Consider the following 70909-nt stretch of genomic DNA (forward strand, 5'->3'; position numbering starts at 1 on the left):
CAGTTCATGTAGGGGAAGAACCTGTAAGTGGGAGAGTGTAAAACCTGCACGTGCTCTGGAGCAGAGAACTGGGCAGGCCTAGTGGGAGAGCACAGGTATTCTAGAATTCTCAGGAAGTTCTGGAATATTCCAGTATATTCTGGAGTGCACTTCCCGTGGGTGAAGCTGGAGGGCAGGGTGAAGTTCACACAATTATGTTTGTGAGGAGTGGGTTTGTTGACTTGTCTGCTTGTGGGGTGACCCGAGGAAGATCACAGCAGCCTTGTAGTAACATCTGGAGAGTTCTGCCCCTTTAAAGAGACCAGGGCTCTAGGTAGTGATGAAAACTTCCTCTGAGAGTGTGGCCAGGTCTCAACTGTACCATGATTTCTTTCCCGGAAAGCCCGAATAATATTAAATGTGGAAAATTGGTACCTCCCCCCTACCCCCTCCATACTTGGATGTCTCCTCTTCAAGTTCATCTTCTGGGCTGAAGCCGTTGAGAAGATACTATTCTTTCTTGTTCAGGAATTGTAGCTCCATGACACCCGAGAATGTCGTTGACAATAACACGTAGCAAGATTAGGGATGAGCACGTCTCCAGCCTCTCAAGAATCCAACCTTCCAAGAATGCTTCATTTCTTAGGACCAATGGTTCCAGTAATGGTGATGGGGAAGATGGTGTTGGAAGGAACAGCTGGATCTGGTGCCTTTGCCTCAGATGCCATCCAAAATGGTGGACAATTAAGCATCAGCCACATACCCTCCCCAGAGCTGTGTGAGGCGGCAGCTTATTAACAAGGGCAAGTCTGGGTCTGCCGTCCTGTGGGGACCCGAGCACATGTTCTGCCCTGACTTCTCTGTTAAACCATCTCTGTACCCTTCAGCTCTGTGAGGGACCAAACATCATTACCAGGACCCCATGCACACCTTTACCTGTTGAGCCTCTACTTGGGGGACCGCTGATAGGTGACAGTGACCCGTGGGCATTTAAAATGTAAGCTCCTGGGGCGCCTGGGTGGCTCGGTCGGTTGAACGTCCGACTTCGGCTCAGGTCATGATCTCACGGTCTGTGAGTTCGAGCCCCGCATCGGGCTCTGGGCTGACAGCTTGGAGCCTGGAGCCTGCTTCCCATTCTGTGTCTCCCAATCTCTCTGCCCCTCCCCTACTCATGCTCTGTCTTTCTCTCTCTGTCAAAAATAAACATTAAAAAAAAAATTTTTTTTTAATGTAAGCTCCTTAAGGTATAAATGTCTGTGACAGCAGCATCTCACCAGGGCTTTATCTCACCAAAGTGGCCCTGGCAGCAAGTGGAGGGACTTCTGTATGCTTGGCATTTTTCTATGCATGATTTGGATTACTAAATAGAGTAAATTCCCAAGTAGGGCCCCCGGAGCTCAGTCCCATAAAAGGTGGGCGTGTGCTGTAATGAGTTAGGCGGAATGGCCAGGGGAGGTGGGTGTAGAGGGCAGGAGCCCATCACCTTCTCTGTCTATCCATCCGATCTTCTGTTGTCGTGAGTGCCTTATCATGGGGCCTCCTTACGTATCATATAGAAACATCCTTTCCACCAAGTGCAAAGAGAGCAAGCTTTCCCTGCCTTTCCAGGTGTAGTTTTGTGGTTGTGAGAGATTTGCAGGCAGATAGGTCATGGTTTGAGCTGCGGGGGGGAAGAGCTCTGTCCAGATGGGCTGACTCCAGCACCACAGCCCCTTCCTGTCGCCCTGCAAGGTGTCCCTGTGCGGGATGGGGCTGACTCTGGTGCACACCTGCTGAGCCCCCGCGCTGGCAAGCAGCCCTTCAGAACAGCGCCTGGGTGCCCCCTCCCCCGAGGGCCTGCTAGCGAGCAGGGTAGGGCTTCTGGATCCCATTAGGACGCAGCTGTCCCGGTCTGGACACCGCGAGCAGAGCGTGGGCCTGGTTTCCATCACTTGGGTGTTGATTTGGCCTGTAATCATCATCAGAGGGCACATTCCAGGTTCGTGGTTTAAGAAAAAGCACACTTTTGCCTGCAGCTGAGGAGCCATTCCGTTCCGAGCCTTTAATGCTTCTGGCTGAGCACTGTGGCTCCTCCCATCTGAATCTGACCATGCAGCTTTGATTTCCGAGGCAGGCGGCCGTGGTGCTTGGAAAGGCACACCGGCCCCTTTTCTGGATATCCCCAAGTGCTTAAAAGTGCAAATGTGGCCAGATAAATGTGTGCCGGGTTACTGTGCCAGGGATTCCACTGGGAGGCCTCGGGCTCTGCATCTTTACTGGAAACACCCAATAAACCACCGGCCTCAAGGCTCTGTTGTTTTCAGTGCAGGGCTTACTTACATGCAGTTTCCTTCAGGCCACCAGGGGACCTTTGGCCAGATTGCTGCTTGAAGCCCCACGCCAGTGCAGCTTCCCGGACCCCCAGCCTGCTCCACCAGAGCCAACTGGTTTGCTCTTACATGCAGGGGTGGGTTCTCAATGCATGAACTCACTCTCCTCTGCACATCAGGATGACACTCGGGGGCAGGGGAAGTGGATGAGCTCTGCTCTCCGCCGGGCGGAGGCCCAGGATGCACCCCGGGGGCCAAGGGACAGAGTTTGTCTCCGGGTGCAATGAACCCACCTTCTCCGTTTCTCTAAGTGATAACTAGCCCGGGTAATAGCAGTCAGCTATCTGACAATCAAGGACGGATGGAACTTCTATTGGGCAGCTAACCAGAAAATTAAGGCTTCTGTTTTAAATAGCCTCCCTTAAGAAAAACATAGCACACTTTAGCCACAGGCAGGTTCTGTCATTGCTGAGTCCCCCAAGGAGGCTGTGGGCTTGGCTGACCCACAGTTAGAGGGTGGCCTTCGAGGCTGAGCTCAGGGTATCACAGCAGATGACACAGCCCAGAAAAGCCAGTGCTGGCCGTGGGGGCCAGTGACAAACAAGTGGGGGCTAGATTCTGATGCTCTAGAATCTGGCTGGGGTCAACTCAGGATCAGTGGTGCAGGAGGATTTGAAACAAAAATGCAACCAGTCGGGCGGCCTCTGGTCTTAACAACAGCTGAAGGCAGGATGTGCAGATACAATTGCACTATCGCTAAATTAAGTCAACATTTCACCCATCGAAAGGCCTTTTTCTCAACAAGTAAGCTCGCCCACGGCTAAGGTTTCACCACTGTCAGGGCAATGACCAATGACCCGATCGGTCACCGCGGATGTAAAATTCGTAGTCATTAGGGCCGGTGTCTGTCAACTTCTGATGAACAGTTGAGGGCGACCTAATCTGATTTCACCCACACACACCTTACATTTTTAAGCTGTAGGATGTCGTGAGTCTTTGACAAGAACGTTAGGCCGTGATATGTCTCTCTCAATGCTGTGCCTACCTGACATAATGTTAACATGATGGTAAAGCTGAATTTTTAAAAAATGTTTATTTATTTATTTTTGACAGAGAGAGAGAGAGAGAGTGCATGCACACAAGTGGGGGAGGGGCAGAGAGAGGGGGAGACACAGAATCCGAAGCAGGCTCCAGGCTCTGAGCTGTCAGCACAGAGCCTGACACAGGGCTCGAACTCATGAACCGTGAGGTCATGACCTGAGCCAAAGCCAGCCGCTTAACCGGCTGAGCCACCCAAGCGCCCCCAAAGTTGAATTTTGAACTGCAGGCACCGGGAACTTCAGAGGACCCCATGCAGAGGGAAGTTGGGGAGAGAGCCGAGACTGACTCCAGTGAAGGGATAAGTGAGTTCTCCTGGATTCGCCAGGAATCAGAGGCCAGACGGGATGACCTGGGAACACAGGCTGTGATGCCCGAAAGAGAACAGAACCCTTCCAGGCCTAGCTTTGCCACAAGCTGTTGTGCGAATCCTGAAGCTGGCTTGCCGGCCCGGAATAGTGCCTTAGTGTTCTCGCTACCCAAGCCCTTCTTTGATGAAACTACCTGTTGTGTCCCCCGACGCCAGCCGCTTGGACCAAAATGGGGCTGTCATCCCTTTCTGTGACTCTGCCTCCCTGGCCTCAGTCCCCTTGAGGGGAGGACGTTGGAGACGGTCCCTCCCTGACATTCATCGGAACTGCAGCTGGTGGAGGAGAGGGGTCCTCACTGGGAGGGAGAGAAGAGCCTGGACGCCGCTGGTGGTCGTGTCCCCCACGTCCGGGAGGAAAAGATCCACTACCTTTTGGTGACAGTGAAGCTAACATGCAGAGAGAAGCATGTGGCAGAAGTGGCTGGAAGGTTCTGTCTGAATTTGGGTCCCTGCTCCAGCCGTTCCCGAGGCTAGGGTGCGTCGCCGTCATTCGGTTGTCTGAATCGAAGTGCGCCTCGTTTCACCCAAGTTCAAGTTGTGGTCCCTGCTATCCATTCTACTTGCCAGCAGTTTGTTAGCATTCTACATGTCCTATTGTTACCATTACTTCTGGTGCACAGTTTTGGGCACTCTTGGCAGCCCAGCACCCATTTTGCTCGGCAACTCCCCACGTGCGGGGTCGGCGTGGCCAGGAATCATACTGTGCTAAGGCTCAGAAGACAGAGAAGGCTTTGCGTCTTACCATCGGAATCCGGTGCCGAAATCCCGTTTTCAGCTCCTGTTTCAACAACTGAGTCAATAGTCAGTTATACTCAGTTATAAGTAGCATTTAGATCAGAAACCAGATTTCCCCCCTGCCTTCCTATCCATCCTACAAATCTCCGTTCAGGTCAACAAATAACGGAGGAACACGTACCATGCTGGGGACAGAAAGGTAAGTCCCGTCTTGGAGGCAGACCCGTTAGTGTGTCTGATACACCGATCGCTTCCTACTACTCAAAGGACCCTTCAGCAGACTCCCCAAATACGCTCCGAATAAAGTGTTGTCTGGGACGAGCTTTCAAGGCCCCACATGACTTTCTACAGCTAGCCCGTCATCCTTGCCTTCTGGGTTCCTGTGGCTAGTCCCCACGCTCGCCCAGTGGCCTGCCTCGGGAGAACTGGCCTCCGTGATGCTGAGAAGGTACTTCCCTCACCCGCCGCCCCCGACCGTCCATATCCTACCCACCCTTTGGGTCCAACTCATGTTCTTCCCTCTTTACTTCTTCCCAAATCTGGTTCTTTTACACCTTCCTGGCGGAATTTCGCCCCCATTTATTCTTAAGCTTTCTCAAATATGGTTGTTTTACCTTGTGTCCTTATCCTGTATCCAGTCGTCTCTGGGTAAACCATGCTGTCCTTGAGGCCTGCCAGCAGCTAGGTCACGTGCATGCAGAGTATCCCCAGGGCAGCAGACAGGGCTAGGGCAGAAGGTCTGGGTTTGAGTCTCGGTGTGGGATCTTGGGCAGCTGTCCAACCCTTCTTCTCTAGAGGGCTGCCTCCGTGCACGGCTCCCTCTGGTCCCTCCGCCTGCAATATACCTAAACCCCTCCTCTTGCCTGCCTGACAGCCTCTGCTGTCTACAGTTCTTGGCTCAAGGCTTCCTTCATTAGAGGGACCTCCCCAGTCACCCTGCTTCCCACCAGAGATCCTCCCTCTGGACTCCCAATCCTGGGCATGCCCCTAACTGAGTCCTGTCACCCCGTGCTGGCCTTCATGTTAAGCTGCCTGCCTTCCCTGCCTGCCAGGAGCCCCTGAGGTCAGAAAGGCCATTCAATTTCTCTCTGGTCCCCAGGGTTACTGAGGACCTGGGGTCTGGCGAGGACTTAATACTGGTTCGTTTTATGAATACGAAGGGGGTCTGCCTACCCCACGGCGGAAGATCTCCCAAATAAAGAACAAAAAATAAGAATTCTATCATAACGACAGCTGACTAAATGGCCACGTGCCTGGCGCTGTTCTGGACCTCTGTCACGTATCATCTAACGGCAGAGCCCACGAGGTAAGGACTATCCTTATCTCTGTTGTAAAGACGCGTGTAATAAATGACACAAACCTAAAAGTCTAAAATGGACGTATCAGCAAGACTATACTCCTTCCGGATGTTCTGGGAGACAATCCTTTCCTCGCCCTTTTCAGTTTCTGGAGGCTGCCCATTTCCCTCGGTTCCTGGCCACATGGCTCCAACCTCCCAACCATGGGCTTCTCTTGTCTCATCCCCTATGACTGACCCTGACCCTCCTCTCTCCCCCTTATAAGGACCCTGGTGATGACACTGAGTCCACCCAGATAAGTCAGGGTGTTCTCCCCACCTCAGGACCCTCCGTGTAATCACATCTGCAAGGTCCCTTTGACCATGTGAGGTCACACATTCGCTGCAGGTGTTAGGACAGGGGCACCTTCTGCAGCCGCCGTTCAGCCCACCTCGTGATGACGCCGAGAAACACAGAAGTGTTCCGCGACATGTGCTGAGGGCCATAAAGCACTTTCTATGTAGAAGATCTTAATTTCCCCCGTAGCTTCAAGCACTCGGGAGGTGCTCAGTGAATGCTTTTGAGTTACTGAAGTGACTCTTACAAAGTGAAGTGAATTGTCCCAGGAGCTACTGAAACACTTGCTCGGAAATCTAAAAAATAGTTTTCCAGCGCTGTTTATTGTCTTTGAATTCTAGAGGCCCTCTTCGTCTCATTTTTTCAATGATCCTGTGAGCATTCGACCACTGCTTAGTTACTGGTTATTCCCTAGGAGCTCTCCACGAGGCGGCGTAACCTTGTTTACCATCTCAGGGAACAAGGTCGTCCTGACTATCTCTGAATAAGAAAGTATCGCATTCCGGCTGCAACGAAAACAGTGACCGGACAGATCCTTCTGTCTGGGAATGTGGATCGGAGGCACGAAGTTTCTATTCCCAGGCCGCCATCCCTTCGTTCAGCCTGCCATTTAGCGTTTGTTGCGTGCCTTCCGTGGGCCAACCCTTGGACGACAACCCTTGGAGCGCCTCGGCGGAGCTCACCGTTCGCGGAAGGGACGAGTGTCCACACGTGCAATTATGAGGTCGTCCAGAAGGAGTAGGACCGGGTGAGAAGAAGCAGGCTGTGCCAGTCTGGCTGCATCTGAAGAGCCGAGGCGCCGACCCAGGTAAGGAGGAACTTCCAGAAGTAAATGTGGCTGCCGGCGATCCAGGGAACAGAGGGCGGAAGGGCCTGCGGTGGCCGGTGGATCCAGAGGTCTGTGTGCGAAGCAGAGGGACAGTGCCTGCAAATGGGCGGGGCTTGAAGATGAAGGTAGGGTGGGCTTCCTCTCTCTCTGCCTGGAGGTAGCACAGTACCTCAATCCCGCATCTATTTTCTTTTGTCTCTGATGTCTTTCCATTCCCTTGAGTCTTAATATATACATCTTTTGAGACAGCACAGAACATATTTTCCCAGTGGGCATCCACGAGGCATCAGGAAGGGGTTTAGCATCGACCTCGTTGGGAAGCTCGGAGGCATTCCCTGGAGACAGGAGCCTTCTCCCTGGTCTCAAGGATAGCCAGTCTCCGAGAGCATGTCACCGGCAAGGCTTCAGGGTTAAAAAGAGCAGGACTGGTTCCCTTTCTCCATTGGTACAGGGCCCAACCCTGGCTTCGTCCCCTGGTTCCGGCGCTGAGTAGCTGTAAAACTCTGAGGACACTATTTAACCTCTCTGACCTCTGTTTCTTGGTGACAACCTCAGTCCCTTCTCTGGCTGTTGTAAGGATTAAAACATTCAATGCATGCGAGGTTCTTAGCCTAGCGCCTGGAGCTTAATGGGCACACAAGAAATGTGCCAATTCCCTTCACTGGGAAGCTCTGCCCAAGGAAAGCTTTAATTACCGTTGCTTTCTCTTCCTCCCAATTCAAGAATTTGTTTCCAAGACAATGAACAGACCGCAGGATTCTGCTACCTGACAGCCATCGGTAGCCAGCAGACTCCCCATCTTTGGCCTCAACGCTGTCTCTCGAAGCTGGGACCCTTAGGTGCCAGCGTGTTTCTCCATGGCTCCTGGTGCACCCAGATCCATGATAGTTACGCAAGACATGTGCATAAATATTTACCGCGCTCAGAGCCACCCCCAGCATGGGGGGGGCTCAGAAGAAAATCTGAGAAGCAAGGCAGCTCTGGCAACCTCCACCCCTAGCTTGGGGGATCATATGTCTCGATGGGGGGTCTCATTGACAGACCGGGCAACTTGTTGCTTTGAGAATCGAGCGATAATTATCTCCGCTCAACATCAGGAGCAACTAACTATCAGGGCACGACAGATCACTGGTGGAACTTAGGCAGTTCAAATGGTTCCCTGACCCCATTTCTCTGAATGTGCAGGTACACGCCCAAGTTCCTGGTGTGGACACCCAGCAAGGATGCTGCCGGCAGGCAGGGGAGGAATAGATCCGCTGAAGCACCAGCCAAGCACTTGATATGAGATTTCATCTCATTGATGCCGCAGGAACATCATGACTATTATTATTTTTTCTGTTTTGCAGGTAAGGCCATCTGTGGCTCAGAGGAGGAGACTAATGTACCCAAGATCGCATATCTATAAAAGGCAGGGCCAGGATCTGGCTCCTGGCTCCTTGCCTCTAAAGGCTTGGCACAGAGGAAAGACGAACACAAGAAGAAAATCCCAGCATCTTTGAAAGCCTCCGGAGGAGGTGGGTCCCACGTGGGTGCTACAGTGGCCAACATGCCCCGGGTGCATCCGATAGTCAGAGGTTGGGAATTCTTTTTGCTACAGGCATCCCTGATCCCCGTGCCTGTCTGTAAATTTCTTCCACCCAATATGGCTCCCGCAGTGTCTCTCTAGGAATGTGAATAGGATAGGGCCAGGCCCACATGCCAAACAGGCAGCCCCGGGGGGACAAAAGCCATCTCCAGGGTAACTGAAATCCACACTCGTAAGCACTTTATGGAGAGACTCTAATACTCTCTTGGATTCTACCCGGGAGCACTGAGGTGAAGACACCAATGTGCGCAAGAAGATTCAGAGTCCAGAAGGCTGGCAGGCACAACCTGCTGACTGCTCCATGGGGACAGCGTGCCTTGGGGGTCCCCTGTGGCCTTCGGGCATGCCCTCTCCCATGGGAGCCCAGTATTTCTATACCTGGAGAGAAAGCCTTCGGGGACCATCACAGGAGGCCAAGAGGCCTGCATGCCTCAGGGGCTCAGAGGCAGGTGCAGGAACCCTTCCTGGTCTTTCCTGCCATTCCCCCCTACCCTCCGGAGAAATTCTGAGTTTGTAGCGGGCAGTGCTGGTGGTGGTCGCGGTGGGGGAGAGTCTGTATTTTTAACAAGCTTTGCCGGTGATTTTGATGTGGGAGGTCTGTGGGCCCTATTTTGAAAACTCCCGCTTTCCCCGCCGACACAGCTTCCAGTGGATTCTCTGGCCACGGTGACACTTCTGAGAGCCATTTGGAGTCTCAGGACATTCTCTAGAAAACAAATCTATGCCGAAGTCCGTAGGAATCTTTACCGGACTCATCATCGGGGAGTTGTGGAGGGCCCTGTTAAGGCCCTGGGGTCTGGGCTGTGCAGGGAGCAGTGCCCTGACCAAGAATAGCATCCCCTCTCCTTCCCCCAGAGCCCACCCAGAGATGGCCAAGCAGGGGCTCGGAACAGGAGGGCGTCCCTGCAGGGTTAAGGCCCTGAAAGGGTTAACGGTCTCCCCAGAAGCCTGGATTCCAAGGAGAGTTGGAGCACTGGGCCTTTCTGCTGGCCCTCTGGGCACACCAGCCAGCACCTCTGTTCTGGTGCCTGCCCCTCGGGGCTGAGACCCTGAGCCTCCCCCCTTCTCCCTTCCCCCATGCGGGGTGCTCCGTTCCGGACACAGTTAGCCAGAACCCTCGGGACAAAGAAGCTTCCTTTGAGAAACACATGCTTGGAGGGGGACTAGGTCTGTGTCTACACAACAACACTTCCCAATGTTCTGAAAAGGAAAACAAAATAAACACATGTGTGAGGTAGCGATGAAGACATTCAAAATATTTCCCTCTAGAGCCGGAGAAATCTGACGGTGAAAAAAGAGAACTGATTTTGCTGCCCCCCCCCCCCCCCCGCCACCTTACACCCGCTTCAATTTAGGCTCCTTATTGCTTTCTGGATCTTTCAGGGTTACAACCGCTATCTCAATGACTAATAGAAAACTCCATTAGGCCCTTTCTTTATGAAGGGAATTAATGACTTCGAAAATTTAGTGCTTTGTAAACATAGTAGGGAAAGCATTTCGCCAGGCTCGCGGATTCCTTGGCAGGGAGGGAAGCTGGTTAGGAAAGTAAATGTTTCCAGCTTGCTGAGAGGCCCCCCTTCACCAAGCACTGTCTGCTTCTTGTAAAGCCCGGCCCCACAACACTGGGATGTTTCAGAGTCCTAAAAAAAGGAGTCAGAGTAAAACCAAAAGAAGCAGGAGCCAGAGAGAATGAGACGCATCTGCGGAGTCGAAAAAAGACCAACTGGTGGGATTTTCTAACATAAATGAATTTCTTTCGGTAAAAATGTGCGTCCTCGGTACATGCACCTTTTGACCCGAATTAGAGAAATCGGTTGTTTACCCAGCCCAAACCCGCAGACTAATTACCCTCTCTGTTCTCTTGAATTTTTAGGCCTGGCCAATGACATAACACCTTCAGAAATGAAAAACCTCTCAGGAAAAAAATAAAATAAAATAAGAAAAAAAGAAAAAGCCTCTCAGGACAGACATTCAGAAGCGAGCCTGGGAAAGAAGGGACTGTGGGATCAGGACGGTGGGGTTTCATTGCTGGCATTCACATGGCAAGTTGCTAACACTTGAGGGAGGGGAGGTGATGGGGGAGAGAAGGGAAAAAGCTTTCCTTGTCCACCAAGGCTTTCTCCTTCAAAGCTGCCTTTTCCAGAGACCAGCCTTTTCTGGCCCAGTCCCTTCCTCCTCAAGAAAACCGCAGCAACACCAGTGCAGCAAATGCTCACATCACTGAAAGTCAGTCAGTCCCACTCGAGGACCCGGGTAATGGAACTACCCAGGCCCGACCCAGGGGACTCATTCATTCCTGCCCTGCATCTTGGTTAGGCTGTGCTAACTCATGCGTTCATTTACCAAACAGTGTTGAGCACCTATTGTGTCCAGTTTGGGGTCAAACCTTTGAGATTCAGGAAAGGAGGCCTTCAAAAAGGCTACCAATCCTTGTAACAGCAACACCAGCAGCCAAAACGTGTATTGCTTTGGGAGTATCTGAGTTTTTGAGACAAACCGCTGTGACTTTCTCTTCGCTTCTTAATCCGTTTCAAAGGGACCAGCCGGCTTGGCGAAATGATATTGCTGGTTTGCATTACTTAGGTCTTCTGAGAGAGAGAAGAAAAAAAAAAAGTTTAAATGCGTAAACCAAAGTGAATTTTTTTTATTTTTTTATTTTTTTATTTTTTTTAACATTTATTTATTTTTTGGGACAGAGAGAGACAAAGCATGAACGGGGGAGGGGCAGAGAGAGAGGGAGACACAGAAGCGGAAACAGGCTCCAGGCTCCGAGCCATCAGCCCAGAGCCCGACGCGGGGCTCGAACTCACAGACCGCAAGATCGTGACCTGGCTGAAGTCGGACGCTTAACCAACTGCGCCACCCAGGCGCTCCAAAGTGAATTTTTTTTAAACAACGAATCTGTTGCTTCAGCCGTCCGAGACGTTAGAATATACTTTCTGAAATTAGAAAATCAGAAAAGTGAGGTTGGGTATGACATACAAAAGAGAAAAGTCTAGAAGACGCGACTTGGAGGTGTCCAAGTAACAGGGTAAGCAAATTAAGGGTGATAGGAAGTGGAAAGTTATTGGAACATGTCACCAGTCAGGCAGTCTGGCAGAGAACGTTAAAAGTCTCCCTTCCTGCCTAGGATCACAGGTAACAAACATTCATGCACACTTCGGCCTGGTGCCATGCCACAGAAAGAACGTATCTGATGTCTGTTTTATTTTATTTGCCATTTGCTCTGTTCCACAAAGGATTTAAGGCAGTTTACAAAAGAGACACAAGCTATAAGCTTCATACACACTAAAAACAAGAGCAGGAGAAAAAAAACAAAGAATGGAGACGTAACAAGGAGCCAGGAGTGAGGTGAGGAAAAATACAAAGTTTACCGAGCCGGTTGACAGACTTCCTTCCAAAGGGCCACAAAGCCGGGCACCAGGAGTAAACAGAAAAGGGAAACGGATGAATGTTGAGATAAAAGCAGGTCAGCTGCTTAGGAAACCGCTATTTTTGGAACCAAGGAAAGAGGGGCATTTCTCCTAAGCACCTTTCCTCACCCTCTGGTTAGTTACTAAGCCACAACCTTAATGGCATCCTGTGTCTGACCCATCCCTCCGGCAGTTCAGAATTTAGAACTGGGGCTCTTGCTTGAGATTTCCGTTCACTTGGCGCATCGTGTGCTCCTTGAACACCCCACACCTGGGAACATATTTATTCAATGTGGACCTACTTTGGTCCGGACGATGGAACCTTCCAGAATCTGTCCTACACATTAGGTCAACAGTGTAGAAAATATCACCAGTGGCGCCCACATTGTAACGAAGGTGCTGACAATGTGCGTACTAATAAGAAAAATCGGTACGAAGCAAGGCTACTCGACAGGTCTGGAGGATCTGGACACCATACCCAGGCAAGCCCCCCAAGCTTCAGCCTGTCTGAGGAGGGGACAGGACTCGGCGGCATATAGGCAAACTTGAGACCCATCCCGGAGCTGGTCTACACGCCCTGGAGACCGAAATGGGTGGTTTGATGTTTCAAAATGGTAACAACCCTTCATTCTATCCGTTAGCTGTTTTCCCGCTCTGGTCACATTAAGCGTGTTTAATTGATGCTGTATGGAAGCTTCCTCATGTTAGAGGATAAATAAGCTGTTCCCTTGATTTATTTATTTATTTATTCAATATATGCAATTTATTGTCAAATTGGTTTCCATACAACACCCAGTGCTCATCCCAAAAGGTGCCCTCCTCAATACCCATCACCCACCCCCCAAGCTGTTCCGTTTAATAGAAGCCTGGAGCTTTCCTTGGGAGGAGGGCACTTTGGGAACAGCCTTCTCATTAAAGGGCCATGACAACCAAGGGTTTCCCCACCCGCGCCCTCTCGGACGCTCCCGGAGTAGGGAAGGGCGGACGCGCCCTCTAGTGGCCGCTTTCGGAACGTCCCCCTCGGGCGCGCTCTGCCGCTGCGGGCGCTCTGGGAGGAGAAGCCCGGCATCGCAGAGGTTAACCAAGAGCTTGCTGGAGGCCGCTTTGGCTCCTTCCAGCCAGGCTGAGCCTTTCCGGGAGGGTGATCGCAAAGAGGCCTGGGCTGATGGCAGGCAAGAAACCCTGTTAGTAAAGAGGCGGCGTAACCTCACTGCACAGAGCAGCGTGCCTTTGCTGCAGGATCCCCCCCCCCCCCCAACCTGCCGCATATCCCGGGGGTCTCCGCATCCCTGGGTTCTGTCTCTCTACAGCTAAGCCCCTCTCCCTTTACTGCGGAAGTCCTGGGACGCCCTTGCCAGCCTGGATTCCTTCAGACTGCCTCTGCCCCCTGATGCTGGCAGATTTTTCCTTTTCCTCCGCTGCTGCAGGATTCCCCGGACAACCCAGAGGTGGGATGGGGGTGGGGGTGGGGGTCTTTCCGGCCTCCGACCTCAGGATGACCCTTCCTATTATTGAAACCTAGCTAAGAATTTAATAGGTTTTTGCAAATGAGCCCGGGGAACCATTTCTAATAGGATTTCCGCGAGAAAATGTTCCCAAATTTTAAACAACCATCATGCATATAATCCATTCATGAGATAAAGACTTCCCTTGCTTCTCCTGTCCAACATCCCTCTGGCTCTCTTCCGCAGGTCAAGTTCAGGGACTCCTATTTCCTAGGTCAAGGGCGAGGGGCCCCTGGTGTGGCTTAGGCTGGGCCACTTGGATCTGGATCTACCTGGGCAAGTGTGATGGACGGTGAGGAGGACGGGCCAGAAGCTGGGTGCAGTGGCTACCCAGGGCATGTAAAGGGCACCGGGAGGTACCGCCCAGACCCCCTTCCAGGAAGGGCTCAGGCCCCGGCCACAATGAGCATGGCAGGGTGACGGGTCCTTCAGGATAGACCTCAGCTTTCAAACCTGGCCCTACTCTGCTTAGGACTGCGGAGGCCAACATGTGGTCCAGGGGCCCAGCGCTTCTGTCCAGCACGGGACCCTTCTGCTAGTCGTCTGTGCTCCAGAACCCCAGCGAGCAGCTCCTGGGTAGGTTTCCCTCCTGCCTGACTGCCCCCCAATTCTGTTTCTCCAACATTCCCCACCCCCAGCCCCCCCGCCCCCGTCTCTCCGCAGGAGTTTCTCAGCTACCCCCTGCATGCCTAACTCCAGCTTGGGGCCTTTTCTGGAGAGCCCAGCCCAATAGATTGACGTATCCGATGGAATCAATGCCAGGGTCCCTGACGTTTGGGGGATCGCAAACCCCTTTTGAGAACAGGACACTAACTGTGGAAGTCTTCCCAAGAAATGCGTGCTCGCGTGGGCGCACACACGCTCAGTTTCGCAGACTGCAGACCCCGCAGCCTCCCAGGGGCCTTTTCGGTCACGTTGAGAACCCCGGACTTCAGGGAGGTGGGGAGGGCGTGAGGGCTGGAGGGCTGGAAGGGAGGGGGAGGGGAGAAGGAGGTGGGGGGAGCTAATGGCAGAGCTTCAAGCATTTGGAGAGGAGGCTTAATTCTAATTTCTGCCTCAGATCTGACCCTCAGCGCAGCCTCCCATGAGCTCCTGGATGCGGTGAGAAAAAATCGGAAGCCAATTCCCTTAAGTGCTCCGCAAGGCCCTGGAGGCAGGCTGCCCGGCTTGGCCCCATATGGCTCTGGCACAATGAGGGCTCAGAGAGCAGACTGGCTCGGCCTTGGAGTGCAGGGGCCCAGTCGCCCATCTGGCAGGGGTGGGGGAAGGGACCCCCATTCTCTGGGGAGACCGCGGTGGACACACAGCACTTGCTATATCCCAGGCACAGAGAAGCACTCACGTGTAGTGAGTGGCTGATTTAATGCACACGCAACCCCATGTGGAGGCTTCTATCATTATTCCCAGCTTATACCTAAAGTGACTGATGCACAGAGAAGCTTGGCAACCTGCTAAAATCGCACAGCTAAAGAGCAGCAGAGGTAGGATCTGAACCCACGTTGTGTGGGTCTGTGTTTTTTTTTATCCCTGTCTGTGCTGGCTCTGTGCTTGTCAAGAACTTAGACACTGGTGTCAGAGGGCTTTGGATACATTCCCAGCTCCTCCTCTGCCTAAGTCATGTGAGCTCACTAGGTTTCCTACCTCTTTGTGACTCAGTTCCCTCAACGCAGTAGAAAGTGATATTAATCCTACCTCATAGAGACGTGTGCGGTGTGAGTGAGCCAATCACGTCAAGGGTTTTTGCTGCCACACAGAAAAATGTTCCAAATGATGTGGCATACAGGTGGTCTTTGGACTTATGCCATCCACAGAGCTCGACCGACGTGCCTTCTTTCTTCCTTTCTTTCTTTCTTTCTTTCTTTCTTTTTCTTTTTTTTTAAGTTTATTTATTTATTTTGTGTGTGTGTGTGTGAGAGAGAGAGAGAAAAAAAACACAAGCGGGGGAGGGGCAGAGAGAGAGGGAGGGAGGCACAGAATCCGAAGCGGGCTCTGGGCTCTGAGCTGGAAGCACAGAGCCCGATGTGGGGCTCGAACTCACAAACCGGGAGGTCACGACCTGAGCCGAGATCGAAAGGCAGACACGTAACCGACTGAGCCACCCAGGCGTCCCTCAGAGTCCTTTGTGCCCCAACAACTTAGGCCAGCCCAGCCCAGCCCAGCCACATAAGGCCTTGAATCCAGGTAGGAGGCCTGAATCCAGCCACAGAGTTAAGGAAACCAGGTGAGGTTTTTTCCACGGCTTCCTTGCCCGGCACGCAGCTCCAGGTCTCCCGATTGCCTCAGTGCTGTGTCTTCCAAGAGTTTCCGTGCCAGGAGCCTGCCCCAGCCCCTGCACATTCCTGCCAGTGCCTGAATTAATAATGCTGTCGTTGCCCTCGGAAACGAGGGACGTGTGGGAGAAGGCTGAGGGTACGCTGTCGTCCCCCCAGGCCTTCTGGAAAGCCAGAGTCGACCCGAGGGGGAAGGGAGGCCCCACGGCTGTGTAGGTGCCACCTGCCTTACATCGGCCCAGTCTCGCAGTCTGTGGACTTACAACAGAACAGTTATGGGGAGCGTTGCTTGCTTTTTAAGAGGATTCCCTTCTAGTGAGTTTAAAGGCCTGGGATTAATACAAATTTAATCAACACGAAACTTTTCTACTATACATGTTTTTTGTGTGTAAGGGCATACGCACTCACAATCGGGAGCACTGAGCACCCGTTCCACAAAAATATTTCTACAGGCAGATGAAAGAGATTCTCAGTTGTGAAGACAGTTCTAAAGGCAGGTTAGATGAAAGCTAGGGGCTGAGGGTAGGGGCTGTGTAGACAGCAGAGTGCGGGATGCAGGACAGGGAAGAAAAGAAGATTTTTTTTCTTTTTTTTTGGAATGGATTTTCCCCACTTAAAAAATCATGTTTTTAAATTATGTTTTATAGATTTGTTTTAAAACATGATATGAAATAATTAAACGCACAATGTAATTTCACTGTCGAATCTGAGTTCTATCAAATAGGACCTCAAATACTCAAACGCCTTCAATGGAGGCTTTTCTTAAGCAAACTAAATTTCCGTGTCTACTTCTCCTTTCAGAATTCATTAATCCTGTCTCCTTAGAGGCCTTTCTCCCCCTTGGCATGTCAAGGCATGGAGAGCGAGAGAGTGTGGTTCTCACATTAGCTGGAGCAGGGAGGTACCTCTAAGCACTAAAAATAGCCAGTTCATCCTGAACTTTCTTTCTCTGTTTGCGGATTCAGAACTCAGCTCACGTAGGATCTTTCACAGGTGCGCATGTCTTGGCACGGTGAGAGGTTTTGTCCCTCTACCCCCGCAAGTAAATTGGTGCGCGTGTATTTTTCCTAACAAACGACGTTTAATTAAATCCATTAATTTGACGGTAAGTGCACCAGGAAGGTTTGCTTTTTAGAACTGCCCTAAAGTTAATACTTTTCATCTGTATTCTTTTCTGTTTGCTTTTACTGCATAAATGGTCAGTGCTTATGATATGCCAAGCACTTTATGGGGAAATAACATTGAACAAAATTATGTTGAACAAAGCTTTTCTGAAGCTTTGATCTATCTATTATCTATCTATCTATCTATCGATCGATCTATCGGTCTATCTATCCATCCATCTATCTAAATATCTATCATCTATCAATTATCTATCTGTCTATCTTATATCCGTCTATCAATTATCTATCAATCATCCATCTATCTGTCTATCTACTATATATCTACCTATCCATCTATCATCAATCTATCTATGTATCTATCCATCTATCTATCTTCCTATCTATCTATCCGTCTATCTATTTATCAATCATCTATCAATTATCTGTGTATGTATCTATCTATCTATCTATCTATCTATCTATCTACCTATTTTTCTTAGTAGGCTTCAGGGCCAGCACGGAGCCCAACAAGACCTGAGATGAGACCAAGAGTCAGACTCCCAACTGACTGAGCCACCGGGCGCCCCTGAAGCTTTAATTTTAGGACGAGCAAACTTTTGAAATGAGTGAACTGATTTCAGAGTCTTCTAGTGGAGAGTGTATCGTTAGAGGTAGGGGGCTACCAGGATGGGTCCCCTGGGAAGACCTTTCAGAGGGGTGGGGGCGTCTGAGCTGAGATGTGAATGCCAGGGTGGAGCCAGCTGAGTAGACGTAGGGCAGGACGGCAAGGGTGAAGGCATGGAGTTGGGACAGGTTCAGTGAGTCCAGAGAACAGAAGCACCACGGTAGCTTGAGCCGAGTGAGGAAATGACCCCAGAGTGGTTAGCAGGGCTCCGAGTGTCATGCTCAGTGTAGGCTTTCACTGTCAAAGCCTCGGGAAGTTGTGGGAGATTTTTAAACTAGGAAGTGACTTGATCCGATTTATAAAGACCCTCTGTTGTCAAGGATTTGCTGCAAATTAGTGTGGGGAAAAGGGGGAAGGGGGTCGTGGTATAGTTACAACAAGACTGGCCGTGGGTTGGTAAGTACTGAGGTGAGGCGATAGCTGGGGCTGGGGGATATTATACCCTCGTTTGTTTTGTGCGTGCTTGAAAACGGCTATTACAAAATACATGAGAGAAGTCTTTAAACTGCAAAAGAAACAAACTGGGGAAGGTACCCTCTAAATGGCAAATGGGCATACCAGACAACTAGGGACAGCTTTGCCCCAGAGCCCTCTGAAGTTTATTCCGAGTAGCCAATCCTAAGCCTGCTTCCCCTGCCTTGTCCATTCCTTCCTGTGGGAAAAACCACAATAAAGGCTCTTACCCACAGTCCCCTGTCTCTGCCACCTGCCTGACCCTGATGCTTCCCCGGGTGGCCCTCTTCTTTGGGAACTGAAGGTCACAGACTCCGTTTACAATGCAGTTACCTCCTGATCTGCTGGCCTCACCATACCTGAAGAGTCATGCAGCTTATATCTTAAAGCAGAGGGCCGGGGTGCCTGGGTGGCTCAGTCCGTAAGCATCCGACTCTTGATTTTGGCTCAGGTCATGGTCTCATGGTTGTGAGATCGAGCCCCACGTCAGACACTGTGCTGGGCACGGAGCCTGCTTAGGATTCTCTCTCCCTCTCCCTCTGTCCCTCCCCTGCTCTTGTACGTGCCATCTCTCAAAAATGAATGAATGAATGAATGAATGAATGAATAAAACAGAGAACAGCTACCCGTTGCTACTTAAGAGCCCTCCTCCCCAGGCGGACGACCCTCACCGCTGGCAGCCTGACGCGCTTTCCTCCGGTTTGTCAAGCTGCCTGCGGTTCTGTCTGCACGCATCTGTCCGCCACCAACCTCCTGCTTCAAAGGCGCGTGTCTCAGAGGGGTGTGTTGTCAGTCCTTTATGACTGAGAGTCCGTCCTGGAGGACCGCTCTCTTCCTGGCACCCAAGTATAAGCCAGGGTGAGAAAGGAGAGAGAGAGAGATGGAGAAAGAGAAGGATCATTTACCAAATGGAGCTCTCTTGGGGCCGACGGGGCTGGACGTCAGGATATGTCCGAATAGGACGTGTAGGATAGGGCGGGCCGCAGAGTGAGGGGTGGGGCGCAGCCAGCAAGGGCCACGTCCCGGCACTATTGCCACCAGGGCCTTCCAGAGAAGGGCCAAGAGTGAAACAGAAGACAAAGGAAGCAGAAGGTACAGGTGATGTCCTACTCGTGTCCTTAAACAGGGCCACCACAGTGGACACCTCTGGGCGGCCTGGAATTTGTGCTGCACTCGGGCCTTCCAAGGGGGTGTGAGAAGTGGGTGACATGAAGACGTGGGGGTCATTCTTTCCTACGGCCCGTGGGCCACGACTGTGGCAGGGGCCCTCGTGTTCCCCTTGTGAGAGCCGTTGTTGGAAGAGGCTGCCCGCCGGGGGGTTCCATCTCGCATCCCCCACGCCAGACCCTGTCTCCCCGTGGGACCGTGGGACCGCCTGTCCGACTGAGGGTAAGCCGTGTCTCTGCGGACCGAGCAGGTGAGGGGTCCAGGCGAGTCCGGTGTCTTCCTGCCCACCTGTGGTGAACGGGGAGGCCGGGTGTTGAAGATGAAGCGTCACGTGACAGGAGGATCTTTGAATGACTCTTTGGAGGGCCGTGCAATCCAGAACATTCCTATCGGGCTCTGCAGGGATTGAAGCTTGTGACATTTGGGGGTTATTTGTACAGCCTATTCTGACCAATACAACTGCCTGCTCTGAGTGGACAGAAATCTCATGGATCATTAAAATAGTAAATAATGCCCAAATCATAGGTTAGCCCATAATAAGAACTCTGGTCTGACCAAGGCTCGTGTGGGGTCAGTTAAAGAGAAGCAGAAAGCTCCTTGTGGGTTTGTAACCTGTTCAGGAGCTTCCCAGGTGAGATCTGAAACTGGGGGGCAGGGAGACACCGACTCCAGGTTGGTAGGGGCTGTTTCAGTAAGCAAACGGAACGGGGCGCCTGGGTGGCTCAGTCGGTTAAGCGTCCTACTTTGGCTCAGGTCATGATCTCACGGTTTGTGGGTTCGAGCCCTGCGTCGGGCTCCGAGCTGACAGCTCGGAGCCTGCTTCGGCTTCTGCGTCTCCCTCTCTCTCTTCCCCTCCCCCGCTCACACTCCGTCTCTGTCTCTCTCAAAAATAAATAAACATTAAAAAAAAAAAAAAAACCCTAAGTAGGTAAAACAAGAAGTAAAACAGCTAAGTTGTATCAAGGGCTATGACGGAGTCCAAAAAAAAAAAAAAAAAGAAAAAAAAATCCGAGACAGAATTACTGATGGAGATTGTAAGGAGGAGGCAGGGCGAACTCTCCCCCAGGGCCTCACGGAAGAAAAGGGGTGGGCTACGAGCAGAGGCGGGGTGGAGGTCAGGACTGGGAGGAAGCAGAGGATGCAGAAGGAGGGCATGAGGCATTCCGGGCAGAAGGGGCTGCTTGTGCAAAGGCCCTGAGGCCGCAAGGCTGTATATGTCTGAGCAGCTGAACCGACCAGTGTGAGACAAGGTGGGAGCGAGGGAAAGTGGCATGAAACGAGGCAGGAAGAGCGAAAGGCTGGACGAAGCAGGGCCTGGGCCACGGTGAGAATTTGGGCTGTTACTCTCCTTTCAGGGTCACGGCTTCCTGGCCTTTTTGTTTCAACGGGCCCACCTTCGTCTTCATCCAAACGTTATGGAAATCTTACAGACGGCCCCTTTCCGGTTTTGCCCTGAGTGGGTGTTCATCTGCTCCAGGCTGGGCGGATCCCCACCGAGCTTCATTTTCTCCATCTCCTCTAATTCCCAGCTGAGGGGGGCTGGCACCAGACGCAGACTACGTGGCTTCCCGACACACCAAAGGCAGGAGCCGGGCTTGTTGGGTAACCGGACCGGTCACGGCTGCTGGAGCTTTCCATCGGCGCTCCCCCAGGAGCCGAGTCAGCCGGCTGCTGCCAGGAACCTCCACACCCCGTGCTTTGGGGGTCAGGAGAGGCACACGCATGCACGCACACGCCGGCACTGTCCCCCCAGAGCGCGGGCTTGAAGCCAGCATCAGTGGGGAGCAACCCACGGAGGACAAGAACGCAGCAATTCCTTGGCCGCACTGCAGAGCGGGCCTGACGCCTCCCGCCCCGGGCGTGGGGCCAGGTGGGCAGGCCCTGCCACGGGGTGACGGAGGCCACACCAGGGCATGACCGAGGCCTGCCCTGACATGCTCTCCGACACCAGCTGGCAGCAGCCACGCTCTGCCCTTAGGAGCACTCGCACGACAGTCCAAACCATCAGCTGCCGCGAGAGCCACATCGCTTCTGACAGGCGGGCCGCGACAGGGCCAGCGCCGGCCAGCGGGCAGGTGCAGAGGGCTCCATCCGAGGCTCTTCTCCGAGGGCACGGCATGTTTCTTCCCCGCCCAATTAACTCCCCAGAGACCCACCCAGAAGGACTGGATTTGTCATGAAAACCGACACGACAGGATTCGTGGAGAGCTGGCTGCCACAGAGCGGAGGCTGGGATCCAAGGCACTCTTTCCTAGCGGGTCATTTGCCTGACTTCAGCAGAAATGCACAGCAGATAACCCAGAGCCGCACGAGCACCTGCAATGGAAGAATTCAGAATCACAAGTAATGGGTCTAAATTGGCAGGCTTTCACGAGAGTCCCACAAATCTCCAAGTAGACAGCTGCCATGGGTCACGTAAAACGTACGTAGCTTTAATATACAGTTTCATTTTGCTTGAATATCAGCCTGGGTGCAGAGAATCAAAGAACGGCTCGGGGTAGAGAATTCAATATGAGAATCCAGCCGGGGCTGCCAAGCCATATATGTGCTAATGTTGCAGTTTCGACACCGGACTTAAGGTCAAGATTAATTCGGTGAAGAATAATCATTTCACAATGTCATAGACACCTTCTGAGTTGCAGAGCAGAAGGCATCCAGGAGGGTAGATGAGGCATGGAGTGTGTTTTGCCAAATGGCCAAAGTGGGGAATTCTTTGGACGGACAGCCATATTTTTCTTTGCCTCAACTGCTCAAGTCGGCTGCTGCAGCACAAAGGCGGCCAAGGACAGTGCGTAAATGGTGACGCTGTGTTCTAATAGAGCTTTATTTGTGGACGCTAACATTTGAGTTTCACATAATTTTCACATGTTGTGAAATACTCTTCTTTTAACTTTTCCCTAACATTTAAAAATGTAAAGGTCATTCTCAGCTCATCAGCAGAGCAAAAAATAGTTGTTATTCTGACCCCTGAAATGATATAAGGATTCCCTAAGCCATTGTGAGCCCATTTTCAACAAAAAAACCAACTCACGGTCGACCTCGGTTTAGCTGTTCTCTTATCCCTTCTTCCTCCCTGCTGCAGTCTTGGAAGCAAACTCTAATCACCAAATTATTTCATCCGTATCCGTATTTCAGTATTTATCTCTAAAAGAGGACTCTAGGGGTGCCTGGGTGACTCAGTCAGTTAAGCGTCCGACTTCAGCTCAGGTCACGATCTCGAGGTCCGTGAATTCGAGCCCCGCGTGGGGCTCTGGGCTGATGGTTCAGAGCCTGGAGCCTGCTTCCCATTCTGTGTCTCCCTCTCTCTCTCTCCCTCCCCCGTTCATGCTCTGTCTCTGTCTCAAAAATAAATAAACGTTAAAAAAAAATTAAAAATAAAGAAATAAAAATAAAAGAGGACTCTAATTTTAAGCATAAAACCACAGTGTCATCGTCACATCTGAAAATATCAATTATAATTCCTTAATATCAGAAAATATCGAATTAATATTAGATTTTTCCAGCTGTTTCATGAATGTTTATTTTTATTTTTATTTAAAATTTTTTTTAATGTTTATTTATTTTTAAGAGACAGAGACAGAGCATGAACGGGGGAGGGGCAGAGAGCGAGGGAGGCACAGAATCCGAAGCCGGCTCCAGGCTCCGAGCTGTCAGCATGGAGCCCGTCGCGGGGCTCGAGCTCACGAACCACGAGATCATGACCTGAACCAAAGTCGGACACAACCGATTGAGCCACCCGGTCGCCCCTCATGAAAGTTTATTATTACAGGTTTTGTGTTTTCTTCCCCACCGTTTATTTGGGCTGGGATCTAGAGGAGATCCTTAAATGGCAATTGCACGATCTGTTCCTAAGTCTCTTCATCTGTGAGTTCCTTCTATCTCTCTGTTATTTTTCTTTACAAATGATTTGCTAAAGAAATTGTGTTTTGTTCTGCAGGGTTTCCTATAGCCTGTATTTCTGATTGCACCCCTGTGTTGTCGGACCTAATGCATTGTTCTCCGTATTTCCTAGGGTACAGCGGTATTATCTGCCATTTGGAAGTTAGAGGTAAGAGCTTGATGAGATTCGAGTTTTCTTTTGTTTTTGGTCTTGCGTTCTTCCATCAGGAGGTACGTAACGTAACGTGTGGTTATTTCTTTTTTGTGTGTGGTTGGCAGCTGTTGACAATTATTGCCTAGATCAATTCTTATTTTTTTAAAAATAGGCTATTTTTTAAAAACAGTTTTAGATTTACAGAAAAATTGAGCATTAGTACAGAGAGTTTCCCAGATACCCCCTCACTGCTCACCACAGTTTCCCCTAGATTAACATGTTGCTTTAGTGTGGTACGTTTGTTACAACTCATGAATCAATATTGATACAGGCTTATTTTGTCCACAGTTTACATTAAGGCTCACTCTTTGTTTTGTACGATTCTATGGCTTTGATGAACGTATAAGGCCATGGACCCACCATTACAGGATTGTGCAGAATAATGTCACTGCCTTAAAAATTCTCTGTGCTCCACCTGTCTAACCACCCCACACCTCTAAACCCTTGGCAACCACTGATCTTTTCACTGTCTCCACAGTTTTGCCTTTTCTGGAATGTCATATAGTTCGAGCCATACCGTGTGCAGCCTTTTCAGACTGGCTTCTTTCACTTAGCAACATGCGGATGTTTTTTTCCGTCTCTTTCTGTGGCTTCTTAGCTCATTCTTTTTATTGCTGAATAATATTCTGTTGTATGGATGTACCGAACTTTGTTTACCATTTCAGCTACTAAACGTTCCAGTTTTGGGCAATCATGAAGGAAATTGCTATAAATATTTGTGGGCAAGTTTTTGTGTGAACCTAAGTTTTCAACTTGGGTAAAAACCAAAGAGCACTATCGTTGGATCATGTGGTGAGAATATTTTAGTTGTCAAGAAACTGACAAGCTGTATTTCCAAGTGGTTGCATCATTTTTGCATTCCCACCAGCAATGAAAGAGAGTTGCTGTGGTCCCATATCCTGGCCAGCTTTTGATCTTGTCAGGTTGTTTGATTTGAGCCATTTCAATAGGTGCAGAGTAAAATCTCACCGTTGTTGTAGTTTGTGATTCTCTAATGACGTGGGGGGAAGTAGCTTTTCATATCCTTGTTTGCCATCTTATCTCTTCTTTGGTGAGGTGTCTGTTCAGACCTTTTGCCCATTTTTAAAGTGGGTTGTTTGTTTTCTTATTCTTTTTTTTTTTCTTATTCTTGAGTTGTAATGGTTCTTTAAATATTTTAGATACAAGTCCTTTGTCAATTACATGTTTTGCAAATATTTCCTCCCAGTCTGTGGCTTATGTTTTAACAATGTCTTTCGCAGAGCAGAAGTTTTTAATTTAATAAAGCCCTGCTTCTTGATTTTTTCCCCCCATGGATCAGACTTTTCATGTTGTATCTAAAAACATCACCAAACCCAAGGTGATTTAGATTTTCTCCGTTGTTGTCTTCTAGGAGTTTTATAATTCCGCATTTTACATTTAGGCCTAGAATCCATTTTGAGCTTGTTTCTAGGAAAGGTGCAAGTTCTGGGTTCATTATTTTTTGCATGTGGACGTCCAGGTGTTTCAGTATGATTTGTGGAAAAGATTCCTTTCCTCGTGGAGTTGTTTTGCTTCTTTGTCAAAGATCAACTAACTGTATTTATGTGGGTCTGTTTCTGGACACTGTGTCCTGTTTTATTGATCTCTTTGTCTACTTTCTCACCAATACCACACCATCTTGATTAGCATGGCTTTCTAGTACGTCTTGAAGCCAGGTAGCACGACTCCTCCCACTGTGTTCTTCTTCAGCACTTTGTTAGCTATCCGGGGCCTTCCGCCTTTCCATAAAAACTTTAGGATCCGTTTTTTGAAATCCACAACATAACTTGCTGGAATTTTGATTGGGATTGCATTGAATCTGTAGATCAGGTTGGGAAGACTTGACTTCATAATAATATATTTTTAAATTTTTTTAACGTTTATTTATTTTTGAGAGAGAGAGAGAGAGTGTGTGTGAGCAGGGGAGGGGCAGAGAGAGAGGGAGACACAGACTTCAAAACAGGCGCCAGACTCTGAGCTGTCAGCACAGAGCCCGATGCGGGGCTCAAACTCACGAACCATGAAATCATGACCTGAGCCGAAGTCAGACGCTTAGCCGACTGAGCCACCCAGGTGCCCCATAATAATATTCATTCTTCTTACCTGTGAACATGAAATATCTCTCATTTATTCAGATATTCTTTGATTTCTTTCATTTGAGTTTTGTAGCTGTCCTCATAGGGTTCCTGTGCGTATTATGTTAGACTTGCACCTGTTACATTTTCTTGGTGCTAATGTAAATGGCATCATGTGATTCAGTTCACATTCCAATTTTTCATTCATCCATTCATTTTTTTAGGAATTGAAGAATGGTCATGCTCTTCCATTCCTTCTTCATTTATTAGCTGACACACTTTTATGTAGAAAAACTCCTCTTATCAACTCGTTGGCTACTCCGACATATGGAGCATTTAGCAAAGGAAGGATAAATGGAGTGGTTCCCTAACACCTCCAACATTTACCAATGAGTTTTTCCTTAAGCATTATCATGAAAAAACATTTTATATATTTCAGCCTATTACATGTCATATCCATAATGGTGCTCAAAGCATCCCCTTAGCAATGGGGGCCTTTTCAATGGACATCTGACGTGATAGCTTCTCTGATAGTTTCTTTATTTCCTTAGGTGACAGGATGGTCCTGACTCTTCCTCTGACCTGTTGTCAGCCATTTCTCCAAGAAGCCCAAGTGTTTAGAAGCCACCATGATATGCCTCTCTGGGGCGTCTGGGTGGCTCAGTTGGTTGAGTGTCTGACTTCAGCTCAAGTCATGATCTCATGGTTTGTGAGTTCAAGCCCCGCATCAGGCTTTGTGCTGATAGCTCAGAGCCTGGAGCCTGCATCCGATTCTGTGTCTCTGGCTCTCTCTGCCCCTCCCCTGCTCACACTCTGTCTCTCTCTCTCTCTCTCTCTCTTAAAAATAAATAAATATTAAAAAAAAATTTTGCTTTAAAGGTATGCCTTCCTACCTTTTCAGTGGGCAGAATCAGGAATCATACATTTTATTTGTTTAAGATAAAATATATCATGGGGCGCCTGGGTGGCTCAGTCGGTTAAGCGTCCGACTTCGGCTCAGTTCACGATCTCACAGTTTGTGGGCTCGAGCCCCGTGTCGGGCTCTGTGCTGACAGCTCAGAGCCTGGAGCCTGCTTCAGATTCTGTGTCTCCCTCTCTCTCTCTGCCCCTCCCCAGCTCGCACTCTGTCTCTATCTCTCTCTCAAAAATAAATAAACATTAAAAAAATTTTTTTAAAAAAAGATAAAATATATCATGAGTTTATGCAGATACAATCATTTTAGAACTATGAGGTTTTTACTTAATCTTATTGGCTTTGTAGATGTCTTTTCTTTCTTCCATGCTGATATTGCTTTATCCCACCATACGCACGTATCATCTCAGAATAACAGTGTTATTGAAAACAGTTGAGGTTTTTTTTTTTTTTTCTTTTCCAGCCCTTGTCCTTAGGGTATACCTCATTAGACATCTACAATAAAATAATGGTGTTTGAAAATTTGCTGGTATAGTTCCTCTTTGTGTGGTTATGCCACCAAGAAGGTGGGGGGTGAAGTTTACTTCAACTTGGTTTTGCTTTTTAAAAATTCACGTATTTAAAAATAGTTAACGTGCATTCGTCTCTTCATATTTTTTAGAAATATTTTTGCTAGCTTATCTTTGGAATGAATTCCTAAAAGCGGAATCACTGCTTCCAAAGGCAAGTACATGTGTGATTTTGCTCAATACTGCCAACTCCCCCTCTGTTTGGTTGTACTATTTCACATTTTACTGGAAACAAGAATCTGACATCCCACCTTGAAGTTTCTTTGTAATGTGTGTTAGGGCATGTTATGTGTTTCCTTATATTTTGTTTTATCCTGGAAACAGCCCCAGGAGTTAGGTATTGTTCTCACCCTGACTTTATAGATGGGGGAACTGAGGCTCCAGAGGGCTGAAATGTCCTGCACACAACAAGAAAGGAGTTGATTATGGCCCCGATGGTATGCGTAGCCGCAAAGGACCCTTGGGTGAGACTCAATATCCTGCCTCTACGCCCAGTGGCTGTCTACCTGCCAGCTTCCTGGAGGCTATGGGAATTTGCCAAGTATTTTTCCAGTGCAGGTTAGAAGTGTGAGATAGCCGGGCGCCTGGGTGACTCAGTCGGTTGAGCGTCCGACTTCAGCTCAGGTCATGATCTCGCAGTTTGTGGGTTCGAACCCCACGTCGGGCTCTGTGCTGACAGCTCGGAGCCTAGAGCCTACTTCGGATTCTGTGTCTTCCTCTCTCTCTGCCCCTCCCCCACTGGTGCTCTCTGTCTTTCTGTCTTTCTCTCTCTCTCTCAAAAATAAATAAACATTTTTAAAAATTAAAAAAAAAAAAAGAAGTGTGAAATAGTTGATGCGCCCTGGGGCGTGCCTCAGCCAACGGGAACAGGAGCCCTGCATGTGAAGGCACAATTGCAAGACCCTTCTACATCATTCCTCAGGAGACTCCAGTAGGATTGAGCCCCCTGTCACAGCGGTAACCTGCTCAGTAACTCAGCTTTAGTGGCTTTGCCTTCCTTCCTGTCTCCCTCCTTCCTTCTTCCTGGGATCACTTTCCAAAGAAGTGAACTGGACCCGAGTCTCTGATGTAGGCTTTGTTTCTGGGGAAACCCAAACTAGACAAACAGAAAGAGCATCTATCCAGCTCTGAGCCATGCTTCTGGCACCTGGAGAGCCTGGTGTGTAGAACGTAGCATGTAGACTTTGGCTTCCCCGGAATGCAGCCCCCCAGTCCTGTGGGGCCATCCCATAGCCAAGCCATGGTCCTCTCCCCTATAACTATGGTCACATCGCACTCCTGGAGCAGATGTGCCGGGAAGTTCGGTTTTATCAAGGACCACTCTGTGATGTTTGCTCTAGAGAGTCTCCAGCCCTACCCCACCCCCAACTGCCCCAACTATTGCTTTGTATGAGCTAAAAGGCTGTGTCTGGAAGAGGACCATAGGTTCTTGATCACTGGTGTGGGGATAGGGCTGTGGCTCTGGACTGGCCTCAGTATTCCTTGGTTAAGAAGGTATTTGCTCATGATGCTATGGTCTTTCTTTGATGTCTGGAAGGGAGCCATTGGACACGGGGTCTTCTAGGTACAAAGCCTAGGAGAAGGGAAGGAGACCCCAGGATCTATTGGTAATGCCAATGCGGTTGCCTAGGTGCCTTGATCGTCTAGATGCCCTCTGCAAAGGCTGAGTGACCCATGAAGTATGTACTTGAAATTGTACTTGAATTGAGATTGCTTAATTCAGAGAGGGACCACTTCTCAGAGACAGAGTCACTCTCACCTTACGTGGCCTGGCCTGGTTGGTTCCCTTTGAGGCCATATACCCAGAGCCCTTCACGCTCATGGGACAGCTCCTCACCTGAACCTCATGGGGCATTTCCCACCTCTACCCATGTAAACCATTGACACAGAGACCAAAGTGCTCCTCTGGAGGGTTGCAGACTCAGTCCTCTCTGCCCTGAGGTAAGAGAAGGAGAGAAATAGGTTAGATGAGGTGTAGGATTTGTACTCAATAAACAGCTCTTTGTGTTTCTTTGTTTTGTTTTTGGTTGGATTCTCCTCTCCCACATAGAATCTGAGGGTGAGGGCATGGCCCTGGCAGGGACGGTTGACAATGAATTTGTTCATTCATGTATTTACCAAATGGCTCCAGGCAAGAGGCCCACAACAGTGACGAGGATGGTCCTGTGGGGACTGACCCAGTCCTTTTGGTGGAGAGGGGATACACTTAAGTAAGAACACATTCACAAGGGAGTGTCAGTTAGGATGAGGGGACTGGAGGGTACCATGGAAACAATGTGACAGGTGCTTTAAAGGATGAGAGGGGACCAGGGGATTCCCAGAAGGGAGAGCTAAGCCGAGGCTGGAGGTATGAGTTCCACCAAGAGGCAGGACTGGGGAAAAGAAGATCCTGGACAGGAGCAGATAACACATCCGGAGGCAAGAGAGGAAACACAAGGCATTGAAGAAATGGAAAGGATTGCCGAAGGCTGTGAATTGTAGTCCGTGTGAATATAGTTATCAGAGTTGCAGATGGCTTCCTCTGAAGTCTGGCATCAGCTTCTGGGCCACCAGGTTCTGAAAATTCACATCCATGGTATGATGGTACATATCTTACATTCTACCACTTTCTGGGGCGTGGTGCTGCCCACTGAGACATTCTGACTTAGGAAGAAATACCTATCTCTTCACATCTTTTTATCTCCCAGCCTGGCGTGAGCCACGATGGGCCAAAATGTGGGAGTGACTGGGTCCACTGGGAAATTGGGAATGCTGGCCTCCCAGTGAAAAGCAGCATAAAAAAAATGCAGGCTAAACAGAGGTTTGATTATAGAAAACTCTATCTGGGAAGAGAGAGGAAGGCAGGCCTACTTTTCAAGAGTGTTCAAGAACCCGAATTTGCATTTGTTTACGAGAACAAAAAGTTGGCTGGTGAGTTAAAGGACTGGTAATTATACTGTACCTCCGTCAACATGTTCTCAGGGGGCTGCTAAATAAAAATAAAGATCTTTGCCCCAAGATCATATGTATCCTGGACCTGCCTGATAGAGGTTAATAAAATTAGTGAGCAAGATAAATGTGCAGAGAGACCGGAGCACGCTTCTTTGATTTTGTAGAAGAGAGCCACGAAAATAAAACTCTGGGGCCCATTCCATCTTAATCACGACAGACACTGAGCCGGCCTCCTGCTTCGCTGAGTCAGCCTGATCTCTCGGAACGGACCAAGGCACAAGTAAGCACATTTGACCGAAACTTTGTGATAAATGACTTTAAAAAAAATTGGAATCCTGTGTTATTAGTGGTTCGCCATAATTAAGCCTACTTCTGAAGGCTTCTTTTACGAAGAAATAGCAATGACCCTTTAATTTAGCTGTTAAAATCATAGATGGATTGCATAGAACAATGAACGGGTGTGCATATTAAATTTAGGAACGTTGATTTCAAGTTCCGTGACTCATACCATTTCTACATGGCAGAATTGTTTTCCAGAAACCCGAGTTTCCTTCTATTCTCTCTCTCTCTTTCTTTTTTTAGTGTTTATTTATTTTGAGCATGAGAGAGAGAGAGAGAGAGAGAGAGCAAATGGGGGAGGGGCAGAAAGAGAGGGAGAGAGAATCCCATGCAGGCCTGAGCTGTCAGTGCAGAGCCTTACTCCGTGGCCCGACTCAAGGCCGCACCCGGGGCCAGCGCAGGCCTTGAACCCACAAACCTTGAGATCATGACCTGAGCCGAAACCAAGAGTTGGATGCTTAACCAACGGAGCCACCCAGGCACCCCATCGGGGTCGTATGGCCGTGGACCTATTCTCTCTTTTGTCTTACTCGTTTATGCCCGTGACGTCAATGACCAGCTAGACAATGATGAATTCCAAACGTCTTCTGGTTCACATCTCTCATCCACATGTCTCCAAATGGCTGCTCAGCATCACCATTCAGATGCTTCACGGCCACCTCATCCAGCAAGTCTGATCCACTTCTAGCCAAGAACACCACGTCCGTCACATTATGCAAGTCAAAAGTCTAGAAGTTCTTTATTGACACCCACCCTCCCACCCAGAAATCCAATCATTCCCAATGCCTGCCTCTCCTACCTCCTATTTAACTCTTGCATCGGTCCCTTTTTTTCCAGCTGCCCTTCACCCACTTTCCTAGTCTGATGCCAGCTACTCACGGCCCAGCTGGCTTCCTGACTGGTCTCCGTGTCTACCTCTGCTTTTGCACCTCCTTCATTGTGTTCCCAGGTTGCTACCTGAACATTTCTCCCGGGTGAACGTCTGATTGTGTCGCTCTTTCTTCAAAACCTTCGATAGGTCCCCGTTGCACTGGGGATAAAGACAGCGTTCTCGAAAGGGGCTCCCAAGGCTCCATCACACCGGGTCCTACCTGCCCCTGTCTTGGAAGCTCCTGTTCAGACCACACCTGTTTTCTTTGCACATCGCATCACAGGGCCGTGTCTTCCGCCCATTTCTTTGCACATGCCGCCCCTGTGGCCTTCCTGATCCTGCCCATCCCTCGTGTCTGAGCTCAGGCACACCCCTTTCTCACTCACACCCTCTGTGACCTCCAGCCTGGGCCAGGTGTCTTGTCACGTGTCTCAGAGAGCCGCTCGTCTGTGCTGACACTCGGCGCGGCCTCTGGATATACATCGATCTGTCATTACTTGAGTCTCCCTTGCCAGCCCGGGCCTTCATGAGACTAGGAACTATGTCTGTTTTTAACCAGTGTATGCTCAGCCGCTTGCAAGGTGCCGGGCACGACGTGCCTGCTCTATACATGCCCGTTGAGTGAATAAAGCCACCAAGTTGCCTCCAGAAAGGGCCTTTGATGTCTGTGCCAACCCATCAGAATAATGGCAGCTCTGGAAAAAAAGTACATATTTGATGTCACAGAGAAGAATCCTAACAGAAAAGAATGCTCTGAACCTTCTAAGGCACATATACGAGGGAAACGGAGTCTAGCTTCTCAGCTTAATGACGAGTTTGATGCTTCTTTTCCCGTAGGATTGGGACGAATGTAACATGACCGTAGATATAATTAGCCCTGGTGTTCGTGCCTTACCTTGGGCACTTATCAGTTGTTGTGGAGGTAAATCTTGAGTCCTAATGTATCATTAAAGTAGATGTTAAAATTGCCATGACATCATAGCAATAATGATGGGAATATTTATGTCTGAGCTTTCTGACGTGTGCACTTGCAACGTCTCCTCTGTTAAGCGTTACTCTAACTCCGGGATAATTGTTGGGCTGGTTATCTGTTAAAACAATGCGGAGACACATTTCAGGCAGGAACTGGAAGCCATTGCACGATCGCCTGCTCTAAGCGGAAAATAATGAATACATTGAGATTTGCTCCCAGCGGTTCAGAACTAATCCTGAACGAATAATAAACTAGGTCATACAGTTAGGTCTACAGAGACTAAGTACATCCTCTGAGCCATTAAGACCCTCTGAAAGCAGTAGTGCTTCAGAATGGGAGAAGCTAGCTAATTTCCACGTAGGCGGATGACCTCAGGGAACCTCAGTCAGATTTTCGAAATGTCACAAAGACATTGAACGCTGGTGTCTTGGATTAAGCAAGGGTCAAGAGTACGGTGGGAAGAGGAGGAACTCCGTGTGTGTGTGTGTGTGTGTGTGTGTGGTGCATATATGCGTGTTGGCCAAGAAAAAATTTGCGGGTATATTTTGGGCACATAACTCCCGTTGATAGTCATAGGAATTGAACACCCAGACAAAGAGAGAAATGCAAACTCATCCCCAGGGCAGAGTGTGTATTAGCTACATAAAAGAAGATAGAACCAGGGACTTGCCAGGTGAGTCCAAGAGGAGGAACATATCTTGAAACATTAGTAAGCATCGCCTCCTACAAAATGGAGAGACGGAGACGTGGAACATGGCACACAAGACCCATCCGTTCAACAATCTTAATGCTGATGGATGTGGTATTATTCTCCCAGCAGTGTGTGTGGCCCCAGAGAGACGCTGTTCCTGCTTTTTGCGCTTGGAACACCTTACACACCAATGGACATTTTTCTGGAACTGGAGACACAAACTGACAGCTAAATAAGAAAAGTGAGGGCCTTAATCTGGCTTTGCTCCAGTTTGCTCACAGCTTCATCTTCCTAATATTTAAAATAAAAAGAAAATCTCTCATTTTAATTCATCAGGCTGGGCCTCTGCCGTAAAAGCAAAATCTGATTCATTTTAGCCAAATTTTGACCATTTTGACTCATTTAGGGGGTCAAGGAAGTAGAATGTGTTGGATTGATTTCTTTCCCCTGGGACTTCTCCAGGGGGCCCGTTGTACAGGGATTCGCAGGTAGAAGTCATATCTATTTTCTTGGTTATTAGACGCCTTCCCTTTCATCCTGAAAGGGAATGTCTTTGAAATAAATCTAAGGGAGTAGTTCCTAAACCCAGCTGATGAATAGAATCACCTGGGGGACTTTAAAAACATACAGATTCCTGGATCCCATCCCAGAGCTGCTGAAGTGGAGACTGTGGGCAGGGCCGGGAAAGATTGTCCCCAGGAGATTGTCGTGCAATCAGCCTGGGCCAGCAATTGGCGGAGGCCTCCGGCTTCTCCCCCAGCAGAGTGACCTGAAGGAAATAACCCTAGGGTCACGTCCTGGCCTTTTAGAGGAAGAGAAATTAGCCTCTGAGGCAGCAGGTGGCTATTATCTCCAAGTCTTTAGAGCATTTAGAGCATCTCTAAGTCTTTAGAGCATTTTCCGGCTGTTTAATTGGGAGCGATTCTGGTCCAGTGTATAACTGGATGTTCAAGGCTTCAGCTTTCCTTGGGTGGCTCCCAGGTAGCTGCCGCCTAATAGGTTCGTTCCACGCCAGCCCCTGTGCTCTGCTTCCCAAATCCAGAGCGTTCTTCAAGGCCCCGCCAAAGATCCACCTCCTCCATGAAAACAGCAATGACCGCGTTAGCATCTTCTCCCTCTGAGAATACCCTGGGCTAGTCAGAGGCATATAATTTAACACTTAATTGTTTTCTAATTGCTTCTGATCTGTTCTGTTCCCTCACCCTATTATAAGCAGCTCAAGGGTGGAGACCACGGTTCTCAGCGACTTTAACAAGGCTGGTTGCCTGCTTGGCTCACCACCCTGGCCCCAGAGTCCCAAATTGGCATGAAGCTGGTGCTCCATGAATATTTGTTGAATTAATGGATTTGGTGGTGGAATGACGACCGGAACATTTAGTAAGAAAACCAACGCCTGTTAACAAATTACCCCATAATGTGCTCTATTCTATTTCATTAAATCACCTTGTGATAGATACGCACCAAAGGCCTCTGCTGTGCCTGGCACTGTCCTAGGTGCTGGGGATACAGCCATGAATGTCTTTTACCATGCAGTATGTGCTACCTTTTCAAACAGGGCAAATTAAAAGCTTACGAAAGTGGAAGTGCTCTTCCAAGTTCTGGAAGCTATGAAAAACAGGGCTGAGATCGGCTCAATAATAATCATAACCCAGAGAAACATAGGATGACAATCCAGTGCCTGTGATTAGATTTCGCAAAATTCTAGCCCAAAGTAGCCCGATGTACTAGAACAGAGTCACAGAGAAGACTGGTTTTCTTCCCTTCCAGAGCCTTCTTCACCACACTTTCGGAGCGATAGAGGCCTCTACAAACTAGCACTGTGGCTCATTTTCAGTTTGGTGCGTTTTCTGTTAAACGTTCAGCTCTGGGGCAGCATGCGCTGGACAAGGCCAAGTCGTGCCCACAGGCCATTGGCGTCCTCTGATGTCTTGTCCCTGTGTGGCAGAGTTCTAGAGCCGAGATGTCATGACCTCCCTCTGGGCAAGTTGATTTAAAACCAACCAAGACTGGATGATTTGGCCCAAACAAAGCGTAGTATTGGTTTTGCAGAAATGAATTCCCTTTTTCTATAAATTGACTTTGGTTTTCAAAATGTGTGGAATCTGTGGGCCCTTCCTGCTCCACATTTTACCTTTCTGTTACCTTTCCGTGCACACATAAAGTCAGCGGCAGGCATGTCAGGGACCCAATGCCATGCTTTTCTCAGCACATGGCTTCAGCCACTCGGGCTTGTGGTAATTACGGGACGAACTGATTGCAGCAGAAGCAGCCCACAGAGATTTCTACCGCCAAGTAATTAGGGCCAGAGAGGTTCCACAGGCCATTAGTGTCACTTTCGGGAACAGGATTTTACAAACATTGTGGCAGGCACTTGATCCAAAGTCCCATGTCTTTTCAAGTAGGAATGAATATCAGAGAGAGAGAGAGAGAGAGAGAGAGAGAGATGAATGAAAGAACAAAGGGAGAGAAATTAATCCAAGCAGAGATCAGGAGGAAAGACAGGGAGAAGCAGAGAAAGCCTTAGGTTTGGGTGGTTGTCCATTTATCAAAGATGACAACCAATGTATGTATTCATGTAAAGAATCGCTTAGTTGTTTTGACCTCGTGGTTGTCCCTGAAGAAAGGGGTGATTGTCACACAGGAAGGCAAACTTTGCTAGGCAAATTGCTATCCAAATGACAGCACTTTGTTTCACATTGGCTTCTCTTCTATTGGGAGTCGATTGTTCTAATGCGATCCCTGGAGTCCTAGGCACGGGACTGCGTGTCACCGAGCCTCTGGTGGTTCACTAAGTCATCCTCAAGAATTCAAGTCATTCTTCCCTGCAAAGGGTGTCTTGGTGAAGTTTGGGTCATTATTTTGAAGCATTAGTAAAATGGATTCAGTTTCAACAAATGGTCTATCCTCTGACGTCCAGGGGGGGATAGGGCTGGGAGAGGCAGGGAAAGGACATGTCCTCCACTATCACATTCCAAGTATTTTCAGATATATTGATGTTCTGATTTCCTTTCAACAGAGATGCCACCACATTCTACCGTGGCGAAAGCCAGACCTGTCCCTGGGTGGAGCCCAGCGTGGATTTCTGGCCACCTGTACACCTGGAATTTCCTGATCTGATGTCACTAAATATTTTCAGTAAAGGCAACTATTATGTGACAAAATACAAAAACCCTTCATTTTCATACCTTTGTAAAACTTGATGATGAAACAGATCAGAAAAAATGATGGCAGCCTGTGCTGACATTTTTGTTTTAGAAACTGGGTCACTCCAGGGGACCCCAGAAATCTTAGGCTATGTACTCTCACCTTGGTTATCTATCTACCTATCTATCCATAGCTAATGTATCAATTATCTATCTCTTATCTGTCAACCATCTATCATCTACCTATCTTTTGACCTATCCATCTATCCCACTTATCATTTATTTATCTATCAATCACCTATTTATCTTGTCTGTCGATCACATATATTATCTATCATCTATCTATCTATCTATCTATCATCTATCTTTGTGGCATTCATTTCTGCACAGCAAACGCTCCCCCAGGTTCTGGGAAACTCTGCATCATGTCCTCATATACATCTCAGAGTGCAGCATTGGTCTGTAATCCTTACGTTATTCCTCCAGACTGGGCTGGTTCCTCGGCGTTTAGGCCTCCTGAAAAATACTGAAAGCTGAGGCCCAGCCAATCAACACCTCAGTAGGGGTTGTGCTAAAATTGACTCTGTTTGATACGGTCAATGAAGCTTGTCTTGGGAACAACCTGTTAGTTCCCCAGCTTGAAAACGATTCTCCTTGTGAAGTTCCCGTGGACAGGCTGTTCTCTGGCACAGCTAACATTAGCCAGCCGATGACCTCCAGGGGCCAGAGGCCTGCTCTGTCAGACGAGGCCGGGCCCTGGGCTCACACGAAGTCACAGGTGGGGCCAGACCCTGTGAAAGCTAATGGATTCCTACTCTGTATACATCTCAGGCTTTTCCACAAAGCCCTCCGCAAAGCCCACAAAGCTGCCAGAGGCAGAAGGTCACTCTTCTCTGGTGCTCCCCTTGGCGCTTTGTCTTTGGGTCTCCAATAATACTTGCATAGTGACCATTTATTTTCACGCCTGTCACCCGTGTCACCCAGCCCACGCAGACCCTGGGCTTCCCCAGGACGGAGGCTGTGTCGATTCATCTTTGTTTTTTCAAGACCAGAAGAACTCTCAGGTCTGCATGGCATCGCTTTTATTTCATGTTTGTTGCACAAACAAATGAAGCATAAATGAGAGGACGCGGGTGCTGGTGGCGTGGGACTCCTCTCTGACAGTTGTCGCATCTGATTTTCAATCTCCCTGTCTCACCAGTCTCCGCCGAGCTCATGCGGAGTCTTTCCCTAACCTTCAGATCTCTCCCAGTCGTCCTTAGTTCCCAGGGAAAACGTGACAGGGGCGGGCGAGAGGGCCAGCGATGTACCCTGCATCAGGTGGCAGAGACCACATGATGCTGGGGTGACAAGCCCCCCGCCGCCACCCCCCGACTCGGTGCTTAAAACAGCAAAGCATGTGGGGTTTTTAAGTTTATTTTTTTTAATTTTTTAAAATTTAGTTTCTCACTCTAAATGTGTATCACTGATTGTCTGGACCTCTCTCTGGGACCCGCGTGAGGGAGCAGCTGCTCCGATCAGGTAAAAATACGGCAGCGAATCTCTCACTGGCACGTGAAATCTCCTCACAGAAGTGTGAGGAGTATTTACGTTTCATTGTTCAAACCAAATCACACAGCCACACAAAATTTCTGGGGCGGGAGGCGGCGCTAGGAAATGCAATTCTGTCTTGTGCCTAAGAGGAAAACCGAAAATATTTGGTAGAAGGTACTCGTGATTACCACAGCTCGAACAAGTGTGCCTGTGTGTGTGTGCACACGTGTGTGTGTGTGTGTGCGCGTGTGTGCGTGTATGGGGGGAAGGATGGGACTCAACTGCCTTGCTTCCTGTTTTGCAGAATGTCACCTTACGACGCTGGGGCTCCTTTGCTCCAAGTTTTCTGACCCCTTAACACCTCCTGCCACAAAAGGAACCCCAAAATGAAGGCGACACCTAGGATTCTCCTTACCCTCTGTCCAAATACTCAGACCTTGAGAACCACCCTCTACGAGGGGCGCTATCCCGGACTTTCCTTTATCATTTATATGTATCAATGCCACCCCCAGATCTACTGTGGTGACAGAGGAGGGAACAGGAGGGAGGGCTGACGGCCTGGTGGGAACGCAGGTCGGCAGGGCTGAGGGCCCCCAGGAGCTGGGGCTTTAAGGCTCAGGCGGTCTCTACAAATGGTCTGTTGCCCGGTCCCGTCCTGTGAGCTGGAACCCACTCCTCTCCTGTTTGTTCCTGCCTCCCTGCGATTTCAGCCACGGGGTGAGAGTCTCCTGTGTCCTCTTACCTTTTGTCCCCTTTCGGCTTACCTCTCCCTTTCCGACCCTGGGCTGATAGTCACCCCCATTCCAAAGACAGCTCTCAGAGGTGGCTTGGACTTTAGCTCCCCTGCCATAGTCTTCCTCGACTCTATCCTTCACCACCAAACCCCTCCAAGTAAAATAGAATCTCAGTAAGACTAGAGCACCTGCTAAGAAGTCAACGCCTCAAGACAGGCCTTCCAGACCCCCATTCCAACCTCTTTTAAGGCCTCTTGCACAGGTGAGTGTTGTGGTCACATCTGTTCCTGGACTCAGTTACTTGACACTTTGGTTTGATGGCCTGACAGAGCTGTGACCGACCCCCAGTCAACTTGACCAGGACAGACCTGCGGTAGTTCAGGTCCCTGACGGTCGTGCCTTGTGGGAAAGCTCCGGAGAATTCAACATAACGTGATCACTCTTTCCCAGTAAAGGTAGCATTGAGAGGGGAGAGGAGTGAATCTCTTAAAGCAAAGGTTCTCAAAGTGTGGCCCCTGGACCAGCAGTACCATTGCCATCTGAGAACTGGTTGGAAATGCAAATTCTTGGGCCTACCCTAGACCTACTGAAAAAACTCTGGCGATCCGGAGGCAGAAATCCGTGCTTTACCAAGCTCTGTGGGGAATCCCGATGCCCGCTCAAGTTGAAGAACCACTGGCTTCAACTGAGGCTGGTCTTCAGCCTTCTGCATTCGAAGCGCTTGGGTGGCCTTTTAAAAACTCATACCCCTGTGGGGCACCTGGGTGGCTCAGCCAGTTAAGTGTCTGACGTCGGCTCAGGTCAAGATCTCACGGTTCGTGGGCTCAAGCCCCGCATGTGGCTCCACACTTTCAGTGTGGAGCCTGCTTGGGATTCTCTCTCTCTCCCTCTCTCTCTGCCCCTTCCCCACCCATGCCTTCTCTCTAAATAAATAAATAAATAAATAACTCACTTACTCGCTCACACCTTGAGACCAACCTCAGACCTACTGGATCAGAGTCTCTGAGATCCACCAAGAATCTCCATTTTAATAAATGCCCCTGGGGAGCCTATGGTCATTAAAGTTTGCAGAAACACTGATGGAAAGCCTAGGGAGTCAGGGCCTGGAAGGCTTGGGAAAATCGGAGTTATTCCAACCACAGGAAACAAGACCAAAAAAACCAGACAAGTATTGGGCAGCCAAGTAGCATAAATGCGGTCAGTTTTTGGCCATCTGGTTGGAGGATTTAGGGGCCCTTTAACTCCCGTACGTTTCTGTTTAACCTCAGTTATGATATCACAAGCTCCCAATGGCTTTCTGGCTGGACATTGGTATCTCTTGAAACATTTGCCTTAGTTCTTTCTGAGAGCTGGCCTTAAGGAGAGGTCCCAGGGCCCCCGGCCCAATTCCTCAACCTGCCACCGTGCAGGTGGAGGCCCCTTGGGGGACCTGTTCCGTGGGCACCGCTGTCACCTTACTCTGACCACAGGGTGGGGAGGGGATCTCGCTCTCCTGGGTGTAGAGCGGTTCCCTCCCTTAATGCCTCTTTGTAGAGCAGAGACCAGGCTGAAATTACAAACAGGGCTCTACCGAAGGTTCTGGGGCAAATGGAAGGGAAGCATAACACAGAAAATGTCCCCGTGTCCCGTAGACCCAGACCCACCATGGCATATCTCACAGGACAGGCCTCCTGCATTCTTCCAGACTTGCATAAATGTTCCCCAGATCTCTGTGCCACAGAAAGAGGACTAACATGGACCTTGGGCTTGGAAGTGAGCTGGACGTTTCCTTTCCTGTCCAGGGTTGGCTGCCTCCAGGCACGGCTGGCTGGAGGGGCATTAGTTCCTTTCAAGGAAAGATCCGCTTTCACCCTCGGTCCCTTTTAGGTGTTCTGAGAAGCGGATGCCAGGACAGGATGACACATGAGAGACGGGTTGGGGGAAATGTGTGGAAAGCACAAAGGGGCAAAGAGTCAAAGCGGGCAGAGCCTGCGGACAGGGAGGCAGGGCTGACATCCGCGGAGGGACAGGGAAGGGAGATTGGCTGGGCAGGGTCTCCAAATGCTGTACAGTTTGGAGAGGGTCTTTCCAAGCTTCTGGGGAGACCTCAAGCAAAGGACGTCTGTTGGAAGAGTCCGTGGCGAGCAGCAATGTCCCGGCCCTAGAACCCACGAGGCTTAGTCATTGGCTGGAAGCATCCAGGGGAAGTGAAGGCTCTGGAGGGGCCAGAGGTGCGGCAGCTGGAGACCCTCGGTCAGCTACGCCCGCTGCAGCAGTCGCTCTTGGAGGCAGAGCTGAAAGGCACTGTCCGTGGCCGCCACGGCACCCTCTCCTTGTGCCATGCTGAATTCCTTCTCCAGGCACGTGTGGGGAATATGGTTCTTGTGGGCCTTTCTTCCCAAGGAGAAACTTAGGAGGAGGCTAGAGGGAAGAACTCCCTCTTCTATCAGTGCAAGCAACACTACAACGATCAACGTCTTTTTTTCTTTGCTTCGCTTTTTAAATTCCCTCCTCCCAGGGCGCCTGGGTGGCTCAGTCGGATAAGCGTTTGACGTCGCCCAGGTCATGATCTCACGGTTTGTGAGTTTGAGCCCCGCAAATCCTGGAGCCTGTTCCGGATTCTGTGTCTCCCTCTCTCTCTCTCTGCCCCTTCCTGGCTCGTGCTCTGTCTGTCTGTCTCTCTCTCAAAAAATGAATGGACGTGAAAAAAACTAAAAAATAATAATAATCAATTCCCCTCTCCCTAAGCTATCAGCTCAACAGGTCACCCCCTCATTCCTGAGGCTCTGGGTTCTTGGTGACCCCATCCTTGTTGGGGCCAGGACAGATGCCACATGTGTTCATCCACAGTTGCAATTGGGCGAGGGCATGCCAAGAGACATGCCAAGGCCCATCTGGGCTCCCCACATATTCCAGCCCACCCTTGCTGAAGAAAGGCAGTCCCGCCTCCTCCTGCCGACCAGCGTCAATCACCCCTGCCAAGATGGCGGTTCTTCTTCCTATTGGCCACTGGACACAAGGTGTCCAAAGTGCCCCGGCTGCAGCCATAACTTGTACTTCAAAGGGACCCTTGTGGTGTCCCCTGGGAAGAGTGTATCCCCTTTGGGGGCCAGGGTCTCTAACCCTGCAGAGCCCAGAGTCGTGGAGACAGAAAGCACAAAGTCTCTTCTGTGGCCTGAATGTGTCCCCTAAAAATTCATGTGCTGAGATCTGCTAGGGAAAGCCACACTCCTGTGCCTCTCAGCCCTCCCCCACAGTGATACTTCACCTCTGACACCAGACATGTGGGTCTCCCACACGTTAAGCAACCCTGCACCACCCGCTGGGTGTCCTCCAATTTAACTCAATTCAGACGCTCCCCCCCTGGAGCAGGCTACAGCTCCCACAGGTTGTGGGCTCAGTCCCACAAGACTGCCCCCTGCCTTCAGACGACAATCCAAGTCGTTACCTGTCCTTCTGACTGGTGAACTGAAAGACTCCCTTCTTGGGTGTGATTAATTTGCTAGAGCAGCTCACAGAACTCAGAAAAAACTACAATTTATTTACTAGATTACCAGCCTATTACAAAGGATATTAAAGAATACAAATGCACCATGGACGGGCCAGGCTGCCCCCAAATGTGTCGCTTTGGCATATTGACTATTTTTCTTTAAATTTTTTTTAATGTTTATTTATTTTTGAGAGAGAGAGAGAGAGAGAGACAGAGACAGAGCGTGAGCAGGGGAGGGGCAGAAAGAGGGGGAGACACAGAATCTGAAGCAGGCTCCAGGTTCCGAGCTGTCAGCACAGAGCCAGATGCGGGGCTCGAACTCACCGCAAGGTCATGACCTGAGCCAAAGTCGGACTCCCAGCTGACTGAGCCACTCAGGCGCCCTGGTATATCGACAACTTTAAATAAAAGTTACTTAAGAGCCAGCCTGTGCAAAAAAGACACTCTCCCTCCTCTGTCTCCCTGGAAGCAGGAAATAAATCTCCTTTGTGAAAGGTACCTTCCCTGCACCAGGAGGTAAGAGACATCCTTATCACTAGAGGTGAGAAATTCAGAGCAGAGGAGGCTATATAAACACTGCTTGTTACTTTTACTAATTTACTCCCCCAGTCCAAATCCTGTTTAGAAGTCCTTACTAAACGAAGTTCCCCAAGTTAAATTTTCTCTGTCCTGTCAACTCCTCACACATTTACTGTCTTGTCTAAAAGGTAGAAAAACTGCCTACTTTGGTCATTTCTTTGAGTCTCAATTTCATTCTATTGGGGCTCCTTGCACACATAATAAAACTGTTTTGTTTTTTTTTTTTCTCCAGTTACTCTGTCTCAAGTCCATTTAATTCTTAGTCCTGCTGGAAGACCTTGAAGGCGGAGGAAGAATTTTTCCTTCCTTTCAACACCCAGGTGAAGGGATACACAGGGCAAGGTCCAGAAGGGTCCAAAGCTCAGGAGCTTGTGAGTTTGGGATGTACCACCCTCCTGACAGGTAGATGCATTCTTGTTTACCAGCCCAGAAACTTTCTGAGCCCCGTTCTTTTGGGTTTTTTCCTGGAAGGTTCATTGCATGGATGTAATTGATTAAATCATTGGCTATTGGTTATTGATCTCAATTTTTAACCCTCTAATTACGTAGTTGGGTTCCCTGGCACCTTTCCCAAAGTCACCGCATTAACATAAACTCAGGTGTGGAGGAAAGAGGCTTGTTATAAATATCAAAGACACCCATTTCAGCTTTATCTCTTTGGACTATTTTATTGTCCTTTTTTTTTTTCTTTTTTAGTGGGGGGGCAGGTGCATGCACGCCAGCAAGAGAGAGGCAGAGGGAGAAGGAGAGAGAATCTCAAGCAGACTCCACACTCAGTGTACAGTCTGACTCAAGGCTCGATCCCACGAACCGTGAGATCATGACCTGAGCCCAAATCGAGTTGGATGAGTAACCAACTGAGCCACCCAGGCATAGGACCTGGGAACAAAGATGTCCCTATAGCTTTTATCACTCAGGGCATTACAAAGTGCCAGGAACCATGGAAGAAGACCACATATAATAAATTTCAACATCAGATCCTAATGCCCATCATAGGTATTCGGAGGTGAGGTCTTTGGGGGGCGGTGAGTAGGTCATGAGGGTGGAGACTCATAACTGAGATCAATGCCCCAATAAAAAAGGCTCTGGAGAAATCCTTGGCCCTTCTGCCACATAGGAACATAACAAGAACTCTGTGGTGCAGAAGAGGGCCCTCACCTGAGCACGCTGGCACCCTGACCATGGACTTGCAGCCTCCAGAGCCAGGAGAAAGAAGTCTCTGTTGTTCATAAGCCACCCAGTCTCTGGTATTTAGTTACTGCCCTGAAAGGACTAAGGCAGTCCCCAAGTGGGTCATCGGGAGTCATGGGAAGTGGGTTTTCTATTTGCTATAACTATTACCTTAAACTTAGTGGCCGAAAGCAACACAAATTCATTATCTTATAGTTCTGTCGATCGGCAGCTACCATAGGTCTCGCTGGACTGAGATCTAAATGCTGGCCGGGCCACAAATCTCTCTGGAGGTCCTAGGGGAGAATCTGTTTTCTTAACTTCTTCACCTTCTAGAGGCTACTCACGTCCCTTGGCTCGTGGCCTCTTCCTCCGCCTTTAAAGCAAGTGACGTTGATCTCTCAGACCATTCTTTCACAGTCACACGGCCCTCTGACCTTAGCTAGGAACGATCATTCAACAGTAAGGACCCACATGACCATGGGATGACTGGATAATCCTGGACAATCTCCCCATCTCAAGGTCCTTGACTTAATCACATCTGCAAAGTCCCTTTTGCTATCTCAGGTAACCTATTCACAGGTCTGGAGACTAGGCCATGGACATCTTTGGGGGGCCCTTTCTCCGCCTGCTATAGTGGGGTGGGTGCAAGGCCTGTGCAGCATCTTGCCACTCAGGAGAAGTGCCAGTTCTGAACCACCTCTGTAGGTGCTGAGCATTCAGGGGGTCTGCAGAGCTGAAATCCTAGAGGACATCCCAAGTTTCAAGATCCCCGATTTTTTCCAACCATTGCCCCCCAATTAGCATAAAGAACCCACTTTGACTGAGCAGGCTGACCTCACTCTGTCCTCTAATCTGCTAGGGCTCCGCTGACCACACCCAGCCAAAGAGCAGAGGATAAGGCAGCCCCTCATGTGGTCAGACAGGTGAGTTTCCTAGGACAGGGAGGGAGCAGATACTGAGCAGCCGGGGCCGGGGGTGGGGACAGCAGCCACATATCCCCTGCTTGTGTAGGTCAGGTGCAGCCCAAGGTCACGCAAACAGCTGAATAAAGAAGATAAATAACAATTCATCTTTCATTGGTTGACTCAGCAAATATTTTTTGGAGTCAGTGTAGTGCTAGGTGCTGGAGATAGAAAGATGAGCAAGTAGGTAACTTTGTTCCTTGTTGGGGGTCCTGAACAGTTAAAGCCACTGAATGAAGTAAGGCTTGGGAGCTGCCGCAGTGTTTATCCGGGCCTCCGATTGCTGACAGATAATTGAGCTAGAAGACACAGGTGCTATTCTGAGTAAGAACCTGCCTATGGGTAATGATTGAGAGATGCTAGAAGGATCCACTAACCCACTGGAGACCGAATCCCATAATTTGAGTTCAGAGATGGGTCTTAAAAGATTTTTTGCTTTTTAAAAAAATTTTTTAAATGTTTATTTATTTTTGAGAGACAGATAGAGCATGAGCAGGGGAGGGGCAGAGAGAGAGGGAGGGCCCAACGCTGGGCTCAAACCCATGAATCGTGAGATCGTGACCTGAGCCGAAAGCAAGAGTTGGACGCTCAGGAGACTGAGCCACCCAGGTGACCCCAGGGTATTCTGCTTTTAAGGGTCCGCTATGAAAATGCAAATCCAGCCCTAGGAATGAGTAATTCCTTCCGTCTTAGGCTCTTAACCCTGGCTGCACTTGGCAATCACCAGGAGAGCCTTAGAACACAGATACCTGGGCCACCTCTAGAGCTCCTGTTCAGTTGGCCAATGGCAGTCGGGGCTGAGAGCCATGAGCGCCACGGCTGAATCTGTTCTCCAAGAGCCAGCTATGAGCAACACTGGGGCCAGGGGCAGAGGCAGACATAAGAATCGAGAAGGGAAACCAGAACGCCAAAGACCTTTATGGTTCTGTCCAGTGCTGCCCACACGAGTAGAGACGGCTCCAGAACCTGCAAAGGGTCCTGGGATCTAACTGCCATGCCAGGCGGAGGCAAGGGATCCTGTCTGTTGGGAGGAAGATGTTTCGGTGGATGTGTATCCGAGGGTGCACATTGTTCCACAGGGCTGGGGGCAGGGGGGCCCCCTCTGGGGCAGGGCCAGTGCAGGGTGACATGAGGGGGGGTCCCTCAGGACCCACAGACACGGGCTGGGTCCTGTCTTTATTCACAATTTCGATATTTTTGTTCATCATGGATGCTTTGCATTAATTTTGGTGTTTTAAAACATTGCATTAAAACATTATTTACCCTGATCGCTAAATTCTTTGGCGGGTGCTCAGTTTTGCACCAGATGCCAGGGAGGCCCAGGCTCCTTTCTCCCCGGGCCCTGCTCTGGGAAGGGGAGCACCGTTCACTGCAGCATTAGTGGGGGCGGCTTACCGCTGTGGGACCCGGCTTTCCCGTAGGGAGGTCTTGGATATGAACCGCGGCCTCAGCTGGGTGACCTTGGACAGGTCCTTAACCTCTCTGAACCTCAGTTTCATGCTCTGTCACTTGGGGCGAATAAATCCCCTACTGGTAGGGTTGGCCATGAGGGCGAAAGGAACGAAGGTGGTCTAAGGGCAGTGGGGACCCCGGGGCCTGGTACGCGGTGAGCGGTCAATAAAGGGCCGCTGTTTCTGGACTCGGCCTTGCGCCAGCCGCGTTGGCTCCAAGGGCGGACGGACGGGGCTCCGCCCCTAGGGTCCCCGCGCCGGGCCTTCCCTGCGGCTTGGGGTCTGCTTCTCCTCTTTTCGGGTGTGAACGATCCTTGGCAGCCCAAGGACGGCCCCAGGTTTCCCCCTTCGGGGCCAGGGGTGCCCGAGGGGGAGGGGGAGGGGGAGGGCGAAGGTGCGGCCTCCCCCGGCTCCCCCGGGGCTGCCTCCCCCAGGCTCCTGCCTGCGCACCATTGTCTGGCTCCTTCGGAGTCCTCTGCTCACAGAAGGCCCCTTTGTCCCCGCCGCACCTGACTGCTGGCGGAGGTGGCGACCGGTGAGGCACTCCTGGCACGCAGCCAGGGCGCTTTCAGCAATAACAGCATTAGTCATGCCTCTTCCAGAAACTGCCTCGTAAACCGCTTCTGGGTCTGGGTGGCCCTGCGCGAGTGCTTTTCATTTCCTCTCCGTGTTGATTTTTAAAGGCAGGCTGCTTTTTGGTGCCAGAGCCAGTGCGGGTCAGGCTTGGGTCTGCTCCCTGATGGTCCTCCGGAGGGTCGCCCGCACCCCACCCCGGGGGCCCCTGCGGAGCTAACCTTTTGCTGCCACAGCCGCCCTGGGGGCCTGAGGGCTCCAAATGTGCGTCTCCAGGGTCGCCCTTGGGTTCTGACGATCACCTTGGAGCCAGCTCCTTTGTTCCAGCAGCGGGACGCTGCCTCAGGGGGGACACTGCTCAGGGCTACTGGGATTCCTGGTCATCGCCAGCCTACCATCCAGAGGGAGAGGGCATCATGTGAGTCTTTAGAACAGGCACGATGGGAGTAAAGCTATTTGCCCTGCGTGTGAGAATGTGACAGCCCTGAACCAGATGGGGGGGGGGGTTGCTTAGGGGTGGAGGCAGGAACATTTGAAGCAAGGTCGTAGGTGCAACTAGAAATGGGGGCAGGGTGGCTGAGGGCGTCTTTAGGGTTGTTCACAGAGACCTGCGTTTTCCTCTTCTCCCGGGTGTGAGGTGGGATGGCATTTTCTTGTCTTGGTGAGCTCGGGCATTTGCATGGGAGTGACTGTAAGTTTTCAAAGCCTCTGCTTTGCTTTGCAACATTCTTTCCCTTTGCCATGGCAACTGGCGGTGTCCTAGATAGTGGCCTCCCCCTCCCGCACCCCCACCCCCCCCATCAGCCTGGGTCCTGGAGCGAGGACCCGAGAGGCAGACGGCTGGCTGGCTGACGCTGGGGGTTATTTGCTATCTCAGCGTGACCCAGCCCTTGGGGACTGCGGCACTGACCCGCCCCTCCCAGCAGCTCGCCGGCCTTGGTGACAGGCCGCAGAAATAAGATTTCCTGTCCTCCTGTTAAACCTGCAGAGTTTCCCTTTGCGACTGTGCAGAAGGAAGTCTCTGCAGGGGGTCGGAGGGCATCCTGACCCTGTGGCAGACCACGGCTCTCTAAATGTCCCCGTCCTGCCCATGTTTGGAAACTCAGATGGAATATTATTTACACCATGAAGTCTTCCGCAAATAGGGGAGACAGGTTGGGCGCGTAAAAACCCAGGACCCACAGTTAAATTTGATTTTCAGATAAACAGTGCAAAACAATGCGTAATGTTTTAGTGCAGTGTGTCCCAAGCAGTATTTGTGTTGTACTTATATTAAAAAAACAAAACAAAACAAAACAAAACAATAAACCAGCGTTGTTAATCTGGAATGCAAGTTTAACTGGGCATCTTGATTTTTATCTGACAGTCTTACCCATAAACCTTCCTTTCCTCTAAATACAGAACATTTTAGTTCTATTTATCGATTTCTATCAGACACTGTGACAACCGCGGTCCCGTTTTATCTGTCCCGTTGGACTTTGGGCGTCTGGAGGGCACAACCATACATGAGGTGCTGTCATCTCCCCCACGGCACCAAACCCAAACCCCTCACACAGCATGGGGATTAACTCAGGGGATTGGAGGTGACAAAAGGCTCCTTGAGGTCCTGAAAGAAAAAAAACCATCAAAAGTAGAGAGGGTTAGACGTTTGTGCCCTGTCCCCTTTTCCTGCCTCCTTCCGAAGGTTAGCAGGATCTAGCATTTTATACCTTGCTGCAGCTGCGGTCCCAGCCCCTGGAACAGAAGGCCTAATTTTGTTTTAGGTTGCCCTCATCATTTCCAAGCAGACCCATTTCTGACCGCTTTGCTTCAGGTCCCCCCGCCGCTCTGGGGAGGGCATGTCCCTGGGCACAGGAGGCACTCTGTTTGGGAGGGTGAGAGGTCCTGGGGCCTTCCAGAGCCTCCAGCTTCTACACGGACTCCCAAGGAACCCCTGCTGGTGCGGGGCTGTGGCAGTGACCCTAGGGATGACCCCCATGGCGGACTCCACCTGAGCAGCAGGGCCTCTGGTGGGGCGCACGCCTCCCCCTTCAACCTTGCAAAGCGGCGTGGGAGCCCTTGAGGTCCTGCAGGCTGGACTCTTGCTGGCACCTGCCATTTAGCAGTCGGAGAAGTGTCAACATCCTGAGAGCAGACGCTTCTCACCTCTCAGGGCCAAGACGCGGCTGAACGTTTACCTCGCTCTGCCTTCTCAGGGTGAGAAGGTGCATATGCCTCTCCCAAGCTGTTTCTGTTCCTCCTCCATCACAGAAGCTTGGATGGGACGGAGCTCCCCCCGCCCCCCCCTTGCTAGCCATGTTTGCCCCCAGTTCCTGGGATATTGTGGGGGAAGGAGAAGACTAACCCGATTTACAGAATGGTGTGGAACCTTAGACTACTACCTAGTACCGCGAGTTGGGATCCTCCTAATCCGACTCAGAAGAGGAAACGTTCATGAAAGCTTATCCAACCAATGAATTTCTCTGCATTGCATTATTTCCCCCCAGATTCATTCCAGTTTACATTTCCTGCCATCTCCATAACAGCCTGTACCCCCAGAATGAGCACGGGGAGCCATAATCAACAGAACTGGAACGGGGATGCTCTGGGTACTTCCGCGTGTGGGTCTCTCATCTTCTTCTTGTAAGCCCTTGAAGTATGACACTTGCATTTGGCCCCGAAAATGGGCCGAGGTGGATCTCCTACGGGCCCCCAGCACTCTTGGTACTTACGTCCCTGTGACGACATCCCAACAGCTAGGTCCCAACGGCCAGTGTCCGTGCATCATGCACACACAAGGTGCACGCGAGGATACACAGCCCTGCAAAGAGAACATGGCGACGGTGAAATGAGGAAGTGAGTGTGAAGACGAGCACCGGGTTCCAGACCTCCTCCGACTCCAGTTCCCAGTTTCTTCCGAATTTTCCTTCTCCTCCCTGAATCTTACAGGTGTTCCTTGACTTCTGCCCCAGAACAGCCCGAGCATGGGACAGACTCCTCCCTCTTTTTTTTTTTTTTTCAATTGGGGAGAGAGAGAGAGAGAGCAAGAACCAGTGGGGGACAGGCGGAGAGAGAAGGAGACACAGAATGTGAAACAGGTTCCGGGCTCTGAGCTGTCAGCACAGAGCCTGACGTGGGGCTCGAACTCACGAAGCTGACACAGCAGATCATTGAAATACAAATACTAGGCTTTCTGTGCTTACAAATCCTCTTGGCCATTTCCACCACCGCCTGCCTTAGCCTCCCGTGGTGCCGGGGTGTCCTCCCCTCCAGTTTCTTCCTGCCCCAGGCCCCCCACTCACAGGAAGTTGTGACCAGGAAGGGAGGGCTTTTGAGATCCTGCTCATGTTCCGTCTTGACTTTGGTGATGGTTACGCAGAGATTTGCTTTATTTTTAAAATGTCTGTTTATTCATTTTGGGCAGGGGAGGGGTAGAGAGAGAGGGAGAGAGAGAATCCCAAGCAGGGCCCAAGCTGCCAGCACAGAGCCAGATGAAGGGCTCAATCCCATGGACTGCAAGGTCATGACCTGAGCCAAAATCAAGAATCCGACGCTCAACCGACCGAGCCACCCGGGCGCCCCAAATAACTGTTTTTGAAATGGGACATATGTGACTCGCTCACTCTCCTGTATGTACAATAAATACACCTTAACTCTTCTATACGTACAATAAACACAGCTTACATTAAAAAAAAAAAAAAAAAAGGGAGGAAAACATTCCCGTCCATTTCTTATCATGGTTCGGCTATCTCTTGTTTACTTCCTTCTAACCACATCTTAGGGCCTAATCTTCAAAAAAGAGCAGCTTATCTGGGTATTTCGCTAAGTGGAGGCAGCTCTTCCCTGAAGAGGCATGTCTTAACAGGAGATAAAACTCAGCAGGACGGTTACCACACAATCCTGACAGCAGCCTCGGTCCAGGATGGCCACAGTGTTGGGTGTGCGGGGCAAAAGGCAGGGGACAAAGAGAGAGAGGGGGCAGCTGGGCTCAGTCGGAAGGGCCTGGCAGGCCGGGCTGCGGCATGTGCCTCTTACCTTAGGGGCAGAAAAGGGCCATGGGTCTGAGCGGGGGTTAGTTCAGACTGCATCAGAGGCCTCGAGGGGGGTACTTTAGAGCCTGGGGGGCCAGCTGGGAGGGGATGCAATGAGTTCAGGTGGGAGGGTGGGCGGGAGCTGGCTCAGCAGGGTGCAGAGAAAGGGACAGACAGGATCTGGGTTTCGGGGATAGAGTGTGCAGGGCTGAGCGGCCCCTTCAGTGTGGCGTGGTGGCGGGGAGAGCCCGAGATGCTGTCAGGTTTCTCGCTGGTCCCGTCACTCTGTGAGATGGAGAAGGTAGAGGGGGGCAGCCTGAAGGTGGGCGCGCACAGGCAGATCGCAAGGAAACGGGGATTGGAGACTCAGAGCCCCGAGGCAGGCGCAGAAACAGGCTGCTAGCTCTTTTCCTTTTTGCTCCTCCGGGGATCAGAATCTACCTCCCAGTTAGTTCAGATGGCACAGAGCCAATTGTGCCCCTCCGTCTCTGTCACCATCCTAGGCAGGGACGAAAGTGGAGAACAGGCAAGAAAGAGAAGAAGAAAAAAGAAAGGAGCCCGAGGCAGTACAGGCAGAGGAAGGCAGGAGGCAGGAGGGGAGGAGGGAAAAGGGGGGGGTGGGAAGGATGGAATGGGGTACGAACGGCTGTGCCTGCCATAGGCAGTAATTCTTTCCCCAGAGGGTTCGTTCATTCATTCACTCATCCGTTCACTCCTCCATTCGTTCAGGAAGTGTTGTTTGCGTACCTACTACGGGCAGGCTCTGTGCGCAGGCTCCGTGGAGCTTCCCCGATAAACGGATCAGACGTGCTCCTGATCCAGGTGGAGTTCATAATCTGATCGGTGAGGCAGCTAATGAGCAAATAAACACAAATTAAACACACAATCACAAATTTCGATAAAGCTATCTACGAAGGAAGAGTAAAGGAGGCTATGGGAGCATACCAGGGGGGCTGAGCTTCCGGAAGCGTGTGTGATGCTCTAGGGCAGAGTCTGGGAAGGCCTGTCAATGGAAGGGTGAAAACTTCCCGGCCAGGCTGTGATAGTCAAAACAGCTGGTAACCACCAACCCCAGATCTCTACGGCTTAACATGAAAAGTTGACTTTTCACTCGCATTAAATTGGCCGAGGATCCGGGTAACCCTTCAGAGCAGCTGGCCTCCACATGTGGCTCGGCGGGTCTACGGGGCTTTGATCTTACGGCAACTCCACGTTCACTCGTCTTCCAAGAGCGCTGCGGTGGGGAACGGAGCGTGGAGACGTGCGCCCCAGCTCTGAATGCCGCTGAAGGGACATGAGTCCGCTGACATTTCACTGCCAAAGCAAATCTCATGGCCGCCCCTAATTTCAAGGAGACGTGAGCCCGGAAGGAGAGAGACCCAGAAATCTTGGCGAGTGCCAGGAACGTCTACCGCATAGGCCAGGAATGGGGAGAAGGGCATTCCAGGGGGCAAGGGGCTCAGAAAACACACGGTGGGTGGAGTGGAGTGAGCAAAGGGGGGGTAGTGAGAGTTGATTGAAGAGGGGATCAGGCTTAGCTCGTATACAGAAAGGATTACATGTTCTAAGTACAAATGAATGTTTTAAAGCAAGGGATTCTGGGCCTATGATTCATTGTTTAAGAAGGTGGCTTGTGGGGCGCCTGGGTGGCGCAGTCGGTTGAGCGTCCGGCTTCAGCCAGGTCACGATCTCGCGGTCCGTGAGTTCGAGCCCCGCGTCGGGCTCTGGGCTGATGGCTCAGAGCCTGGAGCCTGTTTCCGATTCTGTGTCTCCCTCTCTCTCTGCCCCTCCCCCGTTCATGCTCTGTCTCTCTCTGTCCCAAAAATAAATAAACGTTGAAAAAAAAAATTAAAAAAAAAAAAAAAAAGAAGGTGGCTTGGGCAATTGTATGGAGAAGTGGAGAAAGAGGCTCTTTGACGTCGTCCAGGCTAGAAACCATAGTGGCTCACAGGAGGCTGGTAGACGGGGAGACATGGTAGGATGGAGACCAGCTTGGTGGTAGAAATGGTGAAGTTGGGTGGCAGATTGGAATGGAGGGAGAAGAAGGGTCCAGGAAGACAGTACGTTTTGTGGCTTAAGCAACTTAAAGAATGGAGATGCCATGTACAAAGACAGGGAGGCTGGGGGAGGCAGAGGCTGTGAGTGTGTGTGTGAGAGGTGTGTGTGTGTTCATGTGCACCTGTTTAGGGGGGAGCTTTGGGGTTTGGTTTTATACAGTGCAGGTGGTGCTACCTATGGAACGCCCAACAGAAATGCCACGTGGGCAGCTGGATACAAGTTCTGGATCTCTGTGATATCAAGACCAGGTGAGCGAAACCTCCCTGTTGCGCCTATAGAGAAGCAGGGGACTCAACACAACACTGGATTCTCTTCTCTCACTCTAAGGCTAACTACGAATGTTGCTGACTGTTTTAAAATGTGGGGTATTGGGACACTTGGGTGGCTCAACCTGTTGCACGTCCGACTTCGGCTCGGGTCACGATCTCACGGTTTGTGAGTTTGAGCCCCACGTCGGGCTCTGTGCTGACAGCTGGGAGCCTGGAGCCTGCTTCAGCTTCTGTGTCTCCCTCTCTCTCCGCCCCTCCCCTGCTTGCACTCTGTCTCTCTCTCTCTCTCTCTCTCTCTCTCTCTCTCAAAAATAAACATTAAAAAAATTTAAGTATAGAAATTTGGGGCATGGGAAGGCCAACAGAACAGGAGATGACTGCCATAGAAAGATAATGAATCAGACCCAGTTTCCAGGAAAAGCAGGCCTGTCTTAGCACACAGGGCCACACAGGGAATCACCAGCGTCGGTCAGGAGACAGAGGGAGGAGGGGAGAGCTGTGAGCCAGGGTCTTCATTGTAGTTTCCATGGGAAGGAATGGATGAGGCAGGGTCAGCAGATTTAGGGTCGGCTAGTTTGAGTAATTTCAGCAGGCTCTGGGACACAGGGCTGACCCCAGTTGTCCGGTCCTTGGCTCTGGGGTCATTAGTACAGATGCATAGGGGCCCAGGGTGTGAGACCCCAATGGAGGAGGTGGAGTGTGTGTGTGAGCTCTGGATTAGCTGGTTTGCCTTTGAAGAGGCTGTTCCTGGGCCAGTTATTTACCAACTCGAGGACACGATTCAACCTGGAGAGGGGGGGGTCAGTCCCTCTGGGGCCAGCAAGGCCCCACATGTCAAAGCGTCAGAACGCAAGCCGATAAAAGACACGGTTAATGACCTGCCACCTGGGTACCACATTTCCCCACCGTGCACCTAAAGGTGACCTAACGTGCAGCCACGCTTCGAGGAAGGATGTTTAATGACATTTGAAAAAGCACTTGCGAGCTGTGTTGTCAAGAGATATATCCCCACACACTTACCACCCACACTTTGGCCAGTCACCTGCTCTAAGAGCTGCATGTCACAGCAGGGCCTACATAGCTGCCCCCTCCCTCCCAACCCCCACCACACCGCCGCAGAACAAGTTCGTCTCTTGGCCTCAGTGACCCTGTAAATGAGGCTGGCGTAGGCCAAACATCTGAATATGATGCAAAAGCCTCGGTTTTATATTTAATTCTAATTTGCTCTTCTGAGAAGTGTTATATTCTCGAGAGAGAGATGGGTTGCCTGGGAGATGTGGTTCTCAGGCCAGAATCTCTGTTGTCTACGAAGCGGTGTGGACATTATTTAAAGCCCCCCATACAATGGGACGACTGGAGAAGAGATCGCTCGAATAGATGAAGGTGTTGGGGAGGCAGAGGCATGGGCGTGAGCCTCCCTGCACGTTCTTGTCCTGTGTGCCAGACTGCAGGGCTTCTGAGCTCGTCGCAGACGCCTAAGTAGGTCAAGGTGCCCACGGTGTGACTTCCACACAACTGCAACCGTTCGCTCCCCGGGAGGAGGGGGAGAGGCTTGTCAGTCGCTTGCTACGAGGTTTTCTGCTCGCTCAAAAATGCCGGCCCTTGACCCTGAGTCCCTCTGCTGCCCTGCTATCCAGTGGGCGCCCAGCACCCATCCGGGCCCGTCGTGTGGCTCTGCAGACTCGGGGCGGGGAGCTGGTGCAAACATACCGACCCTCCGTGAGGTGAGGCTGCTGTGAGTAACAGAGTGTCTCCATCTCTGACCCAGGAGACCCATGTCTTCTGTCGGCATCCATGAAAGGTCTTTGCTCGCACGGAGGCAAGATCTCAGCCACTCCCCGGGTCTTGACGTAAGAACGCAGCCCTTGTTTTCAAGTGTCACTAGCGTGTGCAACAAAGCAATCATCAGCCCCCTAACAAGGGAACTTGTGGCTTTGGTGAGAAGGACACCTGGTGATGAACGCTAATGGCTCTTTTAACAAAGAACAGCAGCTTCGACTTCATTTGGATCCTGGGCTGTCGGGCATAAATAAGATGACATTCATCTGAAAGAAGGAACCAAAATGTAGTCAGAACGCTCCGGGTTTTCTTTTCTTTTCTTTTTTTTTTTTTAAAGCATTTCTTGTGATTACAATGTTCCTGGCAAATTAATGATGCTTTGTGTTAAAAAATGAAAACTCCTGTGGCAAGAAGGCTGGCGGGAGAGGAAGAGCTTAAGCTCGGGGTCGATCCGCTGAAGCCAGGGGCCACAGCTTCGTGCCGTCAGCGCTCCCCACCCCCGGGCGGCCCCCTGCGTCTCTGGACAGGTTGTTGGAGCGGGTGCTGGCAGTGGGAGGGTGGTGGGCTAGCCCAGCGCGGCGCTGCCCCCTCCCTGTCTGAAGTGGCTGTCAGTTAACAGTGACACTCTCCTCCCTCCCCGCCCCCCGGGGGCCCGGACGACGCCCCCTTGGGTACAGTGAGGGGAACAACACGACTCCTCATTTTCCTGCGTCTCTTTCAATCGCTTCTCCCTTGCACCCGGGTTCAGTTGGAGACTCAACATCTGTCCTCAGCCCCCAGCGCCTCTCATTGCTGTGGCAATTTGACGAGTGTGAGAGGAAGGCGAACCCCCTGCTAAGGGATAGTGGACACCCTCTCCTTTGTCAGTCTCCGTCTCTGACCCGCCAGTAAGTGAGCCTTGATGTGGCTGGTCTTCCCCAAGTGCAGAGTGAGGGCAGCTAGGTAGGTGTCTTAGCCTATTTGGGCTGTGCTGATGTCGTGCCACAGGCTGGGTGGCTTGGGAACAAGAGTCCTGGAGGCCAGAAGTCCAAGATCAGGGTGCAGCATGGTGGTGGGAGCCCTGGCATCGGGCTGTGCCCTCGTATGCATACGGTGGCGAAGGAGAGCCGGAGCTCTCGGAGCCCGATCCCGTTCCCGTAGCCTCTACCTTCATGACTTAAGCAGCACCCAAAGGTCTCACCTTTGAATACCATTACCTTGCGGGGTTAGGATTTCAACGTGCGAGTTTAGAGGGACGTGAACATTTCGGCCGCAGCGGCAGGTGACTGAACGGTTATAGTCCTTCTAGCCATCTTTGCCAGGGCACAAACGACCAACAAACCCCTAAGTCCCCAGAACCCTGTCCGCCTGCACGGTGGCCCCTGATTGCCAGGGAAACCGGAGCCGCAGAATAAAAAGAGGGCAGTCCTTGAGGCTCCGGCGGGGCTCCTGGGACATGAGGACAGTGGCACACGGTAGGACAGGCCTCGCGTGGGCTGCGAACGCCAGGCGCGCTCTGCTGGTGGGTGCCTGTGCTCGGCGTGGTCTGTCCCTGCTGCTCAGTCATGCCTGCGCCACCTTCCTGAGTGTCCGCGTCCCCATCCGGGGACTCCTGCCTGCTGTCTTGCCCAGGGCCTCCTTCTCTGCTTCCTTCTTAGTCACATCATGGCTCTATTTCTGTCCTTTTGTTCTTCCTATTTTTTTTTCTTTTTTTAATGGTCTGGTTTGAGTTCTTTGTGCACCGTGTATATGTGTGAATCATACGTTGAAACAATTTTCTTCTTTTTTCTTTTTTTGTTCCATGCGATTAGGCAAAAAAGCCCCCAAGTAGCTTGGAAACAGCCAAGCCTACTCGGCTCCTTGCCCACTCGGTACCTTACCCGATCCTGCAACAGCCCTCTGAAATACCAGCAGACTCATTTTACAGAGAAGCTGGGGCTCACCGAGGTCAAGTAAGCGGCCCAGGGCCGCACGGTGGTGTGGAGCTGTGACTGGCTCCCACGCTCGCACTCCTCATCCCTGTAGAGTGGCGCCCCGTTAAGTGTGGCCGAAGGGGCGTGAGCCAGGAGCGGAGGGAAGATCTTGACATTGGGGCCGCCCGCTGGCGCGTGTGGGTCTCGACCTCTCCCCTACCGGCTCTGCGACTTAGCTCCCCTGGGGTTCACAACGGGGGATCGCAGAGGGTCGTTGCAAGATCCTCGTATGCGGCAGCCAGTGCCCGCACGACCCGCACCCCGCGCCCCCGCATCTCCTCTGCGCTTCCCCTTGCGAAGCCCACCCACCTTCGTCACTGGCGCCACCTTCTGCTCCAACACACCAGGGGGCCTTACCTGAGGACCCTCGCTTGTCCCGTCTCTCTGTATCCGGGACCTCATTTCTCCAGATGCACGGTTGGCTCACTCCTCGTCTGCTCTAGGATTTTACTCAAAGGTCGCCCTCTTGGCGAAGGGTTCCCTGGCCTGTGTTCTTGAAATCTCAAACCTTCCCCCAACCACACTCTCAGCCTTCCTCCTCTGCTTTTATCTGCTCCCCAGGACGCCCGGCTTTCCAACATGGTACACACCATGCTAATTCTGCCTGCAAATCTTTCCCAGCTGGAAAGTAAATTCCGTGAGGTCACACAATTTTGTCTTTTTGTTCACCGCTGTCGCCTCAACTCCTAGAACACCACAGACAACAAACACTTGTCAAGGAAATCAGTATTATTATTATTATTACCTCTTTCTTTCTTTTTGGATAGTACTGGATCAAGAGCCCTCAAAACAACAGAAACAAAACCAAAACTATCTTCAGTGGCCGGCAGGTCCTCGGCCCATCTCACAAGGGGTTCACTGGCTTCTCTGTGAGTAGATGTCTGCAATTTCATTCTTTTTTTTTTTTAATGTTTATTTATTTTGTGAGGGGGGAGAGAGAGAGAGAGAGAGTTAGCAGGAGAAGGGCAGAGAGAGAGGGAGAGAGAATCCCAAGCAGGCTGCATGCTGTCAACACAGAGCCCGATGCGGGGTTCGAACTCACTAACCATGAGATCACGAGCGGGGGTGAGCCTAGTGGGGCTGAGCCACCCAGATGCCCCTTAAGATTTTATTTTTAAGTAATCCCTACACCCAGCGTGGGGCTCTAACTTACAACCCCAGGGTTAAGGGTTGCACGCTCTGCTGACTGAGCCAGCCAGGAGTCCCATCGTGAATCAGCTTTCTTATTTCTTTTTATCCGTGTTCCATCTGAAATATGTGTGTGTGCTTACATATATATTTTTTTTTTTTGACAAAAATCTCCCCCTAGAAAACACACATAGGGTTCTTCTTAACTTCCCTTTTGTTGGGAGGTATCCCCCCTTCCACAATCCCCCCCTTGTCCCCATATGGTCCAACTAAGGGGGTCTCTTTTCAATGACACTTGCAGTAGACTGTTTGACTCTTCTTCCGCTGGCGATGACCCTCCTTCAGAAGGAAGAAGCATTTCCACATTATTGCTCTCAGGCTGGGCCATGAAACCAAGGAGCAAAAGTGACAGGTGCCACGTTTTTTGAGCGGCAGCCCTCGGGACCACTGACCGGTCTGCTGTACTTCCTTTGCTCTTTTCTTTGGCCACGAGGGCTGCTCCTTGAACTTGACTCCGTGGGTGAAGTGGGTGTGGAGCTGTGCCACAGCGAGTGGTGATGAACACGTAGCATGCAAGGGAAAAAACCTGTATTTTTATCATGAGAACAATAGAGAGAGAAGGGCAGAGAGAAGGAGGTTGAGAGCATCTTGGGCACTGTTTTCCCTGAGGCCACTGGAGGTGTCCCGGCTCGTGCCTTCCTAAAGCCCAATTCTTGGATTCTGTAAAGTAATCCTTTGTTTTTCTAATATACTTCCTGTGTGATTGTTGTTGTTGTTTATGTTTGCTTGAGTTGGGTTCTACTAAGAATATATAAGAATATATCATCTGTTCCCCCCAAATATCTTTGGGTTCTAGATCAAAACATAGAAAAAGAAAGAAATTCCATAGAAAGGACTCGTAGTCACGTGACTGTGCCTGTTGTTCTAGATGCATATGGTTTTTGGTGATAGGACACTAGTTTACCACCAAATCCTGTTAAAGGCAAATCCATAAGTAAAGTAAACTTTAATTGTATTTCTGGTTTTTCATTCCTCTGCTTTTCTAGTTCCCACCCCTCCTCCATCAGCCAAAAGTTTTTGTAGCATTGAAAAGAAGAGGAGAGGGGCCCCAGGGTGGCTCAGTTGGATGAGTGTCTGACTCTTGATTTTGGCTCGGGTCATGACCTCATGGTTCGGGGGATCGAGCCCCACGTCTGGCTCCACGCTGACCGCGTGGTATTCTCTCTCTCCCTCTCCCTCTGTCCCTCCCCAGCTCGTGTTCTCTCTCTGTCTCAAATAAATAACTAAAACTTAAAAAAAAAAGAGGATAAAAGGAATTTCATCCAACAAGAAGAAACAAGATTCAGCTTTCCTTTAAGATATTGAAGAATTACATCTCATAAAAATGCTCATAAAGGTCTTGGTTAAAAATAAAAACACTCATATTGGCTGTAATATAGACAGACATAGTGCTGAGATCCCCTAAATGAGAGTGGAGATTAGAATTCTGGCAGCATTTACGGAGTTCTTTATTAATAACTTTCTGTGGCAGCAAAGTTTGTCATGAAGAGATACCCTTTGGCCAGTACAGAGAGAGGGTTTCGGAGGCACAGACGGTCAGGAGCTGGCTCAGAGTGGGCCAGTGTATGGGCCTAAGTAGTATTTGGGTACGCTATTATTCTCTCATGATATGTGAGAAATCAGATGTACTTTCAGCTGCCACAGCGCGTGCCCAAATATTTCTGAATAAATTAAACGTAAGAACCTCTTGGGGTGCCTGGGTGGCTTAGGTAAGAGTCTGACTCTTGGTTTCGGCTCAGGTCATGATCTCACGGTTCCTGAGTTCGAGCCCTGCCTAGGGCTCTGCACCGACAGCAGAGAGGCTGTTTGAGATTCTCTCTCTCCCTCTCTCTCCGCCCCTCTCCCCCTCAAAATAAAGACATAAACATGAAAAAAATTACGAATCTCTTCAACATATTGAACCCTCTCTGTGGCAGGGTAAGTGATACACTTACCTTACCTCATTTTAATGCTCTGTGACGGTTCGTTTTATGTCTTGACTTGGCGAGGCTATAATACCCAGCTATTTAATCAAAGACAAATGTAGGTGTGGAGAGAGAGAGACAGACAGACGGAGTGCGAGCAGGGGAGGGGCAGAGAGAGAGGGAAACACAGAATCCGAAGCGGGCTCCAGGCTCTGAGCTGTCCGCACAGAGCCCGACGCGGGGCTCAAACTCACGGACCGCGAGATCGTGACCTGAGCCGAAGTCGGAGGCTTCACCGACTGAGCCACCCGCAGGCGCCCCAAGAATATGCCATTTCTGTAGCCATTTGCCGAAGGGTTCCCCGGAGTTAGGGTCGAAGACTGACTCTTGATTCTCAGAGAACCAGCTTCTTCACAGCCTGACATTGCCAACAAACCAATTGCTGGCCACTGTGTTGGCACCTTCAACTTTTCCTGCCACGGCTAACTGTCGCCAGCCTGGTCCCCCAGCCCCACCCTCGGTACCCGGGCTGCGTGCCTCCCCCACACTTGCTATAACCGCTACTTGTCTGTCTTCCCCACATTCTTGCCTGGAGACGAGACCATGTGTCAATCTTGTTCACCATGAGTTCCAGGCATGTAACTCAGTGCTTGGCACATGCTTCTGCCTGATAAGCTTGTGATGCGGGAAGTCACGAATAGCTGCTGTGAATGTTTCCACTTTGCAGGGTGATTTAAACTTGTCTCCAGCCTCCCTTTGGGAGGAAGTGCTGTAAAGGGTCCAAGAAGGGCCCCACGACCTGCAGTTCTGGATCCAGACCTCTGATCTCCGCCCTTGGATTAGCTGTTTGTGAATGAACGAGCAACCCGCTGTCCACGATCAGTGGAACTCTGCTCTGGGCCTGCCTGCTCTGGGCGGGAAGGGGCAGCCGGAGAGCACCGAGGGTGCTCCTGGGTGGTCCTCACACGGGGGACCCACGCTCACTGCGCGCGCCCCTTGGAGCATGCTGTCAGAATCAATAAGTTAGGGGTGGATTTGCCAAGTCCTGCCACTGACTATATAATGAGAGCGAACCTTTCGAAAATGAGCGCTCCCTTAGACTGAGGCGACAGGCACAGGACAGACAGGCAGAAAGTGGCACTCAGGATAGAGAGGGCCGGGCCAGACAAGTATGGGGAGAGCTGGATATTTATCATGTGACTGTCAGGCTGTCACCCAGAGTTGGCTGGGGAAACCCTACAGAGTCGAGTGACCTGGAGGTGTCACGTAAATTCATGATGTAGCGAAGAGAGTACTGGCTTGGGAGTTTGATGATCTGGGCAAGTCCTTAAACCCTCCAGGCCTTAATCTTCATCATCAGGGTAATCGGTCACCAGGGCCTCCCTGAACGTTGAGATAAGATTGCCTCAAACGGCCACCTGGACAGCTGGGGTGTCCAAAGTCCCCACTGAGTTTGCACAAAACCCCGGACCTCCGCTCCTGGTTCTCTCCCTCTCTCCCTTCCCGAGAGGGCCGCCTCCCTCTCACCAAACCTGGAACCCTGAGCTCAGCGTCTCCAGTCGCCTTCCTGTGCCTTCCACTCTCGCAAAGATCTGCAGACCACGAGGTGATGGGCATGCGGGGTCCACAGCTGTGTCCCTTTCCTCCTGGTCCTGCTCTCAGAACTACTGAGGTGGGGTCTGTGAGCCCAGCAGCCTCTCACCTATGCCATTTTCACCTCCGCTCACCGCCGGGGCCGCACCTGTGGACCTGGAACGCCAACGCTGTTGGGTGCCCTGCGATCCTCACTGCCCTTTTCATGTTGCACCCCGCACGGGGCACCTGGGCCCTACTCCGTGTGATCATGTCGTCCAGAGAGTTAGGCTACACAATCGGCCCCCCGGGATTGGCCGGCCTGAGAGATCAGCTGGCCTGAGAGAGAGATCTGGCGTCTGTCACCACCACATGCAGGAGCACACCTCCCTTTCTGCCCTGCGACCACAGAGCCATGCAGGCCCGCGTGCCTCCCTCTTATCCGAGGCGGATCCTCGGTGCTTCGGCGAACACGGTCATGGTTACGGTCCTGTTCTCCCAAGGTGGTGGGTGAATCCCAGGGTGGACGCGGCCACAGGCCACGCTGGGCGTCCCCTGCAGAGGAACGGGGGACTCTCTGGCTTAGGTGTCAGGAAACTTGATTCGAGAGCAGGTTCCAGAACGGACCAGCTATATGACCTTAAGGCAAGTCTCTGACTCTGCTGAGCAGCAGTTTCCACTTAAAATGGCAATGAAGTCATGATTTCCATTTCTTCCACAGCTTGTATGAGGCTCAAACGAGCGAGCATATGTGAAAGAACACACTCTATTTCACAAGCACTCTCCATATAAGGTGTTAGAAAAACACAAACTGTACAGAGGGAGCTTATCTCGAAATTTTCAGATTTCGGCTTCTCCCCCCCGTCTCTGCCTGGAATGGAGGTGTGCTGGAGCTGAGCTCGATTTTTGCCTTTTTTTTTTTTTTTTTTTTTTTTTTAATGGAGGGAAACTTGGCATCGCATTTCAAAATTGCTCACATAAGAGGGAAGTTGAAAACATGACTTCCCTGGAGTTAGTGCTTAGTTAGAGTCTTATCTTGAAACGCATTGAAACGTGGTGACGGAGTTGGGGTGGAGTTTTTGACATGTCCAAGTGACACGCCCTTGGCGTTGAGTGTGGGTTTTAGCACAGCGCTGAGGGCCGTCCTTCTGAGGCCAGGCTGTCTGGATGTCCACTGGACAGTGTCAGTGCAGGCCGTGTCAAAGTTAGCTGCTTCGGCCAACCCACGTGACTTAGCAGGATCATCGGCGGAAGGTTTGACCGAACGTTCCCCCGCGTCGGGGTGCCCATGCTGTGTCTGTGAGCCAACTGTTGCTTTCTGATCTCACAGACATGCTACTTCCTGCCGGGAGATTTCTCCTACGGGTCCGTCACCTGACCCTCAGCGCTTTCCGCAGCATGGCCGGTCTACCTGTCTGTGCTTCTTTAGCGTTGGTATATCCTGGTCTCTCTCCTCTGAGGACAGGAAATCGAGGTTCGGTTCGGGTGTCAAGTTTGAGAGGTCCTTTTGACATCCGAGTAGATAGTTATATATAATACTGGTTATCCATGGCTGTGTAACGAATTATGCTTAAACTTACTGGCTTAAAACAAACCAAACATTTGGTATCTCACGGTTTCTATGGGTCAGGTGTCTGGGTGTGGCTCAGCTGGGGCCTCTGCTTTGGAGTTTGGGGTCTCTCGTGGGACTGTAATCAAGGAGCTGTGTTTTCATCTGAAGGTTCTACTGGGGAGGACCCACTTCCGCACTTACTCATGTGGCCGTTGGCAGATTCGGTTCCTCCCAGCTATCAGACTAAGGGCTTCAGATCCTCACCGGTTGATGGCTAGAAGCAGCTCCCAGTTCCTGGCCATCAGGGCCACATAGCGTAGCTCACAGCATAGCAGCTGGCCTCCATCGTGGTGAGCAGGTGAGAGAGGAAGTCAGCAGGATGGACACCTAATTTCAGATCACCCACATCCCGTCACGTTGGCCGTCTCCTATTTGTCAGAAGTCACTAGATCCAGCCTACAGTCAACGGGAGTCGTGAACACCAGCAAGTGGGGATCACCGGGGTCATCCCAGAGGCTGCCTTGCACGAGATGCAGGCCTGGTGTTCTGGGGAGCGGACTGGGCCTCACACAGCTTTTTTGTGACCTGCCAGGCCAGTTAGAGATGAGATAGCACCAGTGAGGTCAGATAGGTGGCATGGGCTGGGATTGATTAGAAATGTACACGAAGAAGCGGAAAACCACACCGGCATACCATTCAGGAGGTCAGGGGGGAAGGGGAGTGAGCCACGATACCCAAATCCGACTCCCGGTGCTTTGTTCTTAAAGAGGTTGTTTATTGAAATGAGGATCCCTTTCCCAATCCTTGGCGCTCGGCAACCCTCCCTTCACCCTCTCGATCCTGAGCAAATTAAATAATGGAGCAATGACATGGCCATGTCCTCACAGGTGCGTCCCCCCTCCACCCTTCAATGGGAGGCTTTGGCTTTCCAGAAGCCCCTGGAGAACGGGGAAGGAAGGAGAGGCAGAGGGCAGGCTGCACACGCTATCTGTGCAACAGACTAAGGTTAGCTGCTTCCCAGTCTTTGATCAGTGTGTTTAGGCCCCAGCAGGCAGAGCTGGTTGAGTCAGCATCAGCAAGCTGCGGGAGCAAACAGTTTGACTTTGCTCCGAGTCCCCCTAGAGCTGAATTCCCAGCCAGGCAGTCAAATGAGAAAAGGTGCAATTAAAGCAAATAGAAACAAGGAAGGGAAGTAATGACAGGCTAGCAGTGGATTAGCTGCAGTGTGTGGACAAGCGTTTCCTGCCTCCTAGGGCATTCCTCCGGCTGAATATCCCAGGCATTCATTCATTCATTCATTCAGGAAATAGGTACTGGGCACCTTCTATGCTTCAAGTTCAGTGTGGGCACTGGGGTGGGACAGTAAGGCAGGAGCCAACAATGGTCTGGTCGTCGGGGCGCTTACGGTCTAGCAGAGGAGGCAGATGTGAATGAGACGGCCGCACCTATGCATAAACATTGGAGGGTTGGAAACCGACAGCAAGTCTCTCCTTGACCTGAATTTCGCCAGGCTCTCTGAGCCCTCGTCTTAAGTAAGCTTCGACCTTGGCCCTCTTCCTGTCCTTGCGGGCCCTGCATCGTCCAGTCCTAGCAAGAATCCTGCTAAATAAGTTTAGCGAGAATCCCGCCCCCCCCCCCCCCCCCCCCCCCCCCCCCCCCGCCTTGAGATCTGATCTCCCTGGCCTGCCTTCAGCTCGGATCCTGTTAAGTCTGTTTGGTAAGAATGGCCCTGCCCTTGATGTGTCCTCTTGGTAATGTGCCTTCTTCTGCCCCCTCACTCTGCTCATTGGCTGTAAACTCCTACTTCTCCTGGTCTTGGGCGCTGAGCCCCATCGTTCTTTCCTATTGTGAAAGTCTTGACACCTATTGCAATAGTCCTGAGTAAGTCTTCATTACCATTGTGACAAGTGTCAGGATAAGTTTTTCTTTACCCTAGCTGCTGTGAAGGTGAAATACTTTGTGCTGTGGAAGCAAATGAATGGGGGAATCTGACCTTATCAGGGAAGTCAAGGAAGGCCTATGGGAGGAAATGGTGCTTAGATCTTAGATCCTAAGGCAGGATAGAAGCTGAACCTTAAGAATCTCCCAAAACTTGGGGCGCCTGGGTGGCGCAGTCGGTTAAGCGTCCGGCTTCAGCCAGGTCACGATCTCGCGGTCCGTGAGTTCGAGCCCCGCGTCAGGCTCTGAGCTGGTGGCTCGGAGCCTGGAGCCTGTTTCTGATTCTGTGTCTCCCTCTCTCTGCCCCTCCCCCGTTCATGCTCTGTCTCTCTCTGTCCCCCCCCCCAAAAAAAAAAAAAGTTGAAAAAAAAAAAAGAATCTCCCAAACTTGGAAATAACTCGAGAGGATGATGGCCTGACCTTTCAGTGCCAAACTGGAACATTGCAGAAAAGGCTCTCTAGAGCCAGATACCAAGTCTGACCTACTATTCACTGTTGACCAAAGCTGAAGCTGTGTGAAGTGAGAAGTTATCATTGCTAGGTCGTGAATGACTTTTTGTCTTAACAGAGATGCAAACATTTCCGTCCCCTCGAAAACACAGCCTAACAGGTTACAGCTGTATGGCCCCGGAGGACGTAAACTTGCTCTGTATCTAACTTCCCAAACTTATTGTAACATTCCTTTCCTGAGAGAGCATATACACGTCTGTTGCACAAATGCTCTTGGAATCGGTTTTACCATCCTGCTGGGTTCCTCATTAGTGAAGAAAAGAACTTTAAGCACGTGTTCAGTATAGATTCGTATGGAAGTCATGCTTTTAATGATTTAAACATCATTTAAGACATCACTCGGGCAGGGGTGGGTAGAGGATGTCAGAGAAGCATGGTCGGTACTGAGTTACTGGGGACCCAGGACCTGGCCTTCGAGGACTCTGAGAAAACTTGGGAAAATGGAGGAGGTGGTAACTGTGTTCTTGGAGTTGCCGGACTTGTGAGTTGAAAAGTACATCACTGGGGCACCTGGGAGGCTCCGCTGGTTAAATGTCCCACTCTTGATTTCAGCTCAGCCACGACCTCACGCTTCGTGGGATAGAGCCCCGCGTCGGGCTGTGCGCTGACAGCACGGAGCTTCTTGGGATTCTGCCTCCCTCTCTCTCTGCCCCTCCCCTGCTTAAGCTTTCTCTCTTTTAAAATAAATAAATAAACGTTAAAAAAAAATTTTTTTTAACGTTTATTTATTTTTGAGACAGAGAGAGACAGAGCATGAATGGGGGAGGGGCAGAGAGAGAGGGAGACACAGAATCGGAAACAGGCTCCAGGCTCCGAGCCATCAGCCCAGAGCCCTACGTGGGGCTCGAACTCCCGGACCGCGAGATCGTGACCTGAGTTGAAGTCGGACGCTTAACCGACTGAGCCACCCAGGCGCCCCAACATTTTTTAAAAAGTATGTTACTAAACAGCGAGGTGACACTTTGCGAGGGCCACGCTGTCTCCCACTCGGCCATTCCTTTTTTTATTTGCTGTTTCTGTTAGTTACGCATTTTCTCTCCCCCCCCCCCACCCCCGTTTGACAGCCTCCGTATTGGCCTTGGGTCGCCTTTCTCCCTTTCCTTCTTTGGCTACCCAGTTCTATCAATGCTTCCTCCAGCAGGTCTCTGGGAACTGCCCCTTCCTCCCTGTCCCCGTGGTCACCACCCACTCCAGGTGCCCGGAGCCATGAGGACTTATTGCAAGATCCTCACGATTCTTCCAGTTTCCAGGCTCTTCCCTCTCCAATGCGTTTCTCATTATATTTTTGCCAGATTCATCCTTTTCTTTTTCTTTTTCTTTTTCTTTTTCTTTTTCTTTTTCTTTTTCTTTTTTTCTTTTTCTTTAAATAAAAATACCGCTTTCCCTTGTCCCATCCTGTTTGAAATTCTCCGGTGCATCTGCAGTTGTAACTCAGATTCATTTCTGGCCTTTCAGAAGCTTTATGAGGAAAAGGCCGAGTGAGGGGCTGGCTGCTTGTATCTTCTCCTTCCGGGAATCCTCAGGATGTTGCTCCCCCTCCCCCTCCCCCTCCAGGTTTCCCCAGCCAGTGGGCTCTAAGCATAGCTCCCCGAGCCGTGAGACCCACCCGTGATTTTTGGTGCAGCCAGTGTGGGTGGCCTGTCCTTAAGGTCTGACCCGCTCCCACAGCTGCTGATGGATGGAAGCGACTGGACCAATCCGGTCCTCTCCTGGGAGCCCAGCTGCGGCCAGGACGCTCCAGGAGAGTCAGCAAGGGGCAGGGATGAGTCACCCGATCTGCACTGGAGTGACAGCCGTAGGGACAAGATGGCAGCAGTGCTGGAGCCACACTCTGTCCTCTTGGCGTCCCAACCGTGTCTTTTGATTTTCTGTATTCTGAGGCTTGGCCATCTGGGGCCTTGCACACCCTGCAGGGACCGCCCTTCCCACGGTGAGGCCCAGAGCTTCTAAACAGCTCACCCAGGACTGCGCTTTCCGAAGACGAACCAGCCCACACCCCCGCTCTCTCCTCTCCCTGCTCGCACACCCTGGGCCCCTATCCACCTCCACTCACCGCCCCAGCGCCAGGGAGCTCAGATGACTGCCTGCTGAAGTTCCTCCCTCAAGCCAATCCTCAGCTTGCTTACCCTGCCTCACCCGTTCCTTCTCACATACAGGCTTCTCCACAGTGAAGGCTCTTACCCCCAGTTCTCCCCTCCTCCTCCCTCCCGGCGCCCCCGCTGGCCCCGCTGCGGCCCTGCGTGGCCCTGGGTGGTGTATTATGCTCCCTTCTCTTGGGAACTCTGAGTAACAAACCGTCTTTTCAGTAACAATCATCTTCTGACTGGCTGGCCTTACAGACCTCAAGGTTTCTATTAATATGCTATGTTTTCAGACACTCGATTTCCACACCACGCTCCTGTGTCTAGGGAGCTTGGTGGTGTGGCCGGCCCTGCTTTTCTTTGAAGCAGGGCCATGGGCGCTTCCTTACCTCTCACATCTTGGATTCAACCCCCTTCACTTAAGGTAATTTGGGGGGCTCTCTTCCTTGCAATCAAAAAAAAAAGAGGCAACTATAGTGAAACTCAACGGATGAACATAGGGGAAGGGAAGGAAAAATAAGGTATAAATAGAGAGGGATGCAAACCATAAGACACTCTTTTTTTTTAAATTTTTTTTTTCAACGTTTATTTATTTTTTTGGGACAGAGAGAGACAGAGCATGAACGGGGGAGGGGCAGAGAGAGAGGGAGACACAGCATCAGAAACAGGCTCCAGGCTCCGAGCCATCAGCCCAGAGCCTGACGCGGGGCTCGAACTCCCGGACCGCGAGATCGTGACCTGGCTGAAGTCGGACGCTTAACCGACTGCGCCACCCAGGCGCCCCCGTAAGACACTCTTGAATACAGAGAACAAACACGGTTGCTGGAGGGGAGGTGGGTAGGGGGGATGGGCTGGATGGTGGATGGGCATTAAGGAGGGCCCTTTTTGGGATGAGCACTGGGTGTCCGATGTAAGAGGTGAATCACTGGGCTCTACTCCTGAAGCCAAGACTACACTGTAGGTCAACTAACTTAAATTTAACAAACAAAACAAAACAAAACCCTGCCACACACACACACACACACACACACACACACAAGCCAACTACAGGGAATCCAGATGTGACCTGTACTTACTTCTCTCACCTTCCCTGCTGTGTTTCTCAGACCCTTCAGCTTCAGCCACACATGACAGCTTTTTACTCAGAAATGTTCCTGTCTCCTGAACCTTGCTCCCGAACCAAGCTCTTCCTGCAGGAACACCCTCCCTCCGGCCTCCGTCGTAGGCTCTTTTGGCTAATCTACTCCTCCCCCAAGTTCCAGTGTGAATCTCACTTCTCCTCTGAGGCTTACATGACTTCGCCACCATAGCAACCGTGCCTCTCTCTGGACACCTGCATCATCTACTGCTGGGGACGTTTCTGGGACAGCCTCTGCCACCTTACATCCTTCAGGATTCGCCTCTCAGTATTCAGGAGCGATGTCTCCCGGAGCCTTCACATTCTCTTGGTCCGGGGACCGGATGTTTGGTTTCGCGTGACGATAGGACGAACTGATGCCGAATGAGTCCTCAGCATCGTCCTTGTCACGGAGCTGGGGCATACAATCTGCAGATGGGACGTCTTGGGTTGCCCTTCTCGAGCCAGGGGCTGGCCAGGAGGGGAAGCCAGAGATCTACTCACCTCTCTGTCTCGGCTTAACCCCTTCTGGGAGGGGAGGTCTGCCCACCTCCAGCTCTTCTGAATGGGTACCTACATTCATTTCCCGATACAGGCTTCCCCTGCTATCTGAAAGTAGACAGTTCCTATGACTTCTTCTGTAAGCCGAAATAGCGTAAAGCAAAGACACAATCGCCATTAATTTATATGGAAAAGAAAATCTGAACACTCTCAGTCCCCCCCAAAAAAACCCCTCTGAGGCTTTCCTGATATCTTAGGACACAGCTTGCCAGTGCATGCACAGAATAACTCCAGAGAAAGCACAGGTGCCCCTCGACACAGTTCAAAGCTGGGGCGGCTTGAGGCCGAGAGGCTGCGTGTTCTTCCCGGGGATGGAGCTTGGGGGGGCGCCGCTCTCACCTCTTGGGGTCCCCGCTGCCTCTATAAGGTTCACGGCAAACATGCCGAATGCTGTTTTTGCCTCCGCCTTTTTTCGTAAAAGCAAAACTTCTCCTCTGGTTTCTTGTGGTTAGCGAAACAGGTACTCTTGTAAGGTCTTTCCGGAAAGCCAGGCGGCTTAGCATGAACTTCCGAAAAGCGAGGGACCCCTGTCCTTCCCGATCCTGGGGAAGGTCTCACTTTGTTTCCCTGCCAGGCCTGGAAGGGAAGGTATGCTACAACTTAAAGCAACGGGAGAGGACCGGGAGAGGGGGCCGGCCCCTGGTCGGACACAGAGGACTATTTCCTGTGTGGAGGCTGGCGCTGGGGTGGGAGGCTTGGAAAGCAAACTGGTGTTTCACAGTTTGGTCTTGGGCTGACTTGTTTATAATAAAAACATTTGGTTTGACTTCCCCAGAATCCAAGCCATGATGTAAATGCTGAAGCGTTCAGGCCACATTCCTTTTAGTCTCCAGAGAAGTTCTTTTCAGCAAAGGATGAGGGTGGGAACAAATAGTTCCTGGGACGGTCTCCAGTCTGAAACATCGCATTTAGAGTTCGGGCCGTGCAAATGATTCACATACTAAAATTCAAGTTCTAAATAAACCTCGTAAATGACAGGCAAATTATTTGTGTCCGAGTAATGGACAGTGTCTCTTTAAATGTTTTTTTCCATTCTTCATGCATGCTGTAATCAGCAGACGGCCCTACATTCCCCCCCCCCCCCCCCCGTAAACAGACCCTTCTAATAGCTAATATCCTGCAGTGACCAAAGCCATTAGAAGGATTAGGCCATTACTATCCTGTCCAGCAAACACATAATGCTCACGAGGATTGCCTTTTTTTTTTTCCCTTTGGTTGTTGTTTTTATGGATGAATCGGGGCCCAATGGTCGGTTAAAAAATCAAAACGAGGAGGGCAGAGGGTTATGGCCATTTTCTCCAAGGACACCTCCCAAACAGCATTAGGATTTGAGATTCCTTTGTCAGAATGATGGCAGATGTCAGCTTTGTGACTAGAGCGAGCTCTGAGCATACACAGTACGCAGACCTCTGTCCCTCGTTACCATCGTGTCTAATACTCGCTTTCCCCGGCACCGTGCGTCTGTCCCTTTTCTCTGCCTGTTCCCACAGCCCTGTTTGTGCTGGAAAAGACAAACCACCAGCCCAACCCAGCCCAAGGCCACGTCGCACGGCTCAGGAATGTTCTGAAACACTGCCACCCAGTGGCAATTCCCAGGCATTACAGCACACCAGCAAGGGAGCCAGGAACCCAGTGTCCTATGCGGAAAGGTAAAGAGGGAGACGGGTGTGCAAGCTGGGCATCGACGGTGAGGCCAGCCGCAGAGAAGCACCTGTATGGCACAAGGACAGGTAGCTGGTTTGGAACGGGCTAAATAGGACAGGTGACAGAAACCCAGAGAAAGGCGGCTGGATTATAAAGAGAAGGATAAAGAAGGTAATGGCATAGTCCGTCTGGGCAGTCCTTTCTAGATGGAAGAAACACACAGTTTCTGTAAGAGAGAGCAGGAGAAAGATGACGGGAAGATGAGTCAATGGCACTCTTTTTGGAGTCGCCGCAATTTGGATGACTCAGTCTCACATGTCTGGATTCTTAAGGATCCTTGGGCTCTACTGATTTGGGGGACGCCACTGGGCCTGAAGGGGCTGCACTAGGCCTCTGGATCTTCTTTCCGCCCTAACGTTGTGTGGCTTTATTATCCGAAACGCTGAATGAGCAAGCAATGCAGAAAGGCAGCAGTGTAAGCTGTGGGCAATCCTTAAATCATCTGCGTTTGACTTCCAGATGCTGTAAAGGAGGGCATAAAAGACATACCCATTTTAAGCCCCTGGA

The 70909-nt window shown here is 50.7% G+C and overlaps 2 long non-coding RNA genes across 3 annotated transcripts; both read left to right on the forward strand.

Moving 5' to 3' along the window:
- The first annotated feature begins 13065 nt into the window (after window positions 1-13065).
- Window positions 13066-22172, forward strand: LOC122481143. Of its 2 annotated transcripts, XR_006296768.1 has the most exons (4): window positions 13066-13400; window positions 13644-13749; window positions 13930-14033; window positions 20491-22172. It is a non-coding gene; the product is annotated as an uncharacterized LOC122481143 (long non-coding RNA). The 2 variants fall into 2 exon arrangements; XR_006296767.1 differs by having other exon boundaries at window positions 13644-14033.
- An 8210-nt stretch (window positions 22173-30382) lies between these two features.
- Window positions 30383-35815, forward strand: LOC122496740. Its single transcript, XR_006300928.1, has 2 exons — window positions 30383-31787; window positions 35607-35815. It is a non-coding gene; the product is annotated as an uncharacterized LOC122496740 (long non-coding RNA).
- The last annotated feature ends 35094 nt before the right edge of the window (window positions 35816-70909 follow it).

The sequence above is a fragment of the Prionailurus bengalensis genome, chromosome A1 (genome assembly GCF_016509475.1).
Source record: "Prionailurus bengalensis isolate Pbe53 chromosome A1, Fcat_Pben_1.1_paternal_pri, whole genome shotgun sequence".
NCBI classification, from domain to species: Eukaryota; Metazoa; Chordata; class Mammalia; order Carnivora; family Felidae; genus Prionailurus; species Prionailurus bengalensis.